Source organism: Arachis stenosperma, chromosome 8 (assembly GCF_014773155.1).
Source record: "Arachis stenosperma cultivar V10309 chromosome 8, arast.V10309.gnm1.PFL2, whole genome shotgun sequence".
Taxonomy (NCBI): domain Eukaryota; kingdom Viridiplantae; phylum Streptophyta; class Magnoliopsida; order Fabales; family Fabaceae; genus Arachis; species Arachis stenosperma.
The window spans coordinates 52,211,470-52,282,962 of NC_080384.1; the positions used below are offsets into that span (position 1 = coordinate 52,211,470).

The 71,493-nt window shown below is 33.1% G+C and overlaps 7 protein-coding genes and 1 long non-coding RNA gene across 13 annotated transcripts in view; 2 read left to right on the top strand and 6 right to left on the bottom strand.

Moving 5' to 3' along the window:
* LOC130946189 (secreted RxLR effector protein 161-like) overlaps positions 1-272 on the bottom strand; it is a 615-nt gene extending 343 nt beyond the window's left edge. Inside the window, exon 1 of the mRNA XM_057874863.1 lies at positions 1-272. This exon is cut by the window's left edge and continues 343 nt beyond it. Coding sequence (XP_057730846.1) covers positions 1-272 — 272 coding nt within the window.
* A 7,618-nt stretch (positions 273-7,890) lies between these two features.
* On the top strand, positions 7,891-14,755 carry LOC130944256 (chaperone protein ClpC, chloroplastic). Its single transcript, XM_057872489.1, has 10 exons — positions 7,891-8,141; positions 9,198-9,779; positions 10,361-10,476; positions 10,606-10,728; positions 10,823-11,008; positions 11,601-11,816; positions 12,361-12,565; positions 12,713-12,801; positions 12,892-12,981; positions 13,178-14,755. Exons 2-10 carry the CDS (start codon positions 9,215-9,217, stop codon positions 14,357-14,359), a joined length of 2,772 nt encoding a protein of 923 aa, XP_057728472.1. The 5' UTR covers positions 7,891-8,141; positions 9,198-9,214; the 3' UTR covers positions 14,360-14,755.
* A 351-nt stretch (positions 14,756-15,106) lies between these two features.
* LOC130944255 (dual specificity protein phosphatase PHS1-like) lies at positions 15,107-20,164 on the bottom strand. Its single transcript, XM_057872487.1, has 11 exons — positions 19,972-20,164; positions 19,674-19,775; positions 19,410-19,546; positions 18,503-18,704; positions 18,229-18,405; positions 17,961-18,121; positions 16,730-17,741; positions 16,494-16,640; positions 16,175-16,402; positions 15,867-16,024; positions 15,107-15,704 (listed from the first exon to the last, which is right to left on the bottom strand). The coding sequence occupies exons 1-11, from the start codon at positions 20,032-20,034 to the stop codon at positions 15,344-15,346; spliced, it is 2,748 nt and encodes a 915-aa protein (XP_057728470.1). The 5' UTR covers positions 20,035-20,164; the 3' UTR covers positions 15,107-15,343.
* A 6,893-nt stretch (positions 20,165-27,057) lies between these two features.
* On the bottom strand, positions 27,058-32,596 carry LOC130943677 (serine carboxypeptidase-like 45). Its single transcript, XM_057871664.1, has 10 exons — positions 32,283-32,596; positions 32,101-32,202; positions 31,911-32,006; positions 30,887-30,979; positions 30,672-30,751; positions 29,668-29,958; positions 29,459-29,583; positions 28,448-28,540; positions 28,231-28,348; positions 27,058-27,725 (listed from the first exon to the last, which is right to left on the bottom strand). Exons 1-10 carry the CDS (start codon positions 32,533-32,535, stop codon positions 27,573-27,575), a joined length of 1,404 nt encoding a protein of 467 aa, XP_057727647.1. The 5' UTR covers positions 32,536-32,596; the 3' UTR covers positions 27,058-27,572.
* Positions 32,597-39,649: 7,053 nt separating this feature from the next.
* LOC130946190 (putative pentatricopeptide repeat-containing protein At3g47840) lies at positions 39,650-43,454 on the bottom strand. The gene is made up of 4 exons (XM_057874864.1): positions 41,037-43,454; positions 40,766-40,836; positions 40,551-40,624; positions 39,650-40,214 (listed from the first exon to the last, which is right to left on the bottom strand). Exon 1 carries the CDS (start codon positions 43,452-43,454, stop codon positions 41,265-41,267), a length of 2,190 nt encoding a protein of 729 aa, XP_057730847.1. The 3' UTR covers positions 39,650-40,214; positions 40,551-40,624; positions 40,766-40,836; positions 41,037-41,264.
* Positions 43,455-45,447: 1,993 nt separating this feature from the next.
* LOC130946488 (uncharacterized) lies at positions 45,448-46,986 on the bottom strand. Its single transcript, XR_009072285.1, has 4 exons — positions 46,613-46,986; positions 46,392-46,485; positions 46,166-46,269; positions 45,448-45,867 (listed from the first exon to the last, which is right to left on the bottom strand). It is a non-coding gene; the product is annotated as an uncharacterized LOC130946488 (long non-coding RNA).
* A 2,823-nt stretch (positions 46,987-49,809) lies between these two features.
* LOC130944770 (coiled-coil domain-containing protein SCD2-like) lies at positions 49,810-56,743 on the bottom strand. 2 transcript variants are annotated; one of them, XM_057873282.1, is made up of 17 exons: positions 56,137-56,743; positions 55,668-55,846; positions 54,523-54,604; positions 54,357-54,398; positions 54,211-54,273; positions 53,952-54,001; positions 53,825-53,852; positions 53,600-53,674; positions 53,392-53,502; positions 53,255-53,315; positions 52,933-53,049; positions 52,729-52,847; positions 52,467-52,536; positions 51,647-51,688; positions 51,257-51,297; positions 50,702-50,828; positions 49,810-50,125 (listed from the first exon to the last, which is right to left on the bottom strand). In XM_057873282.1, the coding sequence occupies exons 1-17, from the start codon at positions 56,533-56,535 to the stop codon at positions 49,986-49,988; spliced, it is 1,746 nt and encodes a 581-aa protein (XP_057729265.1). In that variant the 5' UTR covers positions 56,536-56,743; the 3' UTR covers positions 49,810-49,985. The 2 variants fall into 2 exon arrangements, with proteins under 2 accessions (XP_057729265.1, XP_057729266.1); XM_057873283.1 differs by having other exon boundaries at positions 55,668-55,842; positions 56,137-56,368.
* A 10,863-nt stretch (positions 56,744-67,606) lies between these two features.
* LOC130943874 (uncharacterized) overlaps positions 67,607-71,493 on the top strand; it is a 4,609-nt gene continuing 722 nt past the window's right edge. The window contains exons 1-5 of one of the 5 annotated variants that reach the window (XM_057871941.1): positions 67,607-67,741; positions 68,221-68,516; positions 69,403-69,467; positions 69,812-70,283; positions 70,369-70,759. In XM_057871941.1, coding sequence (XP_057727924.1) covers positions 69,460-69,467; positions 69,812-70,283; positions 70,369-70,759 — 871 coding nt within the window. In that variant the 5' untranslated portion in view covers positions 67,607-67,741; positions 68,221-68,516; positions 69,403-69,459. Of the gene's footprint in view, positions 67,742-67,929; positions 68,517-69,402; positions 69,468-69,502; positions 70,284-70,368; positions 70,935-71,493 lie in introns of those variants that run through there. The other 4 variants (XM_057871943.1, XR_009071903.1, XR_009071904.1 and 1 more) reach the window with 4 other exon arrangements.

A 71,493-nucleotide genomic window follows, 5' to 3' on the forward strand; every position in this document is an offset into this window, starting at 1 on the left:
TAATTAGTTGGAGATTCTAAGTACTGACTTAGCTTACCTACTACAAAAGCAATGTGGGGTCTGGTATTGGTGAGGTATTGGAGCTTACCAATCAATCGTATATATGTTGTTGGATCTGCCATGGGTTCCCCAGATGTCTTGGATAGATGAACTGTGTAGTCCATTGGTGTCAACACAGGTTTGGCATCAAATAAGCCAAATTCTTCAATTAAATCTGTGGTATACTTCTTCTGATACAAAGCCAGCCCTTTCGTGCTATATGCTACTTCCATGCCTAAGAAATACTTGAGCTTTTTCCAGATCCTTGATGCTAAAACGATCATCTAAAAGCTTTTTTATTCAATCTATCTCACTAGCATCATTTCCAGCTAAAACAACATCATCTACGTAAACAAGAATAGCAGTAAAATTTGTAGTTGTTCTTCTTGTAAATAAAGAGTAATATGATTTTGATTGTGTGTAACCAGATTTTTGAAAGAACAAAAACAAGTTTAGCCACTGTCTGTTGGCTTGTTATGTCGTAAATCACATACCCTTTTGTGTTATGTTTGTAACCCATAGAAACACATTTTCTAGCTCTCTTGTCAAGTTTCTTCCTATGTGAATTCAAAGTGGATGCATAAGACAAACATTCGAAAGCCTTTAGAACCATTAAATCTGGTTTGTTCGAGAAAAAACATTTCATATGGGGATTTGTTTTGTAAAACAGGGTTTGAAATTCTGTTTATAAGGTGTACATCATGAGCTATAGCATAAGTCCAAAAGCAATTTGGTATTTGAGTGAAAAAGGAGTACTCTACCCATACCCAACAAATGTTGGTGTTTTCTTTCAACAACACTATTTTGCTGTGGTGTTTCAAAACAAGAGGTCTGATAATCAATACCTCTTGAGTTGAAGAAAGATGCAAGATTGAATTCAGCTCCATTATCAGACCTACAATATTTGATGGTTTTTCCAAACTGGTTTTCAATGTATGTAACAAACATCTTTATTAGATTTGGAACTTCAGATTTCAGTTTCATGAAAAAAAAAAGCCAAATAAAATGAGTTTTATCATCAATGGCAGTTAGAAAGTATCTATGACAAGTAGTAGATGATGTGCCCAAAGGTCCCAAAATGTCTAAATGTACAAAATCGAATTTATCATGTGAAGAGCTGTGACTTTTTGCAAAGGATAATTTTCTTTGTTTGGCAAAATGGCAAATATCACACGGGTTGTCTTTATGATCAGAATATTCAATGAGATGAGACTCTCTTTTTATTACAATCATTCTATCAATATGTACATGTCCTAGTCGTAGATGCCACAATTTGGCATTATTATTTGTGCCTAAGTGTCTTTGGTCCGAATTGGATTCAGAAGAGCTTGTGACGGTAGCTCCATGAGTATTTGATGTAGATTATGATGAAGTGATTTGTGGTGCAAGGTGTTGTGATGTAGGTTGTTGTGTGGTGTGATGGATGCACTTATTCTTGAATGCTAATGTTAATGCAGTGCTGTTTGGTGTGTGTGTGTGTGTTTATTGGAGGTGCTGTCAATGAGTACAAATCATCCTTCTCATCAGCACACTCAATCATTTTTCAGGTAGTCCGGTCCTAAATCTCACATTTTGTGTTAGTAATTGAAAAGTGACATTTTAAAATCCTAGTAGCTTTTGATACTAAAAATAAATTAAAAGTTAAGGTTGGAATATAAAGAACTTCTGTGAGATAAAATTTGTTTGAAAAAATCACAGTTCCATCAATCTAGGTTAAAGTATGGCTGCCATAAGGGAGTTTAACAATAATTGGTTTTATATGGTAATAGTGATAAAAAAATTTCAATGATGATGAAACATGGTCAGTCGCTCCACTGTCTATGACCCAAGAGTTGGAGCAAAATGATTTTGTGAACAAAATATGAAAGATGTGTGAACTCATTGTGAGGGTGTAATGGAGTATACCTGAATTGGTTTGGGAAGTAGTGAGTACATGATTGGCCAGATGTTGCTATGCGGGGTTGCTGTGTTGAAGTAATGCAATCAATGTGTCTCTTTGTTCTTAAGACAATGAAATCCATGAGTTATTGCCATCGTTCCTTTGGGTTGAATGTTGCAATTCATTGTTGGCTTCTTTAATTTTTCTGCCACCAAATGAATTTGCACAGTTTATTATCTTTTGAGCTTGATTCATATGAGGAGGTAGTCCATGCTTTCTATAACATGTGTCGACTAAGTGGCCTAACTTATGACAATATGTACATATTTTAGGGGCTTCTCTACCTCCTCTTCCACCTCTGTCTCTTCCAAAGCGACCCCTTGGTGCGGAATTTATAACCTACAAACTAACCGGCAAGTGCACTGGGTCGTACCAAGTAATACCTCAGGTGAGTGAGGGTCGATCACACGAGGATTGATGGATCAAGCAATAATAATTGAGTGATTAGCTTAGTCAGACAAACAGAAAATGGTGTTTGAGTGTTCAATTGCATTAAATAGTAAATTCAGAGTTTGAAGACAGCAAGCAATAAATTGATGTAAATAATATGGGAGAAGACAGTTAAGGCTTTAGAGATATCTATTTTCTGGATTGAATTTTCTTACTAACTATTTTAATCATGTAAGATTTAATTCATGGCAAACTATATGTGACTAGACCCTAATTCCTTAGACCTTCATAGTCTCCTCTAAAATTCATCAACTGCCAATTCCTTGGTCAATTAATTTCAATTAGAGGGTAAAGATCAAATTCCAGTTTATATGCCACAAAAATCCTAATTACCCAAATAAAAGAGGATTATATATCACATATCCCGTTAAATCCAGATAATTAGAATTTAGGAGAAATTGTTTTCAAGTTGTTGTTCAAGTAAAGAGATTTTTCAAGTTATACAAAAACTCAATTAGAAAGAGGGTCATACTTTCATTCCACCCAAATTCATAAAATAAAAAACGAAAACAATTCTTGAAATATAAATCAAAACATGGATTAAAATAGAAAAATAATAATATCAATCCATACAATAGACAGAGCTCCTAACCTTAACAGTGGATGTTTAGTTGCTCATGGTTCAGAGAAGAAAATAAGGATTCAGGTAAACTGTAGAATACCAAATGTCCCTTTGAATAGAATTCCTTTTTTTCTTTTATATCTAATTCTAAAAATTTAAAATCTAATTCCTAAAATTAAAATAATATATTTTCCTATTTTAAAATTTAAATTTAAATCAGAATCAATTAAATAATCTGCGCCTTGTAACGTGGGGACTACTTGGCTTCACTGGATCCGCACCTAACTTGGCAGAGAGCTGTGCCTTACTTGAGTGCCAAAATGGGGCCCAAAAATCGCCCCAGCATTTTCTGCATTTTCTGCACGTAGCGCATGTCACGTGTACGCTTCGATGGTCTATTTTGCGTGTCACGCGTACGCGTCAAGTACGCGCACGCGGCGTTGCACAAATCTCCAAATCACGCGCATGCGTCAGGTACGCACACGCGTCGCCATGGAAAGCTCCAAATCACGCGCAAGCGTCAGGTACGCGCGCACGTCGCTCCTCGCTGTCCTCTCCTTTAATTCTTGTGCTGCAGAAACTCCATCAAATCTAGCCAAATGCTACCTAAAATAAACAGAATTGCACAAGACTCAAAGTAGCATCCATAGTGGCTAAAAGATAATTAATTCTTGATTAAACTTAACAAATTAAATGCAAATTCACTAGAAAAAGATAGGAAAGATGCTCACGCATCACCCCTCCCCTGATAGTTGTTTCCGAAATCAGAGAAATGGATTTTCTTTCCACTTTCAATTTCAAAAGAGCTTATCAGTCCACGAGTTTTGTTGATTTCTAGAAAATGTAGTTGGCATTCTTGTTGCGTCAACATAGAAAATGCTTGATTCACATCTGGCATTGGTTTCAATAACATCATTTGTGACCGCACATGTCCATATCCATCATGAGACCTCCAAGCAATCTAACAACCTGCTTGTTCTTCGTGTAATTTCTCAATACTCCCAATCCACAAACACACTCAATTCCACAAGAATAACTAGTAATTGGTTCTAGAGCAATTTAGCTCTTCCCAAATTGCCCTCAATTTGGTGAATTAAGCAGTAATAGTGAGCTTTCCTTGCTTAGCCACATACATCTCCTCCTCCAATTTAGCCACTTTAAATACATCATGCTGGTGGTATATATTTATGTCTCAAATCACTCCACATATCACGTGTCATTTTATTTCATATCACACTTTGAGAGATTTTAGGGTTAAAAGACAAATTCAACAAAGCAATCACATAGGTATTACATTTTTTCCAAACTATAAACAGAGGATCATTCACACCGGGTTTGGGGAGAATGTCATCAATAAAACCTAATTTGTTATTACCTTTGAGAGCAAGACGCATATTTCGGGACAAAAAATGATAGTTTTATGGGTTCAATGCCACGTTTACAATGGAAATTCCAAGATTCTCAACTAGATGCAGATAATAGGGGCTATTCAGATCAATGTGGGTGCTGGAAGGGGGATTCTGATTTGCGTTTTGATTCACGTTGCGATTCTGATTCGTATTCTAGTTCTGATTCATTCTTCCTTGAAAACTCCCAAATCTTGAAAGTTGATTCAGGAGTTTTGTGAGTGTCTGAATGTCGTTCGGAAAAAATTCATCCTCTATCGTTGAAGTTGGATCCTCCATTGGCTTCTCATTCGCCATAAATAGGCCAAATCGGGAGCCTCTAGTAGCTATCTCTTCTTTCTACTATGTCTGTCACTGATATAACGGTCTACGCTCATCACACTATGATAAAGATTTGAGTGGTGAAAGTTGTAGTGAGAAAGAGAGAGAGTAAGAGAAGAGGAGCTGTGAAAAAAATAACCGAATGAGAGAAAAAATATTATTGAAATAGAATGAATAATCACAAAAAATAATAGTTATAATGTGTAAGCTATATATGCATTATGCATTAGTAACTAATAATCTCTAACGGCAAACAAACTAATCATAAATATTTATATCAACTAACATAAGATGAATAGTACCAAAAGTTCAAATTTATTTTTAGTATGTGTTTACACAACCTTTTAGACAATCTTTAAATTTTTACACTTTTTTAATTTTATTTTTACACGGTCTACAACTTAAAATATTATTGAATTTTTTTTTGTTGTTTTTACTTATCCGAAGTCTAACTTTAATATTTTGAATTTTTGACTTTATCGTCAGAAGCAACATTATCCATTGCATTCTCACTTTTTGTGTTTTGCATGTTACACTATTTTCTCAACTAAAACGAAAAAGAATTGCTTGAATTAATTTACAATATAAAGTTATGAAATCTGAATTTTCTTTTTCTTACATGAGAGGAAAAAAACTCAAAATTGAACACATGCAGCTTTTTGTTTTGTTTTGCTAATAAAAACAAATGGGAATGTTATTAGGCTAGGAGATAGTAAACAAGGAATAAACAAGTTAGAAGAAAAAAATCATAAAAAAATTGGTCTCCTATACGGCTTTGCTACAACGACGTTGATATTTAAGACTACAGAATAAGAATCAATCATATATTTTTAGGGGTTTTTTTCTCTAAAAGGAAAAATTGAAATTTCCATTTCATTTTAGATTTTATATTTAGATTTTTTTGGTCGGATTCATTGATGTTATTTAAGCATCCAACAATAGACAACAAAATCATAGTTGTTAGAATCGAGCTGATAATTAAATTGATCAAATTATTAGTTTATTAATTTATTAGTCTAATCGATAAATTATTAGTTGAACTATTTAAATTATAATTAATAAATATAAATTAAAAAATATAATTTAATTTGTAAATATTATATATTAAAAAAGAGACAAATATAATAAAAATAACTTGTACTCAGTTCAAATCCAATGAAAAAGTTTTTTTTTATTAATTGTTGACTTATAATTTTTATTGATTTTGTTCAATTTTAATCGATTTTTTTTAAACAATCAAAATGTTGAATTGAATTGGTTTAGAGTCTGATTAACCAATTTTTTAATTGAATTGGCTAATCCGATCAAATTTTAACAACTCTAGATAGAATAATTCCTAAGAAGTCAAGAGAAATATTGAAGGATTTAACAGAAACAAATGAATAAATTTTTAAAAATAAGTATAATTCAAGTTAATAATTGGTATATATTTTATTATTAATAAAAATATTAAATTGAATTATAAATATAATCATAGGGACTAAATTAAATTATAAATGATAAAATCAAGACTAAATTAAGTATTTTATAAAATAAACTATTATTTTTTAATAAAAATACTTACAAATTTACTTGATTGAACCTAACCTTTATTAGATATAATAAACTAAGTTAATAGATTATTTAATGTAAACAGGAAGAATGTTTAAGAAAATTGAATCACATTTGACATAATTACTTAACAAAATTACTTGATTGAGCCTAAAATTTATTAGATATAAATAAATTTATATTTTTTGTGGTATACTCAAATTGTTAATGAAATGAATAACTAAATTGCTTATAATAATTTTAAGAAGGAAGTAAATTGAGAGTCTCAAATGACAAATCACAAATGATTGTTTAATGGTAGATGTCACGTGCAGTGCATGTGAGAGATAGTGAAATGAAGTGGGCTACGTGTCACGTTTCCAAACACATACCTCGAATCAATCGACGGCTTCGGCATTCAGACTTTGCAATTTTTCATTCATGATCATGGCTGAAGAAAGGTAAATATTCGCGTGTATTTATTTTTATAGGAAGTTAATATTAAAAATTATTAAATAATTTAATGAATATAATTAAATTATTATTTAACAATTTTTATTATTAATTTTAGATAAAAAAAATTAATCGGGTCAAAACCCGACAAGGAGATCCAAATGTTAAAATCAGTCCAATTTATCGATTCGTTAGACCGCGATCCGACAAGGGAACCCAAACGTCAGGCCGACCCGACAAGGGAGACGACCCGCGTGCTATCTTCCTTTTCGCGTGGGATTCGGATAGTTTGCAGAAGTTTTTAAATAGGTGAGCCTGACCGCAAAGGACTCACCCGGACACGGATTATAAATGGGGAGGGACTTACCCCTCTTCCAAAATACATCACCTATCTTAACCCTAATAATCACATATGGACACTGACTTGAGTGTTGGAATCTTTACAGGTGGTCTCTCACCATCCGTTCTTCACCTTGACAGTCTTGAGGAGTTTCTTAAAAGAGTCTGTACAGGATTAATTGTCAGCGACTCACTTACTTTTGATTTCTATCGGATCCGACCCGTTCAAGATACGAGACTATGAATAAATAAACATTTTTATTAGAATTTTCATAAGTTTAAGGCGATTTTTTTAAAAGATTTTTGACATTTATTTAAACTTTATTATATAAAAATATCTAATTTGATTTTAAAAATCATGATTAATTGTGTTTTTAAAAAAATATGATTTTTTTTTAAATATATGAACTCAAAAATATCAAAATAAAAAAATTACTTATCACTAAACGCAAATGCTATTAATGAGTAGATAAACATATTTTAAAAAAATCAAGTTTATTAATATATTAAAATTACTAAAAAAATTTAATTTATAATTTCATATAAACTAATAATTTTTTAGAATTTTTTATTTCAATTTTCATTTGATTTTGATAAATTAATAATATAAATGTTATAAATAATTATTCAATTTTTCTCTTTACAAATTATTCAAATAGTATAGTAAAAAATGACTATTTTGTTGAAATGACCAAATTAGATGTTTATATAAGTTATTAAAATTAGTTATATTTTACATGTGAAGTATCAGAAAATGAGAGTCGGCGAGGTGACACTAAAAATTAGATATATATATTTTAGAGAGACAAAAGAAAAAGATATCTTGAAGGAGTGGGTTACGACCACATTTTTCTTTTTATTTTTATCTCTCTTTTTCCTTTTTTCCCTTTCTCTCCCATATTTATATATATTTGATTATTTTCTCATATTATTATTATTATTATATAAACACTTTCTCTGCTTCATTTCCTCTTTTCACTTCATAAAAAAAGGACCTTCCTTTCTCTCTCTCTCTCTCTCTCCCTATTCTTTTTCTTTTTCTTTTTCTTTTTCTCAATTTTAATAACCCTATCGTATTTCGGATTTTTGTGCAGAGTTTCTGGTGAGTTCAATTTTCTTTTCCATTTTGGATTTGGTGTTGCTCTGTTACTCTTTCCCTTTCTTTTCTTCTTTGCCTTTGTTAGCTCAAAAGCTGCTTCAGTTAGGTTTTCTTTATTTATTTATTCATTTGTTTATCTTGTTTTGGAGTTTTCGTTTCTCGATTTTGGTTTCAATTATTGTTGAATTATTATTATTATTATTATTATTATTATTATTATTATTCGGTTCTGTAGTTTCATCATCTTATTAAGGTTACTGATTCATTAATTGAAGCGTTTCCCAATTGTGGATTATATTACTGTTATGGTTTATTCCGTTAATTAGTGTTTTACTTGCTACTTTAGCTATACGTATGTACTTGATTATTGTGTTATTTTTGTAATCTTGTGTTAGTTTTTGATCTCTTGGTTTATTTGTTATCATCATTAGCTTTTTCAAGCTCCAAGTATGTTGTAATTTGTAAATGGGTTTTAGTTGGAAGAAGAAATGGATAATTCAGAATAAGCAAAATGAAGGATATTATTTTCCCTTGAATTGTCATGAGCTTAAAATGATGTCCTTGAACTTTATTTCCATGATTTCTATTAGTTTTTCCAATAAGATGTAATACTTTTTAGGCAAGATAATGTTCTGTGAGCTTTGGCATCCTTGGTTTTGGTCATCTTTATTATTTCCCAAATGATTTGAAATATCTTTGATGTTCATTGTATGTTTGAAAGGTATGATCAGCGGATGTGTTGCTCTATCTGATAACTTGCTTTGAAGTTTGGTTATTATCATCGCTCTGATTAATTTTAAATTCCTTTGCACTAAACTTCTTCTGAATGTTGTTCTTCCCATAATAGTTTTATATATTCTATTTTTTTTTTCAACTTTGAGGAGGAAGTTAAATATTTTGATCTATTAGATGTATGTACAAGTGTTTATTCTCATGGCTGTCATGTAGTAAAAAAATTTTCGATTGATGCTTGCCATGGTGAATCTTTTTGTTTGTTAATAGATATTCTGTTTTTCAAGTGTGTTACTTGTTGCTTAATATTCTTCATAAAAATTGCAGCCAGCTATTCAGGAATCATGGCTAGGGTTTTGGCTCAGTCAGTTAATGTCCCTGGTCTAGTGGCCGGGCATCGGCGTGGCCAACATAAGGGATCAGGAAAATCCAGAAGATCTGTCAAAATGATGTGTGCTTTACGAACAAATGGACTAAGAATGGCAGGTTTTTCAGGACTACGTACAGTTAATCCTTTGGATACTATGTTGAGACCTGGACTGGATTTTCACTCGAAGGTGTCAATTGCAACTTCTTCACGGCGAGCAAAGCCTATCAGAGGTGTTCCTAAAGCCATGTTTGAGCGTTTCACAGAAAAAGCAATCAAGGTGATTATGCTTGCCCAGGAGGAAGCAAGACGTCTTGGTCACAATTTTGTTGGAACAGAGCAGATTCTTTTGGGTCTTATTGGTGAGGGCACTGGTATTGCCGCTAAGGTTCTGAAGTCTATGGGAATCAACCTTAAAGATGCACGTGTTGAAGTGGAGAAGATAATAGGAAGGGGTAGTGGGTTTGTAGCTGTTGAGATTCCATTTACTCCTCGTGCAAAACGTGTTTTGGAACTCTCATTAGAGGAAGCTCGCCAACTTGGTAAAAACAATTTTTCTTTTTTCTCACCGATCTTTATATAGTTATTTGTTTGTTTTGGTTGCAAAAAAGCATTCGTACATTAACAGTGGTTGATTCCCCGTATGCTTATCTTCCTGTTTCTATGAGGTTTTCCCCTTTTTAATTAATTTTTACTTGAAATAAGGTAGAAGTGATTGGTGATATGGGACACAATACAATTATCTATTTTTCTCAAGTGGTTCATCTAAGTTTGATTTCTTATAGAGGATGATGAGCAAAGTGAAAGTTTGATTTCTTATAGAGGATGATGAGCAAAGTGAAAAAGCATTTTCGATAAGCTGCCATATTGTGTAAATTGCAATTGTGCCAAGAGTAATCTATAAGTTGGGTCCAATGTAGATGCAAATTGACACTAGTATCTTGTGATAAAATCTTGCTTCTAATTATTGCATGCCCATTGAGGCTTAACCTATTCATGGTGTGCCACAATCAAATGATTCTCTTGTCTGTAATACATGATAGATATTTTATGTTCAGTGATTCAGTTGTAATTATTTGGTCTTAGCTTGTGATGTTGAAGTCTTAAACCTTGATATTTACAGGTCACAATTATATTGGATCTGAGCACTTGCTTCTGGGTCTTCTTCGTGAGGGTGAAGGTGTAGCAGCACGTGTTCTTGAAAACTTGGGTGCTGACCCAACTAATATTCGAACACAGGCTAGTTTTATTCCCTTATTTACTTCTTTTCCCACTTACTTCTGCATGCACACTCTGCTTCTTTGGTGCTTTATAATACATATATACCTTCTTTAGTCTTGTCTAATATGTTTATGCTGATGGGCACAGGTTATTCGCATGGTTGGTGAGAGTGCTGACAGTGTTACTGCAACTGTTGGGTCAGGAAGTAGTGGCAATAAGATGCCAACATTGGAGGAGTATGGCACCAATTTAACCAAGTTAGCAGAGGAGGTAATTGAGAATTCCTAGTTAACTGGTACAGATGCTTGAGTGTGGATGATTCTGAATTCTTCATAAAAGTTCACTTATTTTCCTCTGCAATCAGGGAAAATTGGATCCAGTTGTGGGAAGGCAGCCACAAATAGAACGTGTCACTCAAATTTTGGGTCGTCGCACCAAAAATAACCCTTGTCTTATTGGAGAACCCGGTGTTGGTAAGACAGCAATTGCTGAAGGTCTTGCTCAGAGGATTGCAAATGGTGATGTACCTGAAACCATAGAGGGAAAAAAGGTTTGTTGAAATAATTTTATTTTCACAGATCTTAAATATTTTGTAGTTAAAATCGTGATTTGTCATTATCGTCTTCAATACTATTAACATCTTCAAGTTATTGGATTCATTCAAACTAATTATAAAATAATATCCTGTTTCTTCACTGATTTTTACATGTCACAAAAAATATTTGTTTCCTAACATTGTTCGGCCATCGTTTACATCATGCTGTCTCATTTTTGTTCTTCTGATTGTGTGATAGTAATTTCATCTCACTAAGTTTGGGATACATATTTTTTTTTTTAATTTCGGGGGGTGTCTGGTATGATTTTTGGGATTCTAAATAATGATTTTTTCTCAATTACATTTGGCATGCAAATGTATGTTTGATTCACTTTACTAATCTATTACAATAATGGCACTTCAGGAGAAAATCATGCATTTTTAGATCTCTTCTTTGCTTACCTTGTCAAATTTTGGGAAATGAAGTATTGGTAGAGACAAATACTGTTTGAAGGGGTCATAGATGTATCTTTATTTGGAGTTAGTAGTTACCCTTTGATAATGTTTCATTATATTCTAATTATGTATCCTACTATGTATGCTTTAGGTTATAACCCTTGATATGGGTTTGCTTGTTGCTGGAACTAAATATCGTGGTGAGTTTGAGGAGAGGTTGAAGAAACTGATGGAGGAAATTAAACAAAGTGATGAGATAATACTTTTTATCGATGAAGTGCACACCCTAATTGGAGCTGGAGCAGCTGAAGGGGCTATTGATGCTGCTAACATACTAAAACCTGCTCTTGCAAGGGGTGAACTGCAGGTAATTTCCCTTTACATGTTAAAACTGGCTTATGGATAAACTGTGTGATGAACATTTATTTCAAAGTCAATATATTAAGGATATTTGGCTTTTGGATTTTACTGGTACATCATTTGGGAGCCTTTTAATCAAAATGTGGAAAAAAGGGGACAAAACACCTTTCTGATAATAAAATATCCATAGCCACTTCAAAGTCCAAAAAGTTAAAACATTGGAGGTCTGCTATAGGTCAGCTATCACATCTCAATTATGATATACGGTCAGAAATTGGTGCTAGCTTGTACTCAAACAAATAATGGGCTCAACTTTCCAAATTAGCATTGGAAACTTCCATACAAATATAGAAATATTGGCATTGATTTGTTTCAGTGTCTGTTAATAATAGGATGCAGGATGATCAAATTATGCCTATTTTGATGGGTTAATTGTCTATGGCCAAGCTACACCAAAAATAATGAGCATCTGGAACTTGATTGATATTGCTAAATTCAGATGCTACTTTCCCTGGTGAATGTGTGCTAAAGAAGTGTTTTGTTTTCTCCAGTGTATTGGAGCCACAACACTTGATGAATACCGGAAACACATTGAAAAAGATCCAGCTTTGGAGAGACGATTCCAGCCAGTTAAGGTGCCGGAGCCAACTGTAGATGAAACCATACAAATACTGAAAGGACTTAGAGAACGCTATGAAATTCACCACAAGCTTCGGTATACTGATGAGGCTCTTGTAGCTGCTGCACAGCTTTGCTGTGAAATTCAATCTAGGGTAGAGAATGCTGCCTTGTCCTTGAACTCAGGATGCTGTTCATGTTAGATTTATTGAATTTAGCATCAGCAATTGCAATTGTATAATACAATTGCTCTATGTTTTACCATATTTCCCCTCTCAAAAATAATTGTGTATTGCAGTGATCGATTTTTGCCAGACAAAGCTATAGATCTTGTTGATGAAGCTGGTTCACGTGTCCGGCTGCAACACGCACAGGTATGTTGTTTGCCTACCTTAAAACTAGCTGTTCATGTAGCAACTAGCATCCGTTTTTGACCTAATTTGGTTATATTTATGTACTTCCAGTTGCCTGAAGAAGCAAGAGAACTTGACAAGGAACTCAGGCAGATTGTTAAGGAGAAAGAAGAAGCTGTTCGCAACCAAGACTTTGAGAAGGTAATGTTTTTCTCTAAATGTAAAATGTGCAAATGTTTTCTTTCAGCTACGATGATCAAGTGGGATAATATTGTTTGTCTGAAAACAATGATTCACTGTTGTTTTTTGCTTAAGGGTTTAGGGTTGTTTTAATATTCATTATTCAAGTGTACAGTTTCTTGGCCCGTAGATTGACAATAGATGGAAATTTTAATAGGCTGGAGAGCTACGAGATAGAGAAATGGATCTTAAGGCACAAATATCAACACTTGTAGAGAAAGGCAAGGAGATGAGCAAGGCAGTGAGTGAAGCAGGAGACTCAGGTCCCATTGTGACGGAAGTTGACATACAACATATTGTCTCCTCTTGGACTGGTATCCCCGTTGAGAAAGTCTCAACCGATGAATCCGATCGCCTCCTTAAGATGGAGGAGACATTGCACAAGCGTGTCATTGGTCAGGATGAAGCAGTGAAAGCAATTAGCCGAGCTATTCGTCGAGCCCGGGTTGGATTGAAAAACCCTAATCGTCCAATTGCCAGCTTCATCTTTTCTGGTCCAACTGGTGTCGGGAAGTCTGAATTGGCGAAAGCATTGGCTGCATATTACTTTGGCTCTGAAGAAGCCATGATTCGGCTAGACATGAGTGAATTCATGGAGAGGCACACCGTCTCTAAACTCATAGGTTCGCCTCCTGGATATGTTGGTTACACCGAAGGTGGCCAACTGACTGAAGCAGTTCGGCGTCGTCCTTACACTGTTGTGCTCTTTGATGAGATTGAGAAAGCCCATCCTGATGTATTCAACATGATGCTTCAGATCCTGGAAGATGGTAGACTTACAGATAGCAAGGGAAGAACCGTGGATTTCAAGAACACGCTTCTCATAATGACGTCGAATGTTGGAAGCAGTGTAATTGAGAAAGGAGGCCGGAAAATAGGATTTGATCTGGATTACGATGAGAAGGACAGCAGCTACAACCGAATCAAGAGCTTGGTGACCGAGGAGCTAAAACAATACTTCAGGCCAGAGTTCTTGAACAGGCTGGATGAAATGATTGTCTTCAGGCAACTCACAAAACTCGAGGTGAAGGAGATTGCTGACATAATGCTAAAGGAGGTGTTTGACAGACTAAAGACCAAAGATATCGAACTTCAAGTGACGGAAAGATTTAGAGACAGAGTAGTTGAGGAAGGTTACAACCCTAGCTATGGAGCTAGGCCTCTAAGGAGAGCCATAATGAGACTTTTGGAGGACAGCATGGCTGAGAAGATGCTTGCTAGAGAGATCAAAGAAGGTGACTCTGTGATAGTTGATGTTGATGCTGATGGCAATGTGATTGTTCTCAATGGTAGCAGTGGTACTCCAGAGTCCTTGCCAGAGGAGGCTCTTCCTGTATAATGGGGTTATTACCTTTGATAATAGTAATACCTGTACTAATAATATATATACACATTTGATCTAAACCATAGTCATAGTTTCTGTTTTACTTGTCAATGGACGTTCAGCTTTTAATGGATCACAGATTCCCAGTCAGGTTTCGCCCATAGCCAATCAAAACTAGTAGAGAAGAAAGGGGTGACCATGGAAGAAGACAAATGGTATGTGTGAAAGGTGAGGTACGTTGATGAATTAATTACTTCAAAAGCTGGGTGTTTTTTCAAAAGTTTCCAATGGTTCAATCTATGTAATCTCCCTGCATTTGTTGTAAATTGTTAATTTGTTATGGTGTATTCAAATGCTTGAAAGGAAGTACATGTAATGATAGGTTCCAAGTAATTAGTACAATTGCTTTAAGTCCCAAATGCCTCCATAGAAAAATGTTGCTATATGATGGCGGATTTGCTGTCACAACATTGCAAGATTTCCAATTCTACAGAGGATTAATGTTTACAACTTAATCCAAGATACTAAAAACAGTTTAAATTACTTAAATTGTTATAAAAACCTAGCTACTCCATGTGAAAAAGCTTCACTCTAGCAGTTCAATGCTCCAAAACTCGTTTGATATACAATAGGAGCTAGATTAAGGTACTAAGATGTACTGCAAATTTTTGTTTAACCATTAGGGAGGTTTGCTAATGCTACTGCTATGTATTAAATGACAAAGCAGTGTTAATGTTACTTAATCCGATATTGGAACATTTTTGAAATAAAATAATAATCAATACTCATTCCTGATGGCATGATACCATATGACAAGTTCATGTTTTCAGGAACCAATTTTTCTTTTATATTTAATAAAGTAACAAAAGAATTGAACTATAACCACATAATTAACAAGCCCCTTCTTCTACTTTACACTTTGCATAAAGAAAAATAGAGAAAATACAATGAAAAGCCAACAGAGTTAAGTAACCTTTCTTCATGTCTTGCTAGAGTAATCTATTCATCTATCATTGACTGAGACTGCCTCTGTGTCGGGCTAACACTGCCGCCGCGGCTAACCTTCAAAGCCGTCAGTGCCTTCTGTATTTCCATTGTCATGGCACTATCTACACTCCCGGACGACAGCTTTTTATGCAACTTCTGGAGATGGAGCTTAAGTGAGCTGCTGCTTAATCCAGCATTCTTGCCGCAGATGGGGCAAACTTTCATTGTTGGTTTTCGTTGTTGCCACTCCATAGATACCTTTCCATGCAGCTTTTTATCCAGTTCCTGTAAGATCTTCGCAAAACCGTCGTTTGGCTGTGCTCGGCGGTGTACTCGCTTCAGTGTGTTCCATGCTTCTAAGAGAGTGAACTTCCTATATATTGATATAAATTACACTGATTTGTTAGTGTGCCAAGTTTCAAAATGACATATTTTGAAAAGGAGTATAATATATAAATAGCTATTAAGATTCAAAAACATTTAACTATTTTAACTATTTAAGAAGATTGCATAATTTCAAATCTCTTTTACTTACTTTCTGAGCATTAAGTAAGCAAGAACGAGAGTAACACTTCTGCTTCTCCCCTCAAAACAATGAACTAAAACTCTTTGACCAATCTGCTCAACATAATCTATAAAATCACAAGCTTCTTCAAATATCCTGCTGATGTTACAATCTTCATTGTCACTCACCTGTTTTCAATGAGAAAGAACAGGACCAATATAAGAGTTAAATCACTGACATAACTTAATAAATGAAATGATTAAGCGAGGAGATTTCGACGTCAGCATTAACATGGTGCAAACAAATACCATTGGGTGAGACATGATAATACGACTTACAGAGAAATTTTTATATGTAAATAGATCAGGAAACTGAGAATCGGCCTGTCCAATTTCGTTAGTACACAAACACAATATATGTGTGATTCCCAAGCGTTGTAACGTGTATATAGATCTTGCAGCCAGTGCTCCACCAACATAGAGAGTATTTGTAACGGCGGAAGGTTTCTCTGTATTCGCAGCCTCAGATATCAACACAATCCTCTCAAGGATATGCTCAAGTCTTATCTGAAAATTCAAGGAGTATATGCTTTATATGGAGATACATAAATGAACCAAGTTTAAGATGATAGTTTTTGGTGTATTAAAATGAATTTACCTTCAGTTCATATGCATCAATGACAAAGTTGTCGTCACTACCTTCGAAAAAACCTGTATTGAAATTGTTGTCTTGGCATAACTTGATGACATCATTTTTAAGCATTTCATTCCACTGTTCCAGTTCTTTACTAGATTCGGCATCAACCTTGAAGATTGAAATTAGGATGAAGTATAAGACACAAAGAAAGACAAAAAAAGAAGGGATTTTACATCGCAAAATTATGTTAAAAAAACCTTTGCAAATTTATTGAAGTCCCGAAGCTTAGCTGTTAAGCGAAGACCACTATGTGATTCCGCGCTTCCTTTTGAGTGTTTTCCATGACAACCTTCTCTTGATGCAGACCCGGAGTCACAACAATCATGATGGTTATCATGAGGAGACCTCTCTCTACCTGTTGGAGAGGGACTGCTACCAGCAGCAATGGGTGAAGAAAAATCATCTTTTTCAGATTCCAGAGACGAAATTTTGCTTATAATATTCATAAGGGATCTTAACATGTTATCAAGTTTCTGGTGAAGTGTCAGTAGGAATATATAGAACCCCTGCAGATCCCTAAGAGCAGCGCGAAAACTACAACGAAACTCATGAACTACTGTTATGTCACTAGCAGTTGCAGGTACATCAGTTGCCGGATTTATGTCTTCTGGTGCAGGACATCCTAATTTGCCTCCGGTTATATCATATAGCAGGTTCGAGGAAAACTCAGAACTGTTAAGTAGCAACTCAACCAACTTGGGATAATTAGTCTGATCATCTGCACGTTTTCCAGTAGGGGGCCGGCGAGGAACACCAGAATCAATAGCCACAACATTAAAGTTAGTACAAGGTGATTCTCCTGATGTTTGACCATTAAGACTCATCCTAGTAGATATTGCTGATTCCACTATATCCGAAACATCTGAGCGTTGTGATAACAATGTAGGATTCCGAGAACTTGATTTGGAATCCATTGAAACTGACCTCCTTTCACTTTGAAGTGCTCGAACCACCCTTGGTCCGTAATGGTTCATTGCAGAATCTAAAGCTTCTCCTAGTGTGTCTGTATTTGCTGAGATTAACTTTTCAGCAAACAACAAATTTGCGGAGTTCCCTCGCCACCTAAGTTGGCGGCAAGGGAGCCTATCTTCATTTCTAATGACAAGGTCCAACATCAGTACCCTGCCAAGGGCTGCTGATGTTCTTTCTACAGTTTCCCGATATTCAAATGCATAGGGACTTTCAAGCAAAGGTGAACCATGTACATAACTGCAAAAAGATTACAAATCCTTATGAAAATACAATTATGGTGGTCGCACGCCACATTCGAAAACTGAAATGACTAAATCAAGACCAGGCATTGAAATTAGAATCATTGTTTGTAACAAAATAATATCATTAGATGGTAGTGATAACATGACAACAATAGAACATAATTCACAAACATATTATAAACCATATCATTGGAATACCGGATTTCAATCGTACCTCATAAAATAGAGACATCGGCCGAGTTCAAGTGCTTCCAAAAGTTCTGAGCAAGTCATCTCGCCACTTTCATCACCCTTATAACTTGCTGCATCTCTAGCTTTTTCTGTAGCTTCCTTTATTTGGAGCCACTCAGAACTAGTATTGTGAATCACTCTAGCCTGCATTTTCCAGATAGAAAAGAATGAATACGCTAGAAGTCAATCTTCATATCTGAAGCTTGCAATGTGATGGTTGTGTTCCTGAAAGAATAAAGCATAGAAACAACCTGTGGAGTTCGAACTCCCAACCACCTAGCGAATTCATAACCAAGGCGTTCTGATTGTGTTGCCAATCTTGATGATGATATTTTTATAACGGCCGCTGCTTCTTTCGGAAAAGCACCATCGCCCCCAAGGCCATTGAAAAAAGCAAAGAAGACAACCCCTCCAGAATTTACAGTTACCTATTACACATACAAATCATTCGTGTGCACTTCAAACACTATTTCTAATTCAGTACTACAAGATATCTCATTTGTATGATTGTAAGAAAAAACAGACCTCAAGAGCTTTGTTCATTTCATCCTCGGAATTCTCATTGATGCTGCTGTGTTCAGTGTGGTGAAGCGAAGTGAGCCTGTCCCAAGAAAACATGCTTGATTCAATGTCCAACATTTCGGCTTTACCGAGCCTCTCCCACAAGTTAACCTCAGTTTGTTTTGGAGGCTGATCGCTCGTTGCATCTTCAATAGCCTCACCAGGGCTAACACATAAAAGTTATGATCACCATTAGCAACATGGACAATTTCACACCAAACACATCACAGAGAAAAGAAAAAAAAAAAAAAAAAAGCTTTCATTATGCACCTTTACAACTCCACTTCCAAAAGATTAATCTTTAGCATTCAATGAAACAATATCAAATCAAAAACTTAAATTGCACCAAACCTACTTGAGTAATACGCTACAATTTAATTTGTCATGCTTGCATTTACCTTGACTTACGATTACATGGAATGTCACTATGTCAGTATCACATTTCACAAAATTAAGTGATATCAGGTGTAAAATCGACTTAAATGTATAATTCTACGAATCGAATGGTATTATCCTACATGATATTGCCTAATCAGTGTAATTTACTAATTTCCTCTTCCTAAGAGTGCCACACTATACAACCTCCCATAACAACTTCTTCGACCACCATAATTCCAAACCATGTTACGTGAACACCAAAAATCAGACGCTGGTATAGAATACATATTGAAATACAAAATACATGTTAAAAATAAGTTTAAAAACACATGTAATTATACACTCTCTTCTACCCATATTCCTCATTTTTTCAATCTTTGATGGGGCAATTTTCAACTCAAACACATAACATCACTTACTCCTGTGATATATAGAAATTGATTTTCTGAGGATTGAAAGTAGAAAGTAGAAAGTAGTAGTAGTAAATAAGAACCTAGAAGAAGGCATGGTGGAAAGGCGGTTAGGGAAGCCAGAAGGTCCAAACTTGGAAGTGCGTTTACGAACCAATTGAAGCCATTGCGTGAACTTGTACGCAGGCCCTGCTGCTATATCTCCCAACATATACAATACCTGCATTTTCATTCATTCCCAGAAATCAAGTTTCAATTTTTATTCAGTTTTGGACAGTTACATAGGAACCCAAAGTTAGAAACAAACACAAAAGTACACAACACAGATAATGAAGAAGAAATCAGACCCTGGAAGTAACAGTGAGAGGCAATGGTGACTCTGGGAGTTGAGAATCCTCTGCTTCAACTTCCAATTGATGATGATGATGATGATTCTCTTCTTCTTTTCCCTGCAATTCACACACGCACATGTAAATTCTAAAACTTGACAAGATCACAGTTGGAACTTGATGTTTATATGTGATATAGATTAATGGGGTTGATGCAAGTTTTCTTCTTTTTCAATTTTTCCCACTCGAATTGTAGAAATTAGTGCGAAAAGAGAAAATTGCAAAAGAAGAAGAGGGAGTAAGTATATATAAAAACCTGATTTTGTTGAGAAGGATTAGTAATGAGTAGAGGATGCTGGTTTTGTTGGTCTTTTCTCATTTTTGTAGGGAGGGAAAAGCTGCAACAAATTGTTGTGAGGGAAAGTAGTTTGCTTTTTTCAAAGGGTGGATTGGAGGAGGGAAGAACCTACTAATACTAACCATATGGTCTCTATTACTTCAGATTCAACTCATTCAAGATCACTAATTTTGCATTAATTATTAATTTTAATGCACAAATGCTTTTAATTACGACAACATGGCACTAGCAAAATTAAGCTCTACTAGTTATTATTATTATTATTGAAATTGTTGCCCTTTTTATACAATAGAGATTCTGGGATGCAGGTTTAGCGGTTTTGAAATCTCTTTTATCTCATTTGTGTTGTGATAAGATTGAATAGGTGGATGTCCATTCTCAAGAGAGATTGAATTTAATGAATGTTGAAAATGTTACCTTTTGTATGCCTATAAATAGGAGGTTAATCCTCAGGCAATACACAAACAAAAGCAATAAAATAATCCTCTCTCTCTTTTATGTTGCAATACTTCTCTCACTCTCTTTATACTTCTTTATATTTTATATTTGTTACCTCTTCCTTGTTTATTTATTTAGTTATTTTAAAACAGTTATCAGCACAAGCTCTAAACGAAATTTTAGGAAGACTTCAGGTAACAAATTTTTATTATGCGAATCTCTTTCATCTTGAATATACTTTTGATATATCTGTATAATTATTTATCATGGATACTAGATGTTAAAATCTATCTGATTCAATGGATCTTGGAGATACCATTAAGGCTGAAAAATCATCCCAGAAGGATATAGCCAAAGCCATAATTCCTTTCGTCGTCATCTTGAAGTATGATTGAAAAAATATCCCACATTAAAAGATCTTGCAGATCTGTGGAAAGACCTTGAAGAAATGTACAATCATGTGATACTTCCTCAAGTCCGATATGTTAGAGAAAATTTTCTCGGCCTTCCATGTCTCGAATGCTCCTGCAGCAGCAGTATCGAGAAAAATAATTAAAAAGTATTTTGAATTAATTTCTTGCTTTCTTGTTGCTGAATGCAACAATGAGTTACTTTTGATAAATCATGAAGCGCGTTCAGTTGGCGCCGCCCCATTTCCTGAAGTAAATGCGGCAAATTATAACCCCAGAAGAGGTAAATGGCAAGATTTTGATGACAAGAAAAATTATGGAAGGAAAATGAATTATGTTCACAAGAAAAGATCTCACCAGAAGTGGGATAAAGAAAGAAATAATGGGCAAAGTATATCAATTGAGGATTAATGCTTCCGTTGTGGTGGAAAGGGCCATTGGTCACGTACCTGTCGTACTCCAAGGCACCTAGTTGATCTTTATCAAGCATCCTTGAAAAGGGATGACAAAGAAAAGGAAACAAATTTTGTTTTAAATGATGAAAATTTCACCACTCATTTTGATGTATCTAATTTCTTTAAGGATTCTGAAGGAGATATTGGCTATTTGATCAATGATGGAATAATTTAATATATGTATGTGTTTGTTAAGTATTCATGTGAATAATTTTACTGTGCATGTACTTTTACTCATTTTATTATTATTATTATTATTATTATTTGTTTTTGAAGAAAAATGGCAAGGACATATTCTGAAGATATTTGCCTTGCGGATAGTGCAAGTTCGCACACTATTTTTAAAAGTGATATATATTTTACCCATCTTGTGCCAAAAGAAGAATATATTAACACTATTATTGGCTCAGGCAATGTGATAGAAGGCTCCGGAAGAGCTATAATTTTGTTTCCTGGAGGAACAAAATTTATAATAAATAATGCACTATTATCTACCAAGTCCCTGAGGAACTTGTTGAGTTTCAAAGATATTCGCCGAAATGGATATCATGTTGAGACAATGAATGAGGAAAATCATGAGTATTTATGTACCACAACTCATGATTCAAATAAGAAAGTTATATTAGAAAAATTACCATCACTTTCATCTGAGTTGTATTATACCAAGATCAGTGCAATTTTGAATCACATGCCACTGTAAACCAGAAGTTTACTAGCCCAAATGAATTCATAACTTGGCACGACCGATTGGGTCACCCGGGAACAACCATGATGAGGAGAATTATTGAAAACTCTCATGGACATTCACTAAAGAACCAGAAGATTCTTAAAACTAGTGAATTTTGTTGTGCTGCATGTTCTCAGGGAAAGCTAATTTTAAAGCCATCACCAGTAAAGATTGGATTTGAGTCCCCTGAATTCTTAGAAAGGATTCAAGGTGATATATGTGGACCTATTCATCCACCATGTGGATCTTTTATATATTTTATGGTCCTAATAGACGCATCTTCAAGATGGTCACATGTGTGCCTATTATCTTCTCGCAACCTGGCGTTTGCGAGATTACTGGCTTAAATTATTCGATTAAAAGCACAATTTTCAGAAAATCCAATCAAAACAATTCGTCTTGATAATGCTGGTGAATTTACTTCCCAAGCATTTGATGCTTATTGTATGGCTAATGGAATAAGTGTTGAACATCCAGTAGCTTATGTTCACACACAAAATGGGTTAGCAGAATCACTTATTAAACGCCTCCAATTGATTGCTAGACCCTTACTTATGAGAACAAATCTCCCAACTTCGGTTTGGGGGCATGCTATTTTACATGCCGCAGCACTTATTCGTTTGAGGCCAACGAGTTACCATCGGTTCTCTCCTATGCAATTAGCTTTTGGCCAGCAGCCAAATGTCTCCCATTTAAGAATATTTGGGTGTGCGATATATGTTCCCATTGCACCACCTAATCGTACCAAAATGGGACCCCAAAGAAAATTGGGGATATATGTTGGATATGATTCTCCCTCTATAGTGAGGTATCTTGAGATACAAACGGGAGATGTATTTAAAGCCCGGTTTGCGGATTGTCATTTTGATGAATCAAAATTTCCAACATTAGGGGGAGAGAATAAGCTTCCTGAAAAGGAACTTAATTGGAATGCATCATCGTTGATGCATTTAGATCCTCGATCAGGGCAATGTGAATTAGAAGTTCAAAAGATTATACATTTGCAAAGAATAGCAAATGAATTGCCTGATGCATTTTCCGATACAAAGAGGATAACCAAATCTTATATACCAGCGGAAAATGCCTCAATTCGAATTGACGTCCCAGTAGGACAAGTAGCCACTGAAGCAAATTTACGCCAGAAGCGTGGCAGGGCGAAAAATGCCCCAATTCGAATTGATGTCCCAGTAGGACAAATAGCCACGGAAGCAAATACACGCCAGAAGCGTGGCAGGCCTGTCGGTTCCAAAGATAAAAATCCTCGAAGAGAAAGAGGTAAAAACGATTCCTGTTGAAAAGACATAGTAAAGACACTGGCAGTTGTCCAAATTCTGATATAACGCCAGAAGACGTTCAGGTACCTGAAAATTGTGAAAATGAGATCTCAATAAATTATGTCTTTACAGGAGAGAAATGGGACCGAAATAAGACAATTGTCAATGAAATATTTGCATATAATGTGGCATTAGATATCATGCATGAAAGTAAGGATCTTGAGCCAAGATCAGTCGAAGAATGTCGACAAAGGAATGATTGGCCAAAATGGAAAGAAGCCATGAAGGCTGAATTAGACTCACTTGCAAAACGTGAAGTCTTTGGACCTGTAGTCTGTACACCTGAAGATGTAAAACCTGTTGGATACAAATGGGTATTTGTGAGAAAACGAAATGAGAAAAATGAAGTTGCAAAACGTGAAGTCTTTGGACCTGTAGTCTGTACACCTGAAGATGTAAAACCTGTTGGATACAATGGGTATTTGTGAGAAAACGAAATGAGAAAAATGAAGTTGTGCGCTAAAGCCTGACTTGTGGCACAAGGTTTTTCACAAAGGCCCGGTATAGATTATGAAGAAACGTATTCCCCCTGTAGTGGATGCGATAACATTGCGTTATTTGGTCAGTTTATCTGCATATCATAAACTGCATATGCATTTAATGGATGTGGTAACAGCCTATTTATACGGCTCATTAGATCGGGATCTATATGAAAATCCCTGAAGGACTAAAGATATCTAAACCATCTAATGAATATTCGCAAGGGTTATACTCAGTCAAATTGCAAAGATCTTTATATGGTCTAAAGCAATCTGGACGAATGTGGTATAATCGTCTTACTGATATCTGGCCAAAAACGGTTTCAAGAATGATGATATGCCCGTGTGTTTTCATAAAGAAAACAGCTTCTGGATTCATTATAATTGCTGTGTACGTTGATGATTTAAATATCATTGGGACTCCTGAAGAGATTCCAACAATTATAAAAACTCTAAAAAGAAGAGTTTGAGATGAAAGATCTTGGAAGAACTAAATTTTGTCTCGGCCTGCAGATCGAGCATATAAAAAGTGGGATCTTTATTCATCAAACAACATACACAAAAAAGATCTTGAAGAGATTTTTTATGGATAAGTCACATCCATTAAGTACCCCAATGATTGTAAGATCTTTAGATGTGAAAAAGGATCAATTCCGTCCTAAAGAAGAGATGAAGAATCCTTGGTCCTGAAGTACCATATCTTAGTGCCATTGGAGCGCTAATGTATCTTGCTAATAATACGCGACCTGACATATCATTTGCTGTGAATTTACTAGCAAGATATAGTTCCTCTCCACCAGAAGACATTGGAGTGGAATCAAACAAATCTTTCGATATCTTGGGACGGTTGATATGGGATTGTTTTATCCCTATGGATCCAAGTCACAACTAGTTGGCTATGCAGATGCCGGATACTTGTCTGATCCACATAAAGGGAGATCTCAAACAGGATACCTGTTTACATATGGTGGAACAGCTATCATGGAGGTCCACGAAACAGACGATTGCTGCAACATCCTCTAATCATGCCGAAATACTGGCAATTCATGAAGCTAGTCGCGAGTGTTTTTGGCTGAGGAGTCTGATTCAATATTCTGTCATCATGTGGACTGATTGATCATAAGATAGCTCCAACTGTCCTGTTTGAAGATAATACAGCATGCATTGCTCAACTTAAGGGTGGATACATCAAGGTGATAGAACAAAGCTATTTCTCCCAATTCTTCTTCACTCATGACCTTCAAATCAAGGGACAATTGATGTCCAACAGATCCGTTCAAGTGATAATCTGGCAGATTTATTCACAAAGTCACCCAAAATCTTCTTTTGAAAGATTGGTACATCAGATTGGGATGCGCCGATTTCGAGATATAAAATAATGTCGGCAAGAGGGGGAGACTGTACTCTTTTTTCCTTGGTCAGGTTTTTTTTTTCCCATTGGGTTTTTCTTGACAAGGTTTTTAATGAGGCAGTCCCCATCACTAAAGGATATTGTACTCTTTTTCCTTCACTAAGGTTTTTTTCCCATTGGGTTTTTCTTTAGTAAGGTTTTAACGAGGCAATAATCCTAAATGGACATCCAAGGGGGAGTGTTGTGATAAGATTGAATAGGTGGATGTCCATTCTCAAGAGAGATTGAATTTAATGAATGTTGAAAATGTTACCTTTTGTATGCCTATAAATAGGAGGTTAATCCTCAGGCAATACACAAACAAAAGCAATAAAATAATTCTCTCTCTCTTTTATGTTGCAATACTTCTCTCACTCTCTTTATACTTCTTTATATTTTATATTTGTTACCTCTTCCTTGTTTATTTATTTAGTTATTTTATAACAATTTGAGTTTGGATTTGCATTTTTCGTCTAAAAACATTATTTTCTGATTATTAATTGGGTACTAAGAGAGGGAACAATAAAAATTATTTCTCTCTCTCTCTTTCTTTTTTTTTTACGAGTAATTCTTTGACTTATTTGATTGGAGGGAAAAATTATAATTAGATTAACAATTTACTTTATATGTACCACTAGTAGATATTTAATTATGTATTAGTATATCAATAAAAATTATTTAATTTAATTATTTATTATCTAAAAAATCATGTATTTGTAAAATATTTAATTGGATGATGTACAGTAAGTGTCTAATAATAAAGGTGATAATAAAAAAAAATTTAAATAACGTTTGTTTTGAAGTATTAGGATAAAAATTAGAAAATTAGGACTCATAATGTTCGTTAGTCTAGAGGTATTAAAATTTTAATTTCTATTTTTAAAATTTCAGTATTTCAATATCTCCAAAAGGTGAAAACACAGAAAATTAAATTTTTTTGGGATAAAAACTAAAATTTTAATAACATTTTATACCTAAAATACTCCTATTTCAATTAATTAATATTAACTTTATTCTTTATGTAAATTAAATTAGAATTTCATTCCTATTTTAATCTCTGTCTTCCATTTTATATCAAATACTCTCTCTCTTAATCTTTATTTCTCAATCTCATCTTCTGTCGCTCTTCCAAATAATACCGAATCCTAAAGTAGATTTCCAGCATTGGTGAGTGGTGAGTGGTGTGAATACTTACAAATACATTTTTTGTTCAAATCAGAGAAGTCAAAGAGGTACAGAAAATTAGAATCGATAATATAATTCTCTTTGCACACTAGTACTTGGCTTAGTTATTGTTACTATAGTACATACAATTTTTTTAAAGAAAGAAAATGTTAAAATTAATTGGTAAATATTAGATCAAGTGTTAAAATGAATTCTTTAAACATATTCTTAAATCTTTTATTAAATTTCTATCACTTGAAGGGGGCACAATTTATTATGAGCCCCATTTTTCTCTTCATATTTGAGCATAAAAAAAAGTTCTTTGTTTTTGGTGTTGTTTGTGAAGCACATCAGCACATGTGCCTTTTCTCATTTTCCCTGTCTTAAGCCTGAACCCATGTTCTGTATGCTTAGTGTTTTTTAATTCAAACATTATATATTTGTATTTAAATATAAATATAAATTAATTTATTTTAATATATATTATATATTAATAATTAATTTTTATGGTATAGTTACAAACTAATAATGAGTATTACTATTATCTCAATTTTATGGCGTAATAATAATTAATAACTAGAAACCATTGCATTATAATGAGAAAACTTAAAAAAAAAAGTTAGATGCAAAAGCAGAAAAATTTATATTACATGGTTGATTCACATTGTTTGTACAGAAATTCAGACAAAGACAACTCTCATATTCTGTTACAAACTTGCAATTCCTTTTTTTACAATAATTTCTTACATAACAACAACAACTTACATTTGTGACAAAGCCCAAGTAACAAGAAAAGGACACAAAAATGTACGGCAAATCCAACCCCAAGAAAAAAAAACCTTCACATTTTCTTCTTTTTTTTTTTTCAAATTTTTCTTTTGACATTATGCATAGACACAAATAGATTGATTTACAAATGTAAATAAATAATATATGGGGTATGAAGTGACAACCGTTATACTTACAAAATCTAAACTAAAAGGAACCGACTTAGGTTGTTCGAATGGTCAATTCATTTGTTCGCTTGAATAAGTATAGGGATTCAAATCCCACCTTATGCATGCAGTAATTCCGATGGAATAATCTTTGACCTATTGAACTGGAAGATATTGTAGGCAAAAAAAAATTCTAAACTAAAAGGGCAATTTCTCTTTTTTGGGGTTCAAAAAATTTGTGGTAAAGGCCTGCCTTGTAGGAATGAATTGAAAAGCACAAATGATCTTTCAGGCTGTGAGAAAGGTGCTTCATGTGCTGCCCCTCTTACTGTGGCAAATGAAAGCATATTGTTCCCATAAACTTGAGTCCATCCACCAACCTAAAATAATAACATAATTTCATTATTAATTTTAGATTAATAAATTTCTAATGCCTATATGGAATTCGAATGAGTTTAATTTTGATGTATTGTCAGTATAAAATTTTTTAAAATTAATTATTTTTACTAATGTAAAGTTATTTTTATATAAAATTAATAGTTAAAAAATTATTAAATAATAATTTAGCTAAACATATCAAATTATTTAATAATTCTCAACTATTAATTTTATATAAAGACAACTGTATCTGAATTTTCACCCTATTAGTTATTATGTAAAAAAATTTTAACTGATAATACATAAAAATTAAATTCAATTTGAATTAGAGTAAACCTCCATATTCATCACAAGAAAGCTAAAATCATCTAAAATTTAAAAATGAACAAATTTATCTCTCATCATTTGAAAAATGTTGATATATAAATTATTTTTTATTAAAAAAGTTTGAACTTATATATATATATAGATATAAAAGAATATTAATATGTATAGTTATATATATACCTGTTGACCTTCAAACCATACACTATAAGGGATTGTTGTATTAAGTTGTAATTGTTTTGCCAACTTTTGAACCAAAGTGCGGCTTCCAGTCAGTGGAATCACTGAATCTTGATCTCCACTGTATTGAGAAAAATAATCAACACATGGTTAATTATGTTAATTAATTAATTAATTAGCAGTGAAAAAAAGGAAGCATCTGAAAAGGAGAATATTTTACCTGTAAATTAGGACCCTAACTCCAGCTTTTACTAGTGATCCAACAAGAGGAAGTGTAGGTATTTCCACATTAAGCATATCATAGTCCAATATGCTGTCACCACAAAACACATTATGAACAAGGTCATTCAATTTTCATAGATCAATTTTGTAAGTTATTATTAGATTACCCTTTTAACATATATAATATCATAATTTTAATTAAACATAGATAATATCTTGTTATTAGGTCTTTCATTGATTTAATAACAGAATGATTCTGTCACTTTTGATAAATTTTATTTTTTATCTATAAATAAGCTCATTTCATTATATAAAATAATTTTTTTTATTTTTATTTTCACTTTAGTACTTACTATCTTGTGATTTCGTTGCTTTGGATAGAATTTATTTTTGACCTATAAATAAGCTCGTCTCATTATATACAATAATTCTTTTTATTCCTATTTTTACTTTGTACTTATTATCTTGTGATTTTATCACTCACTGTTGATCAAATTTATTTTTGACCTATAAATAAGCTCATTTCATTATATAAAACAATTCTTTTTATTCCTATTTTCACTTTAGTACTTACTATCTTGTGATTCTATTATTTTTTATAAAATTTATTTTTGACCCACAAAATAAACTCGTCTCATTATATAGAACAATTCTTTTTACTCCTATTTTTACTTTAGTACTTACTATCTTATGATTCTATCGGTTTTAATAAAATTTATTTTTAACCTATAAATAAGCTCGTCTCGTTATATAAAATAATTTTTTATTCCTATTTTTACTTTAGTATTTACTATCTTGTAATTCCGTCGCTTTTAATAAAATTTATTTTTGACTTATAAATAAGTTCGTCTCGTTATATAAAATAATTCTTTTTGTTCCTATTTTCACTTTAGTATTTGCTATCTTGTTTTTCCGTAAATCGACTATAAATCTTAATTTTGAATGACCAAAAAATCTATACAAAAAGCACACAAAATTGATTACTAAGAAAGGATTTAATTTATCTTACTTGCTGCAAACATCCCATTTTCTTACACCAACAAGCTTGGCATGAAGTGCTTGTTGTACATCTCTTCTATTCAAGTAGTTTGTAACCTTGTCATCTACGCACACATCTACCCTCTCATTCTTTTCCTGCCACAAAAGTAAATAGTAAAAAAGTGAACAGTAAATAGTAAATAAATAAATGAGATTAAATTAAAGATTCACAAGACTCACTTGGGATTGAGGACAAATAACCTTTGATTGTGAAAGCACAGAGGAAATGCAAACATCAAGAGTGACATCATATTTGTCAACAAATTTGCTTGTTTCTTTGCTAACTTGTCCCATTACCTCTGAACAAACCATGGAAAGTGAATCTCTATAGTACTCACTCACATATCTTGAATAGTTACACACATTGCTGAACATCTTGTACGTTGAATCTGATATTAGTCCATGAGACCAAAAGAACTCTGCCCTTGAATTGAAATCTGTGGCGTATTCTTCTAGAACTGGATTACCCAACTGCATTTCCATCATCATACTACCTTAATTACTTTCTTAATATCTTAATTACAAAACACAAATAATCTTTCTTTTTAATCATCACTAAGTTATATTATTCTCGATAGTCGACATACCTATTAGGGTTTGATAGGTCATACATCGAGTATAATATAACTATCTTTAGCTTAATTAATTTCTTTATATCTTAATTATAAAATACAAATCTTTCATTTTAATCATCACTGTATAAATTATATTCTCGATAGCCGACATACCTATTAGGATTTGATACGTCATACATCAAGTATAATATAACTATCTTTAAATAATTATTTCGTAAATAACACATAACTTTCATATTACTAACATATATGCACATGCACATATATGCGCACACATTATTTTTTATCGACATACTTATTAGGGTATACGAGACATCGAGTATCACGATAATGAGTTCGAGTAAAGAACTAACTTTTTCAACCAGTATCAGCCAATTTTTTAAAATTTTAGATTCTAGATCTAAAATTTTAAATTCTAAATTCTTAATTCTAACTCTAATTAGATCTTAAATCCTCTAAAAAACAAGGGTTAAAAAATAATTATACAATAGAAAAAGTTAACTAATATTAACTACTCAAAAGTTGATTTCTATATTTTTTCAATGATATTTTCTAGTATATTAGAAATAAAAAATGATGATGATGATAAGTAAATTTCTAATAACTTACAGCTATTCCTTTGAGATTGAATATCCTTTTCTTTGAATTCATTTCAATCATGAGCTTTGCAAGTTGAGGAACATAATGCCCTAAAAAATGTTTAATTAATAATATACATCAATATGGTTGTTAGAACACATAATGGCTAATAATTAATGTAACATGCTTTTGTAATGAAATTTAATTTTCTAGACTTTTAATTTAATTATTTAATTTTTAATTACCTGCATAACTTTCGCCAGTTAGAAACAGATCTCGGTTCTTGTATTGAGGGAACTTGTTGAACCACCGTTGAAGAAATACAACATTGTCCCTAGCTTAAGAAATTAAAAAAAAAAACACTTTTTCAGAAGACAAAGTGTGTAAATAATGATTCAGGGACAATAAAAAGGTATAGTATTCCGATGATTCTATTCATATATTCCTTAAGGAACAAGAGATGAGTAATAATGATAATAACGTAAAGTTACTATACCAAATATGTGTGAGCATAACTATTATTTTTCTTTTTTTTTCTTCTCTTTTTTACCATTAATCACTGTTTTTATGCCAACTTTTTTTAAAAAAAGCATAAGAAGCATGGATATGGATTATGGTATGTGTCTTTCCCAATACAAGGTATAATTTAAAAGGGTCTTTCTGAAGAGGAAAAAACTTACTTTTCCTTTTGTAATTTATTTTCTTTTTCCCAAAAGATTGAAGTAAAAATAAAATAAAGGGTCCGAAGTAAGGTTATGTTCTATTAAGGGTATTATTAACATGGAATTGGACTAAGACTATTTTTCTTTTTAATTTTAGGTTGGAGTCTTAAAAATAGAGAAAATAGTCCAAATTTTTAATTAAATTAAGATTTAATTATTTAGTTGTATTGGTTTATATAATTTTATTAAATTTTTAATTAAATTTCTATATATTTTTTTTAATTGAGTCCATACACTATTTTTAATTTTGTAATTAAATTATTTTCATATAAAAAACGTTACTACTAACATAATATTTTTCCCAACATACACGCGGTTGTCAAGATCTAATTAAGTTTTTAATTATGAATACTTTTAAGTTGCAAAGAATATTTAGTTAATTCTAATATTTTTTACGTTATAAAGAATCTAATTATAAAATTAAAAATAGTATAAGGATTTAATTGTAAATTTGATAAAACTATAGAGGCTAACAGACTAATTAAACCTTAAATGATTTGAGATTGAATTTGAATAATAATAATAATAAAAAAAAGTTGATAGATACCTGTTGCCTCGTCATTGATTTGTAAATAGGAGGAGCTACCGTTGGCATAAGAGAACCCCACTCCAACTGGTGTCTCCAAATACAACATATTTGCTTCTGAAAATCTCAATTATAATTATAATAAGAAATTCACAACATTTTATGCTATCTACTACTTATTAGAAATTGCATTAATATTGAATTATAGTACCTTTATTCCAACTATATTCATTGTTAATAAGAAACTCTCCATTTGGCCTAAATGGTCCATTTTCAGAGAATGCACCAACTCCAAGTGATGAACAACCGGGTCCTAAATAAATAAAGCATCAATAAAAAGATTAATTAATATATCCAAATTCATTTGTGTTTATGAAAAGTAGTATGTAGTACCTCCATTGAGCCAGAGAACGAGAGGTTTTGAAGAAGGATGAGTTTGTGATTCAACAAAATAATAGAAGAGATTCTTGTGCTTCTTTTCATCAACACTTACATATCCTGAGAACTGTTCAAATTCTATGTTTTCTGCTTGTCCTGGAAGCATTCCAATTCTATCTTCATTTCCATCAAAAGACGATGGAAAACTCAACACTTCCAATAATAAACTCACATGAAACAACAACATCACTGCCATGCCATTTCCCATGCTTTTGGATTTAGAGAGAGAAAGAGAGATCAGAGGAGTGAGGCAAAGAACACTATAGTCAAGAGTTTTTGTGTGATTTGTCTTCTATTTAAAAGGACAAGTTTTGTATACCTCTATTATGTTAGATAATATCCTTTAATTAATTATTAAGGAGACCACTTTAATAAAGATAGTCAAAATGTCTTTTTTTAAAGACGTTTATACGTGTTATGTTATTATTGGACATTTTTATTAAATTAATTAATAATTTATTTTTTAATAAGTCAGAACAAAATCGGTTTATTATTATAGCAACAATAATAAACTCAAGTGTCTGCATTATAATTATTAAATTCGATTTAATCCGATCAAATTATACGATTTCAATTGAATATCTTTAAATTTTTTGATAAAAAGACAAATATATCCTTGACTTTTGTTTTGTGGACATTTAAATTTCTAAAAATTTAAAAATACAATTAGATCCCAAAAAAATTTAGATTTATTGTTATTGTTGCAAAAAAAATCGATTTTATTCTAATTTATTAAGAAATTAAAAAATAATTGATTCATTAATACGTTCAATAATAATACGATACGTAAGCATTTTTACAAAAAGACATTTTACGTGTTTTTATGAGAGCATCTTCTATTAAGTTAATAGTTGTTGATGAAATATATCTTTTTTTAATTAATAATTATTGGATGAAATATATTTAATTAATTCCATGTCAATTCATATTTTATTTAATATTGAATAAGACATATGTTAGGAGAGAGTTAACTTGGATTTTGAGGTGAGTTAATTTGAAAAATAATGGTAAATTTTCAGTGAGCAATAATCTAATAAACATGAAATAATCCAGTCTATCTGTTTGTGGATATTGTATATTTTGGTATTAATTGAAGAACAAAAACTACTCAACTCATCAAAATATTAGTGTAAAATCAATCCGAATAACATCTATATATATCTCATTTAATGATAAATATTGCAAAAGTCAAAACAAAATTACATATATCATATATACATATAACCTAACTATTATTTAAAAAAAAAAAGAAAAAAAATGGTAGCCGGTGAGTAGAGAGCATAGAAAAAAGGGGTTTGAAATGTGGGGCAGAATGTGGGATGGAATTTATGTATTCTATTCTAAATATGATTGCAGTCTTAGCTTTATGATTGCAGGCCTGAAAATGGTGTTGAAAGAGATGTGACACAGGTACTAATCACCAAGCTGTGCCTCTTTTGTCTCATAAACTAAATTAAAAAAATAATTATGACACATAGTCTAAGTTTTCATCATATGAAAATGAAATTACCTCTATATATGTATATGCCTTGATTGAAGGACTAGTTTAATTCCTTCTCAAAAATAATATTTACATTTTGTTTTTTTCTTAATTGATGCATTAGCATCAAAGATCTTATATCCTTGATGGGTTTACTTTTCAAGACTTGAAAAAAAAAAGCAAAATTTCCTTTTTAATAACTTTTTGAGCAAATTATTATAATGAGATTTTTAAATATTTGATAAATTTAATGTGATTTAATTTGTTTTAGAATTATGTTTATAAATAAATATAAGTGCATCAAATACATTATTATAGTAAAATAATTAAGTCAGAAAAGAAAAAAAGGTTTCAATTTGAATTTCACCTATCCTTAAAAAGAAGTAAATATAGTTTGTGCTATTTTATTTATTTATTTTGTGGAATGAAATACATGAATAAATAAAATGCCACATTTCTTCGTAAGATTAAGTGTGTGTTTGGATTTCCGTTTGTAAAAGTGAGTTTGCATAAAATTGATTTTACAAAATTAATTTTGATGAAAAGTAAGTTTGGGTTAACGTGATTTATGTTTGGCAATATTTGTATCAAAATTGATTATAGCAAAATAAATGTTGTTTGGATTATACTATTCAAAATCACTTTTAGATGAAAAAGTACTAAAAGAGACATCAATTTATTTTTTTATATACATGCAAAAACATAACATAACAAAAATAATATAAAAAATATTTATTATATAAATAAATAAATATAATAAAAAAATTATGAAAGAGAGTACTATAAATTTTATAATGTTAAACAAAAAAAATATTCTATACTTTTTCTAATATTATCCGTACTCTTTAATTTAGTATTATTTTGAACTATAAATTTTCGTTATTTATGGCTCTATTGTTACTTATAATTAATTTTTTATTTATTTTGTCCTTTTTTATAGAATCATAGTTTATATTATACAAAATTTGGATAATAAACTTAGTATATATTAATTACAATTACAAATTTTACAAAGTCAAAATAAAAAATAAAAAAATTAATATAAAACAAAGATAGAGTATATCAAAAAATAAAAAAAAATAATACAGATTAAAAAATAATAAAAATTTCATAAAATCAACCACATATATCATATGAACAAAAAAATACAATAAAAACTAAATAAAATACATATAAATAAAATAAATAAAAAAATTTCATACACAATATAAATACAATGTAGTAAAAGATAGAAAAAAAAAGAATTCATATGAACAAAAAAAATAATAAAAAAATCATAAAAATTAATAAAATACCTGAAAAATTATAGCACTATAAAATATAAAAAAATCAACAATATTTATCATATGAATAAAAAAATACAATAAAATAAATAAAAAATCATATAAACAAAGTAAAAAAAAAATCATAAAAAATATACATATAAAAAATAGTATAGAAAATGATCAAAAAAACTCAGATAAAAACATAACATCATAAATCATAATACTAAAAATTAAAATATGAAAATGAATACTAAAAATAATAAAAAATTAAAATATTCAATTTACTAGTGATTGAAACAAATATGAACGATTTTGATGGAAAAAAATAGAAGAAAGAACTATGAAAAAGTAGAAAGAACTACACAGTGAAGCTTATAGTTATTGGTATCCTTCTTATAGAAGAAAATAAAGGATAAGGTTAGTAAAAAAGAAAAAAAATTTTCACCTAATTTTCTAAAAGTAATCAGCAACCATGAACGTGAAACGCAGAAGCTACAAATTTTAGCTTCTTCTCAACGTGGTTTAGAGGCAGAATCGTTTCTGCGTTTAGAAAGAAAAAAATTGACAAACATAAAAGTGAAACTTTCAAGAAGCTCAAACGCACTTCTTTCTTCATCAACGTGTTTGCCAAACACACTCTAAGACTTGAGAGATAACATAAATCTGAGATACACAGTTCCTTTTTGGATTTCCCAAAAGAAAATTGTTTGATTGATTAGCTTTTATTGATCAACAAGTACGAGCAAGATTTGGAACATAGACAAGATAATTGGGTACAGAATGGAGATTCCAATGAAAATAGAGCCATCCTATTTTTCCAATAAACCATTGCATTTTAAATGCATTTGTGCCTTTGTCAGAGAACCTACATGTTCTAAAGTGTAATCAAATGCTTCACTGACTATAAAAAGAACATGGAAAAGGAAAAATACTCATTAATGAATTTAAATGATTAATATATAGGAAAATTTTTATGAGTTTTAAGAACATTAATATTAATTATGTATATATTTTATAATAAAAATTAATAAAATATTAATATTCTTAGTACATGTGATAACTACTTTTCTAATGTATATATATACTAGCATGCTTTTATATTCTTTTTAGTTGAATTTTAATAGTAAGTTTAATTATTTTGCTGATTTTTATAGTTTTATTAAATTTATAATTAAATTTTTATATTTTTTATTAAATTTTTACATTATTTTTAATTTTATAATTAGATATTTTTTAGTAGAAAAAATTAAAATTAATTAAATATATATCCACAAATTAAAGTTATTAACAATTAAGAACTTAATTAGATCTTTGATTATATATTTTTTGAAAAAAATATTTTGTTAATTTTAATATTTTGACATGAAAAACACTTAATTATAAAATTAAAAATATTGTAGATATTTAATTAAAAGATATAAAAAACTTAATTGTAAATTTGATGAAACTATAAAGATTAACAAAATAATTAAACTATTTTAATATTAGTGATAACAATTATATTATTATTTAGTAGTATATAACCCTTTCACACAGAACCTATGCTATTTAAAGAAACAAGATATGGGAATGAGGCTTGATGCCCATAATAAGTGTACCGTTGAAATTTGATATAGATTATTATTATTATAACACAAGTGGAATTGGAAATGAAATGAGCTAAGCCCTATTAAAAAGCCTAATATTTTTTTATTCCCCTTTGTGGTGGTTAAGAGTTAAGACTTATCTTTATGTACTTATGTGGGAATGAACCTGTTCTATTTGACCAGTTGTGTAAAGCCATTTCTTATAATCATGATATTTGTAACACATTGATTCTTATTTATTTATTTATTTATTCTTCAAATACACCTTTTTGTCCTTGTGGTGCAAAAGCAAGAATATCCCCCACCACCATTCATAACTTGTATATTTCTTTTATTTTTTATTTTTTATTTTTTAATTTTCATACAAACTCACATGCTAGCCTCTATGGAGCCACATGTCTCCCATGGTGGCCTCAAACCTTTCCACACCAGCTTCCATGTGGGTCCTTCCTCAATTCACAATTCACAATTTCATTTGCACAAATTGTTGCTATTATTGTAATGAACTTCACATCTAGAATTTAGGATTTTTTTTAATTATTTTTAAGTTCATTGGTTTATTAGTTTTATTACCAAAGAATTTTAGTTAATTTAATTTGACCTAATTTGCATTACTTTTAGGGAAGTATTAAGTCTTTTAGCAATTTTATGTTTATTGCATAGAGAAAAAGTCAATACAATTGAATCATGGAAAATGTGAGTTTAATTTTTATTATAAAAAAGCATTTTTTATGAATAATCTATAATTACTTTTATAACATTCAAAGAATCTCAAATTATATCTTCCTACTAGAAGGATTAATGTCAAACCTCTATAATTTTTGTTTCAAAATATTATATTATGATAGATATGCAATCACGATATTTATAGGGTTAATTTTTTTAGATATTGAATAAATTCTCGTGTAACACTTAATTATTAGATTTTATAATAATTTTTTTTAATTTTAAAAATAATATAATTCGCAAGAGATATATTCTACTTTTAATATTTAAATATACAGTACACAAAAAACATATTATATATTTTAATATTAAATATACAATACACAAAATGTATTCTCTTATTTTTAAAATTTTAAAAACACCATAAATTTAATAACTGAATATTATATCAAAATTTGGTCAATATCTAAAAAAAATTACGTATTTACTATTTATAGGTGTTTGAAAATTGAAATGGACAAAATCACAAAATTCAACAATAGATGAAGGTGAGAAGAAAAAAATGGTTTGGCTTTAGTCATAGTGTGTGTGATTGCTACAAAACCTTGTCTCCATAGACCACTCTATTTAATTTAATTTAATTTCATAGGCTTTTATTTTATCTCCGTAAGATAAGGAAGAAAAAGGAAACACAACATTTTGAATGAGTATGAAAAAAAAAAACCAAACTATAAAATGACAAATTTGTTTGAGAATGATGCTTCTATTATACGTGCAGCTCAAGGAGCTGGTAAAGGAAAAGAGAAATTAAATAAATAAAAAAAAATGGTCCCTACCTAGTAAGCTTTTACAAAAGGTTTCTGAAATTTCATCATTACTAGCACTACTCTAGTGTGTCACTGATTTCTTTGGTATTCTATTTGACCCTCAAAACCAAATTCTAGTCCTAATCCTCAACCAACTCCAAAACAAAAAGTGATGGATAAAAGGAATAGTAGTAGGTGCTTATAATAATGCTTGGGAAAATTTATGTAACAACTAGGAATAATTGAATATGAATGTGTATATTATAATTATAACAGTGTATATAGAAGTGGTTAATAATGTGACTTTTGAGCATCATACTTGGAAAATGTGTGGGAAGAAGAGTGCAAGTGAAGCCTATACTTTTGGATTCTTGCAAATATGGCAAAGGCATGCCTTCTTTTTTATGAGTAATAATATTTGTGTTTTATTTAGTTTAACTTTTTTTTACACTTGAAATTTTGGGTCCTTTTCATCATACTTATTAAAATACACAAGTGGAGGCAAAGCTTATCCACTTTTACTATTAAACTATGCAAAGGCTTTGATTCTTTTTATGATATGGGTAACATACATAGCCACTATTGGTGTCCAAACAAAACACAAAGATATATAATAAATTAAACTCCGCGTGAGTATAGAGCACCATATAATGTGACTATATATATCATGAGACTTGTTAGGTTAAGTAGAAAAAATATATGTAATGATTCTTATGCTCAAATTAGTATGGGGCTCCGGAGATAAGAATTTATAAGGCATATTTTGGATTTGTGGAGTATGTGATATTATTTAATGGATGATATAATGCATAAGGTTATTTATAAAAATGTTGAAATATGAACGGGTGGCATATGGATTCTGTATTGGATTGGATCACTTAAGAGTCTATAATGTCCCTGTCTATGATTATTGACAAGGTTCTCAAAATGGTTATTAAATTTAAATGGTTAGAAGTTTAAAAATTTAAAACTTTAATTAAAGTTGAATTAAGTATAATAAAATAATACATTTTTTTTTACAAAAAATATATACTTTTAAGAAAAATAAATTTTAATTGATTATCTAGTAAAATCTTGGATCGGTTGATTTGGTTCATTAGTTTTTGACCAATTTTACTATTTTTTGACCGACGGAATATCAATTCATTTTTTTTACTAAGACAGACTCTAAATGCTCAACTTTTAGTTAATCCGATTGAATTGACAAATTTAGTTCGATACTCAAGCCATGATTATTTAAGTGCATTACGGACAAGATTAAGTTAGCTTCGGAATTTCATGAGACCTTAACCAATGCTCGCTATAAGATAGATCAAACAAGAATTGCAATTGAATTGATGCATATATTGGAGAAAAAACCAATTAAGCTTTGATGTAATGATGTGCAATACGATTATTGATGGGTTATGTAAAGAGGGGATAGTAAATGAGGTAGAGAAAATTTTCACTAAGATGATTGCACGTGAAAAAATGGGTTTCTCCGTGTATATATATATAAGGGATAATTTAGTCATTTTACATAAATGGTAATATACAGGAATTTGGATCCTCTAAAATTTGAATTTCACTTTAGAAAGTGATCTCTCACCATTAATTTCATAAGTGGGACTAATAATAAATATGAAAGAGAAATTATTCAAGAGTAGAAGATCATACTTTACTCTCTAAAATAAAATTTAAACTTTAAAGGATTCAAATCCAATATACGGGTACCCAAAAGACAGGAATTTATTTAAGGGGTACTCGTTCTCCATTCCCACAAATAGAAAAATCCCCCGTTATCCGTCCCCTGATGGGTAAATCCCTGCCGATACCTGCCCTGCCAAAGAAAATTGCCATCCCTAGTTTATAAAGCAGTAAAATAAGCATGTTGTAGTTTATGATGCTCTACAGGGTATATTCATGGCAAAGAAAAAGGAGAAAAAAAAAACAGTTTGGTGTACATGCATTCCGGGTCTACGGAAGGACCGCACCAACCGGTGTAATGTACACAACCTAACTTGATAATTATATTGGTGGCTGTTTTCACGGCTTGAACCATGACCTTGAAGTTACACTTGATAATTACAACCGTTGCTCCAAAGCTGCTTTCGCAAAAACAAAAAAAAAAAAACAAAAAACAATAAAAAAAATAGTACACATCAAAATAAACCTAGATGAACTATGTTTTTTACCCACAACACACAAACTTCATACATACAAGGAGGCAACCCACTATCTCCGTAAAGAATTCTTATTAAATTGGAGGTGATTGTTATAATGCCTAAAAAGTGATGCTTAATTTGCCAAAAAAAAAGTTAAAAATTAACATTTAATTTTACAAGTATAGAAGTAAATAATTTTTAAATATTTAAAATTTACTATAAAAGAACAAGTTAGTTAAAATTTAGGTACCAAGTAATAGACACCATAGAATTCACCTTAATTGGAATATTAGTTCAAAATTGTGAATGTGGTTTGTGTAAAAGCCAACTTTGCTATTCTCTTCAGTCCCCTGCATATCTCGAATCACGTTAGTTAATTTCTAGACTCATTGCATCAATAGAAAAATTAGTTTCTGACGTTATATGCATAAACTTATTCCATGCCAACAATAGAAAGCTAATTTATCAATAATGCATGAGGGAATGCATACCTGTGCCGAAGAAAGAAGGGTTTTGAGGCGAAGTTAACTAGTAAAGCTTGATTCTAGTATTGATAGTATTCCTGCAAATGGTAACACATGAATAGAACATTTTTTTCTTTTTTTATTATGGATCACCAGCCAAGTTATTCAACAATACATTTCACAGCGAGTGATCTAAGGGTACTGTACAAATAAAAAGAATGCATAAATTCACAAGAAGCAAAACTAATATTTACAGGAAGACGGAAAGCATATGCTGTTTTCATCAATGAAAAATTACCTCTTGATTAATTTCTTTCATCCCTCAAAATATCTTTGAAGTCATTTAAATGACGTCTCAGTTTCAAATTCCATAGAAACCTGGTATAAGCTGGATTTTGAGTGTTCATGTGATTGCAGTTAGGCAACCAATTCCCAACAATCATTTGAAATCTATGTAATGTAATGAATGCTAATGGAAAAATTGTGATTGTAGCACAAGCACAATGATAGAAAATTTAGCCTGTTGCTAATCTTCAACATCTTCACTTGAGCATGTTTCCAGCAAAGAGTCTCCTCTTCTTGAACTTAGTAGTTTTAGAATGGCTATGATATCTTCGCTCTGCGGATGAGACTGATCTGCAGACACAAATGAATGTAAGTGATCATTGACATTTATCCAAGACCAACCTGGCTCTTTTATTACCCCCTTTGACTTCATTAGCTTCCTTATGTACGCAACTTCCTCCCATCTCCCCTTGGCAGCATATATGTTAGCCAGGGTGATGTGAGTTCCTGCAGAATTCGGATCCAAAGAAAGTATTTTTTCTGCTGCTCGTCTTCCTCTGTCAACGTCCCCATGAACCCTACATGCTCTAAGTAAGGTAGACCACACAACATCATCACTACTGAAAGGCATGCTTCGTATCATAAGCTCAGCTTCACTCAATCTTCCTGCTCTGCATAGAAGATCAATCATGCAACCATAGTGCTCTTTTGAAGGACTGATCCGATACTCGTCAATCATTGACATAAAGTAGTGGAAACCTTGATCAACCAATCCAGCATGGCTACAAGCTGTCAAAACCCCAATGAAAGTCACATAGTCCGGTTTTAAACCAATACTGGGAATCTTCTCGAATAAATGAATTGCCTTTTGGCTGCATCCATGTTCAGCATACCCATTGATCATGGCTGTCCATGATATAATGTCATTAGTTTTAGTCCCATCAAATACTTTAGAAGCTTCTTTTAGACTCCCACATTTTGAATACATACTAATTAGTGCACTATGAACCATTGCTTCATGATCCAGGCCAATGCATAGGACATGAGCATGCACCTGCTTCCCAGGCTCAAGAAGCGCCATGCTTCCACTCACACTAAGCAAGCTAGCAAGAGCAAATTCATTCGGTTTTGGCCCTTCCCTTCTCATCCATGATAGATAGTCAAAAGCTTCTTTTGCATAACCTGCTTGAGAATAAACCGCAATTATAGTGCTCCAAGAAATAATATCTTTTATAGCCATACTACAAAACACCATTGAAGCCGAAGTTAACATCCCACATTTCGAATAAAGTGTAATGAGGGAATTCGACACTGACAAGGCATCCACCAGACCTAGATGCAATACATGGCCATGTATCTGCTGGCCCCATTCTTTAACAACAAGATTCGCACATGCAGAAATTACTGCTGCAAAAGTGTATTGATTGGCACTAACCCCTGATTTTCTCATCCTTCTAAATGCATCCACTGCATTCTCTTCTTCTCCCATCTGCACATATGTTGTAATAAGGGTTGTCCATGAAACTACATCTGGCATCCTCATTTTTTGGAACAATCTCATGACATAACTTGGTTTTCCACATTTATTATACATGGAAGCAAGGGTGTTAATCACAAACAAGCTCTCATCAAACCCTTGTTTTATTGTTTGTGTGTGAATAGCTTTCCCACAATCTAAAGAATTCGAATCAGCAGATGCTTTCAAAGCGATGGCGAATGCATATGAATCACAACCCACTTTTGATCTCCACATTTCAGAGAAGTACAATAATCCCTCTATACTATAACCACCATGAACAAGCCCCGCAATAATGGACGTCCACGATACCACATTTCGGGTTTCCATTTCTTCGAAGACTTTGCAACCATGCTCTACTTTGCCTACTTTCATATACATGTCCACTAGTGAACTGCTGACAAATACCGAGTCTACCAAACTTGACTTCACAGAAAATCCATGCAGTGATTCCCCGAAATATATGTTCATGCCAAGAGCACAAGCCTTGAGTGCAATACTAATCATAAACTGGTCTTTTTGAAGACCAGGCTGGATCCACAAATTTAAGAACAAGATCAACGCTTCAAAAGGGTATGAAGAATTGACATAACCAGCTATTATTGTGGTCCATGAAACCTCATCTCTGTGAGGCATTTTATCAAACATTTGCCTTGCTTTATGCAGTTGACAACATTTCACAAGTTGCTTCAGTTCGGAGTTAAGGTCAAGCATATTATGAACAAAATGGGGCGTGTTTGGATGGACGGAAAATGAAGAGGCACATCGATTATGCTCCCAAACACGTCCCCAGAAGCCTTTTGTGCCATGCAAAACGGCATCCTGCGGCCGCCATAATCGGAGGAGAGAAGCTGCGGAGGGAGGAATGCGGGGGAGCAACAGAAGGAGGAGGAAAAGCGGAGAGGAGGAGGGCATGAATGGAAGATGAAGTTCAGTGCTCTAACCACCATGTGAGGCTTAAGAGGTGAAGAAGAAGAACAGCGAAAGAGAATAAGAGACTAATTAGACTTCATTTGTAAATTAATTATGATATTTTAAAATATAACCCAAACTTATTCCTACATTTTTATAAAAATAACATTTTAGTCATTAATTCCATAGTTATCAGAACCAAACCGATAATTACAACTAGGTCATCGGCTCACTGGTTCAATCAGTGGGTCACTGATTCGCCTGGTTGATCCGGTCATAATTAAATAAAAATATAAAATTATAAAAATAAAATTAAAACCAAAAGTTAAAACTTAAAAATTAAAATGCATATGTTCACAAACATATTACTAACAATCAAGTATCAATTTTTAGACATAACTAATAATGTATAAAGAGATAATAAACTAGCCATTGGTACAAAATATTTTCTCAATTTAAATGAACAAGAGAGAGCAAAAAATAACACAACGGGGAAATCTCGACATCTATATCCTCATAGGACAAATTTGAAGCTTGACCAACATTTTCTTCATTTTGATTTGCATCTATATATACATTTGTGTATTTTTTCACAAATCAATACCAAGATTTGGATCCAAGTAACTAGTTGAGAAAATTTCACCTGCACATATCTCAGGATTGTCATTAGTGGAAAGAGTTGGTTGAGATTGCAATAGACTCATGAGTTGTTGGTACTGGGATGCTGTGAGAGAAAACCCAGAGTCTTTGTCAGCTATATGCTCCTTCTCTTGCTCAGATATTGTTTCAGCAACATGATTCACCTGATTCCTTTGCTTGTTCTGACTGTACCCTGGTGGATATCCATGGAGCTTATAGCATTTATCTTGTGTGTGACCAAGTAGACCACAGTGGGTGCAGAGCGGGCGGTCTCGCTTTCCTTTTTCTCTGTATTGATTCGCTGGCTGGCCTAGGTGTGCTGCAGGAGCGGGCTTCACGGCAAAAGCGACTTGTTGAGGTATCACAATAGAATTTGCCATGCCAATAGCGCGTTGTCGCTCTTCTTGAAGAACCAAAGAGAAAATCTTCAAGATAGGTGGAAGGGGGTCCGATAACAGAATTTGACCTCTTATGTTGGAGAAGGAATCATTCAAGCCCATTAGAAAGAACAAGACGTGTTCTTGATCAAGATGAGATTGGAAGGCTTTTGCTCCTCCACATGTGCACATTGCAAGCGGCCGAAATGTGTTGAGTTCTTCCCAAATTATTTTTAATTTGGTAAAGTACTGAGAAACAGAGAGATTACCTTGAGTTAGGGTAACTAAAGCCTTTTTCAGCTCAAAAATTCTTGGACCGTTGCTTTGAGAGAATCTTGTTTCTAGGTCTTGCCATAACAAAGCTGCAGAACCAGCATAGATCACACTAGCAGCAATATCCTTTGAAATAGAGTTTAGAAGCCAAGTTGTAACCATATCATTCGTGCATTGCCACGATTCAGCAAGCACAGGGTCGATTGTTGAATCTGGTTTAGTGATGGATCCATCTATGAATCCTAATTTTCTCTTTCCACTTAACGCTAGGCGAATTGACCGACTCCAAGATGCATAGTTATCTTCTTGTAATGGTTGAGAGGTCAACACCAAACCAGAATGATCACCAGGTTGTAGTGCGTAAGGATCTTGAACAGAGAATCTTACCGATTGAGGGGCTTCCATCGATCGAGGAACATCCATGGATCTTGAACAGAAAATTGGGAAACGAACCGGGAATTGGAAACAAAAGGAGAAAGAGGTTTGTGAAATTGGGAATCGGAAATTGAAAATTGAGAAGAGGTTTTCTCAAAAAAAATTGGGGAAAGAAACGCGGCGTTGCGGAAGGGAAGGGATCGTAGAATGTGGCGTTGCGAAAGGAAGGTTAGTGAAATTTCATTCCATCTGATACCATATTGAACTTAATTTTGGAAAAAAAAAAATGAAAGACCTCATTCTCATTGAGTTGGTGTTGGTATATATATATGTACAGCAATACAAGTAGTAGCTTAACTAATTCATCATTTGTACACCTGGCATAGCTTGGTAAATATCATTCTAATACTAACTATTAATTCTAATAAGGAGGAAGCTGACGCGAGGCTCGAAGCAAGAATACGACAATGACATCCAGTCCCAGGACGTGCTGCTTCTGCCACCGGCGATGACAAGTGCAGGGAAGGCGCGCGCTGACTGAGAGACGATGAGGAGACTGAGAGCGATGACGAGCTTGAATGCGAGACCGGAGGCTGTGAGAGAGACCGGAGACGAGAGCTTGAGTGCGAGAGTGCGACTGACGAGACTGAGACACTGAGGAAGAGGAAGGAGCAAGGTTCTGAGAACCGGACCGGTCATCAAACCATTCTAGTCACTAGTTCATTGGTCCAACCAATCTAATCGTGGTTCAACTGAAAAAACCGTTTTAAAATAAAATAATTAATAAATTATAAATAAACATCCTAAAACATAATTAATTAATTATAGTCTACTATAAATCTTAAAATATCTTCCAAATTTAAAACAAATGTCATCAACCAAAGCCACATTATCTTATTAAAATACAACCAAATTGATGCTTTCATAATCAATGGTTGAAGTCAATTTTTTCCCCTAACCATGTATTTCAGCACAAATTTAAAGCACACTCACCATTTTTCTTTAACTAGCCTAATATCTTCGCAAGTAAGGTAAAGAGCCATTACATACCTCATCGCCGGGTGAACAAACTCCAAGTACTGCCTGAGCAATACTCTGCTTTGCTCCATTGCTTACCACAATCTGATCAGGAGTATATGTAATTCCATTCTCCTCTGCAATAAAAATTCAGGAAAATTGTCAAAAGCCACATAAGCCCCCATCTCAAAAAATCAGTAAAAAAAAATTAGCCAAAGTAACCAAAACACAAACACTTGAAGTGCATAAATTAGCTAACCCGTCAACTTATGACAAATCGCTCTGCGCAATTCAAATTTTCCGGCATTAGGGGTGTACCGTGTGTATCCTTCGCGAATACCATTAATCCCAGCCTACCATATTCACCACACTTTAATCAAACATTCACATGATCATAATTTCATTATCATACACCTAAATCAAAAGCAGAAAGATGCAGCAATAAAGTACAATTCACACAAAAATAAAATGAGAATTCACCTCATCTATGACGGCAGGTGTATCGAAATCAGGTTCTCCGGCGGCCAAGCGAATAACCGGCACTCCGGCTTCGACAAGAGCAGTGGCCTGGTCACTTATGGAAACAGTCTTCGACAAGAACAGAGCAGAGCAGATCCTGAGCAAGAGGGGGAACAGAGCTAACCGGTGGAACAGGCTGCGCGACGGAGGCAGGAGGCGAGCCTGGCGACGGTGCTTGCTTCCAAAGCGGAAACGGTAGCTGCACGATGGCGAAGGTGGCTTCGACTACAACTTGCGACGGCGCGGGAGCAGTCCGGCGGCTGGACGGAAGCACGAGCTCTAGGGTGATGGGAGGGACTGTGTGCTGCGCCGTTGTGTGGACTGTGGAGTGATGGAGTTACGGTTGGTTGGGTAATGGTTAGGGGCTTGGGGCATCAGCTATCGAAACGGTGGCGCTTTTGATAAAATTAAAAAAACCGGCCAAGTCTCGGTACGGTTCAACCGACAGTTCTTGACTGGTTTGACAGTCTAATGCCGGTTTTCTAATTCTTCGATTTTTGCATATGACCGAATCGTTATTTTTATCGGTTTGTGATTCGACCGGTTCGAACTAATTTTCAGAACCTTGGGAAGGAGACATTCATTGTGCAGATTAGGGTTTTGCCTCTCCTTTACTAGAAAACGACGTCGTTTTCAAAATTTAAAAAAGGGTTAAGTACGATTTTGGTTTTTATGATATAAACCAATTTTTTTTTTGTTCTCAACCTTTTTTTGCATACAAAATCGTCTCTAAAATTTAACTTAGTTTCAAGATCATCTTTTTGACCTAAATCTTAAAATTTTTGACTAAAATACCCCTAATAAAAAAATTATAAAAAAAAAGAAGGGGGAAGGGCGAGGGATGGACAGACGTGGACGCTAGTGTTCGACGTCGATGCCAGCAGATTTGCGAGGGTGGACATCGCACGCCACTCGCCGTTTCTGCTCCTCCTCTTTGTTGGTCACCGCTGCTCCTCGTCACTCGCCGTTGTGCTTCATGTCCTCGCTGCTGTGCTTTGCATCCTCGCCACTGGTCCTCCCTAGGGTTCCAATTCTGCTTCTAATTGTTGATTTTGTTAATTATATTGTTGATTCTTCTGTTTCTTTTGTTAATTATATTGTTGAATTTTTTTATTTGTGAATTTGTTGATTTTATTAATTACATTATTTCTGATTTTGATTCTATTATTGTTTTGATTTTAATTTCATTTTACTTTCATGGTTCTTCTACTTCTATTTTTTCTCTTTTGATTCTGATTCCATTATCCATTTTGTTGTTGATGCTTCTGGTTACTTCTGTTCCTTTTATTGTTGTTGTTTTTTGGAGTTGAGAGAGATAGTGATGGAGATTATACAGATTTGTTTTTTCATTTTTGTTTCTGTTTTTTTTTTATGTTTATTACATTGTTTTTTTGTTGTTGTTGATGAAGAAGAAGAAAAAAGATGAAGAGATGATGATGTGATGGAGAAGAAGAAAAAGAAGAATAGAAAATGAGAATTTTGGTGAAGAAGGGGAAAGATATTTTGGTCCGAGGGGCAATTTTAAAACCATGTTAAATTTTAGGAATGAATTCAAATACAAAAAAAGGTTGGGGACGAACAAAATTTTCAACCCACTTTAAAGACCAAAATCGTACTTAATCCTTTAAAAAAAAAAAAAACTAAGCATGACCTAGTATAGATCATGAAAATCGGCCGGATCACTGGATTTGCTTAAATTCGAATGGATCGAATTGGTTTTTTGCAGGTCTAATGTTTAAGCAATTCGAAAAAGTGGCTCAGTCCAATTAAGTAATCAAGTAATTAGATTTTTCATCGAACCGATTGGATCAAACTAGATTTGATAACTATGATTAATTCTTTTAAAAAAATAATATGATTAAATTGTCTGAAATTGTTAAATTAAAATAACTAATATTTCTATTTATTTTATTAAAAACTAACTTCTCCAACATTTTAAAAAATTATGAACCAATTTATTAAATTCTTTTGTTATAAATTAATTTGTACAATTAATTATTCCATCACTTGAACTAGCTCTTTCCTGCAGATATCAACTTCATATCATTAACGTTCTACATTTGATGCAAAACACTGATTGACCCTTAATTTAAGATACAAGTGTCAAAATAACATTAAGTAATGTTTTAAACTTGACCTTAATCACTAATTTGATACTTATTTTGTGTGCAAAAGTGAACTTCACATAAAGTGATGCACATCACTAATTGACATTCAAGTAGAGGTGCAAGAGTGAAAATAATATGAAATGATGCGCTATACTTGATCTTAATAACTACAACTAATTGGCACTTAATTTCAGGTATAAAGGTAAACCTCAGGTGAAGTAATACTTTAGATTTGATCCAAACCAATAATTGGCACTCAATTAGGGATGCCAGAGTGAACTTCACCTCAAATCATACTCTAAAGTATATCTCAACAATAAATTAACACTCAAATTTGTTGGCGCTTAATTTTGGTTGTGATTGTGAACTTCACATGAAATTATGCTCAAAATTTTACCCAAAATACAAATTGACAGTTAATTAGATGTCAAATAATGAATTTCACCTCAAATCATTCACTTAATTTGATTCAAATAATTAATTCTCTGACAAATCTCCATCACACTTTAGCCAAATAAAGAGCCAAACTTCACTTCATATTAGACTTAGACTTGTCCTAACTAACTTATTAGGCTTTAATATATATTTTATAAATTCTTCGTGATAATTATTAGTATTAAATTAAAAGCATAATTTAACATCTTCATAATACCATTAAATTTTACCATACTTTACTGAAATTTACATTGCATACAGCCTATTGTTGCCGATCAAATAACAACCGAACTTCCATAAATCAAAACCTCAAATCAACCAAATAAATTCGAACATTCATCGTGTCTGAAGGAATCATAATGACCGAGGCAGCTAGATGAAAAGAAATAAGAATTAACAAAAAAGGAAAAGAAAGAAAGCAAAGGCTTCTATTCTTGGCCATTTTCATTCCATAACAAACAGGCTCACTAGCTGAGATTCTGATCTACAAAATTTAATCAAAAGAATTGTGGTAAAATTCAGTCTCACGTAGCTCACCCACTTATATTGTTACAGCTCAACACTCTCTTCCAATGCAAAGGACTATAGCTTTTCTTTTACTTTTTACCGGATACATTTACTTCGACTATTAAGATTTTTGCTTCTTTTATATGAGACCCGGATATAATGTTGAAAAACATGGTTTGTACAGGAAAAAAAAGAGAGAAAAAACATACGTAGAAAATAGAATAAAACAAAACAAATATACACGTAGGAAGAAAGAATCAATCAACAAATGAAGGATTGCGAAATCAAGACGAGGCATCAGAGTCTGTGGTTGTCTTATTATTAGCATCTGCCAACCCTTGAGTTTGATCAATTCCCTTCCGAGAAGCTTCCCAAAGTTGTTGTTCTATACCCAGTTTCCTCAACTCCACCAAACCTCGCTCAACTAAAAGGAAGCACAATGAGCTTAGAAGTTCATATACTAAACCTTCAAGAACACATCAGAAGGGGAAAAAAAAAAACTAAGGATAAACCCCAATTTTGTCCCTTGACCAAACATGGAAGATAAAGTCGTCCCTTATGACTTGAAAATGATAAACTTATCCTTCACTATTCAAAATGGTAATATATTAGTCCTTTAGTATATGAACATAGACTAATATGTTCAGTTTTTTTAATAACAAATTTGTCTAGTAAGAACATTGTGAAGGACAAATCTATCACCTTCAAAATCTCGTGAACTACTTAGTCCCCGATTAAGGAACACGTTTAAGGTCATTCTCCCTTCGATTTTTTTCTTAATATAACATTTAAGGGACAACAAACTTAAACATCATAGATGGTATTTTAGTTATTGCAGCCAATTGGTAGGGTAGCAGATTCAGATAAGAAGAAACAAAATAACCACCCAAATTTTTCTGGGAAAGACCAGGTACCCGCTTGTAATTTCATGGTTATTTACTCATTAAGTTATTTACTCTCTCCAGAACCACAAAAGAGGATGAGAAAGACAACAGCTTACCATCGACAGCATCATGTGAAGTTGGTGACTGCCCACTGCGTGCAATCCAAAATTGAAGTCGCTCATCTGCAATATCATCTTCTACACCGTGAAACAAAGCTCTTCGCCAGAAATAAGTCAGCCATGCCTGTAAATATTTTGAGTTTATAAATACGTTATGTGTGCATATACTATATCCGAAATAGCTATTCTTCAGGTTCAATTGTAATAAGAACAGGTCATAAAAAAACATGTATATTAAGGAGCTTTTCTTTTTTTTTTTTTTTTTTGAGATTCCATTCTTAAGACTGATTAATGAGTAAAAATGCAATAAAGTAATTAGTTGGATTTTTTAAAAAACGAATATATCTTGAATGGAAAGAAATTAAACAAAGAACCAAAATCTTAAAATCACAACAACTGACTCCCTGATAACGTCAAGACTCAAGTCAGTAAATTCAGACATATCCGTCTAAATCCCTGAATCCAACTTAGACATGATTCTATCCATCATCTAATGATGAGAACCTAGTAGAAATGGAAATGCTGAAGTACAATTCAAGGACAGTTACTAACCTCTTTGAAAATAACATCTTCTGCTTCCTCTTCACTTAATTCTGGAGGACATAAAAGAAGAGAATATCAACATTATTCACCAGGTCATCTGCCAGACACATTTCCATGTATCGAAGAATGGCTAGATGCAGTCATGGGTGTAATATGCAATCAAATACATACTACATACACAACCAGAATATTTTAATCCTTTAGTTTGTAGATGGTAATCGTGATTTGTGTTCTATAGTGAAAAGGTTACCAAATGACGATGAGAAATGGTTGGAAAAAATACAGATATCATATACTACAAAATATTAACACAAGACAAGCAGAGAAATCCTAAAAAGCATACCACCATAACTTTATGACATTTACGCACCAAAATATATATAAGAACTTATTTCTTACCAAATGCCTCCACATATTTGGCATCACCACGTGACTTGGAATCTGAGAATAAATTAATAGAAATGATCAATTATCAATTTAATTCAAAATTCGAATAATCTTCTACTGAACTATTATTTCTTTAGGTTAGTAGCAGAATGAACCATCGTTTAAAGAAAAATTTCAAAAAATGTGTATAAAACCAAGACATGAATAAACCAAAAACTGAATCAAGAGAGGAAAAGAAACGGCTCAAACAATAAGAGTTTGCACTAACCACAGCCTGTGGGTACATCATACAAAAGAACAAGAAGTAATAAGGCTTGGTTTGGTAAAACTTTTTGAAGAGGCACTTGTGCTTTTCAAAAGCATAAGCTACTCGTTTTGTGTTTGGTAAATCAAAAAGATCATGTACTTGTGCTTGTAGCTTTTAAAAGATGGGGGTGCTTTTGAAAGCACCTAAGGTGGAGCTTTTCAAAGATAGCTTGTGCTTATCAAAATTAAAAAGTCTAATATAACTTCATACATTAATTAATTTTCAAATTTAACTCTTACACTTACGTCTATTATAGTATTTTTAAATTTTAAAAACTATTTTACCAAACGCAATTATTGTTGCTTGTGCTTATTGAAAGCCATTTTTAATTTGATTTACCAAACATAGGTGCTACAACTTTTAGAAAGCTATATTTTAAAAGCTAGCTTTTATAAGCTACTTTTGAAAAGTAAAAGTTTTACCAAACCAAACCTAAAACAGATCAACACGAATAGAAGCACGGAAATCGAGATTGGAGACAAGGGTAAAGACCACACACCGACAAAAGATGATGAACTAACATACCTAAAACAGACTGCCGAACTGAATTTGGGCGTCTATGTTGGGCTAATGCAAGCGCAACAGCATCCTCAACCTACAAAATAAAATTTGACCAAAATACTTTTTTAAAGTCAAGAACAAAGGAAAAGGATTTGAAACAAGCTGCACGTATAGAAGTTTGATTTCTTGATTTCTCTGTGTCTAACATTTTCAAGAGGAAAATGAGATGAAGAACTGATTTACTGAGCAAACAAAGGATTAACTTTTAATAATATTCATGGAGAACCTTTAAGGAAGCAAGTTCTCTCAAACCCATCTCAACTGAAAGCATACTCTCAATATTTCCCTCCCCAGAGAGATCATTCAAATCACGAACTTCTTTGCTTCTCTCTGGATCATCAGCACCTGGCACATGCTCTTTAATTAGATCCCACTGAAGATAATTTAACAGAAACAATTTCAAACTAACTGAGTATTTACTCATGCTCACTTTTGTTCCAGGATTCCTCCTTAGCCTTTTGTCCAGCAGAGATGACAAGTTCGAAAGGTAGAGGCGCTAGAGAAGACCAATGTTCATGCTTGGATTGTGCTATGTCTGCACATATGCCTAGAAAGTGTGGAAGAAACATGGCACAAAAATTAAAAGCGCTAATATTATAATGGAGTTCTGTAAAATACACTTCACAAATTTTTAAGCCATGGTTTTTCAGATTAAAAAAAAAAGCACGACTAGCATATTTTTTTCAGAGTAGTAGGAATAAAGATTAGATACTGTTTCTGTAAGAATCAGAGTGCGCTAGTAAGTTTGTTACCATGTTTTACAGCAAGACCCCAGTAGCGTGCAAGCCAACATCTCTTCAGGACAACTTCCTCCTAAACAACAAATAAGAAACATAATTGAGACAAACAGAAATACCTGGTAATTGTCATTTTATTGGAAAATACCAACCATTTCTTCTTGGGTCAAAATCATCCTCTGTGTCATTGTACGAAGAGCTTTTGCTTCAGCTTCAGCTTCTTGCTGTTGTTCCAAAGCTGCTGCTGCATCATCTTTTAGATTCTGACGAAGACAAAGAAAAGAAGATAGCTATAACTTCATAAGGAATAACAAAGTAATTTAAATATGGAAATAAATGCACGCTTTCTTAAAAAATTACCTGAATTTCCACGCGAAGGGCTGTGATTTCCTCATCTCTCCCATCCTGTGTTTGTTTTGCAGCCTTGAGAGCAGCCTGTGGCAATAAATAAATATAAATTTGAGTATTCCACAAAATTCTTTGAAAAAAACAGCACTAGTGAGCTTGTTGCTCAAACTTCCAACCATCATTCAGTTCATATTTCTGCCACATATAATATGATTAATATCCATTCTTCTGGCATACCTCTCTTTGTCGCAAAGCAGCTTCCTTCCTGCATAAATAGCACACAAGAACCTTAGATTAAGACCTAAACGAATAAACATATTCAGCTCCAGGCAGCATATAATGTGAGACTTCAAAGCTAGCTTACCTGCTCAGAAGTTTGGCTTCTAGGGATACACCTTCTCCAAGAGAAGCAACCTGCCAAAATTAAAATGAACAAGGACACGAAAAATCAGCAAAGGCAGTACAAGGAATAAAGCAGTTTCTATTGGTAAGTATTAAGTAAATGAAAAATCAAACTGGCATCTAAACAATGGTATTATACATTAATATTGTTAGGTTTCAAAGCTCAGTTAATATCTTTTTTTTTGGTTTGGAAAAAGGAGAAGAGGAGGGGGAACCCTCACCTGTTTCTCAAGCTCCCTAGCTCTGGCCTCCACTTCTTGGCGTTTTTCCTCTGCAACTCTTAACTGTCAATATAATCAACCAGATATGTTAAATATCACATAATTTGAGCTTAAAACCAACTTTGTTAGGCAAGAAAGAGCACCACCTTTTCTAATATAACCTCATTCTCCTCTTGTAGCATATCCAGCTGCAAAATAAAAGATGAATCAGCTTCAAAGCACATACTTTATGAATTACCAAATCAGCACCAGTATAAAGAATATAAGATTCAATTTTTTGGAGACAGAAAATTTGATCATTCAAATATATACTTCATCACGGAGTGCAGAAGCTTCACGTTGATCTCCTGTATCTCTTGAGTTAACTGGTTTGATAGGGACGTCTGGAGTAAACCTGAAATCATTAAGCAGTGATTAAAATTTGAATGATAGAGACCAGATACGGCTAGAGTGGCCACTGCAGCCTACACACAGCTATAGATGCATGTATGACCTCAATAGATAAATAAGGATTGAGCTCATTCATACATCAAATGAAAATTTATTACATCTATGTCAGGGGTAAATATTTGAATATAAAACTAAAAAGCCTATTGAACCCCCATATAAATTTCCTCAGAAATATGGACCTGGATATATTGTTCCTCTTATATTTGTGTGAAATAAATGAACTATTAATAATACTATAGGAAGAAGGAATAGATGTCTTGACACTCGTGAATGTCAAGAAAAGACCACGTTTATAGGGAGTGCAAGCCAGTGCCACAAACATGTCACTTGTTCAGGTATATTTGCCCTGTTGGTATGTAATGTAGTAGAATGGAACCCAGTGGAACTAAATGAATTTCCTTTGTTTGGATGGAGAACTCCCAGTAAGGTAGAGCAGAATATGATAGAATAGGTATTACAACCTCCACCCCCTTCTCCCAGGGTTTATCTCTTTTTTCTCCTTCAGATTGTTTCCCTCCTATTCAGAGGACATGGGGCCTAAATCTAGTTCGTTAACTAAGAAATAATTAAATAAGTAATTCCATCTTAATGTATTTGATGCAACAATATAATTGGAATAAAAAACTTATTATTGCCATTCTTTGAATGTCTAAATAGTGAAATGAAACATTACTCCATTACATTACTAGAATATCTAAATAATGAAGTGGAATAATTATATTACTCACTCCACTCTCCATTCCTGCATTCCATCTTATTCTATAATGTTCTGTTCCATCACTTACCACCAATCAAAACATGGTCTCAAGTATAAAAGGGTGTTGGATCCAAGTTCAAGGTTGTGCTCACTCAATTCATTTTTATTAGGGACATAGAACAGTCTGAAACATCAAAAACTACCTACTTGGAAACGCTACAAGCCTACAAGACGTATAGAACCTTACTTGTTTAATTCCAATAGCTGCAATTATAAATGGTAAGGCTGGGGAAAGTAAAGTAATGCTTACAACTTTTTCTCTCTGCTCCGATTGGAAGGAGGATCAATTGGAGGAACAGCCATAGGTGTTCGGATTGTGGATTTGCTCGGCGGAGGTACTACTGCTGCCGCAGAGCGAACCGAAACTGCCGATCTTCCAGCTGAGGTCGACCGTACCGAAAGAGTATGCTCTGCAAAGTTCCGACCTAACTAAACAAAAAGCACCAAAATCTTATTAGCACAACAAGAACCAGGTGAATAACAATTGAATCAGATCCATAATTTTAACACTTAGATCACACTCAATCACTATCAATGGCGCCAAACCAATCATCCACCGAAAAAAGTTCAAGAGCAATCAAATTTCCAGTATTGAGCATGCAAAATCTTTGTTCCTTTTTTTTTCCATAATTCAACAAACAAATTCATGTAAACAATTCAGGAAAACGCATCGGAACCGAATGAACAGGAAGAATCGCAGTGAGAATTATGAGAACTACCGCAGGAGAAGGAGATCTGTTAGGCCTGGCGAGCGAGATCGGAGGGATGGTGGTGGCGGTGGTGCCAACACCGGAGCTCTTGAGACTACTTGCATTGCTTGAGTAGGAAGAAGGAGCTGGAGCGCGAGGAGCAGCGAACTGGAAGTCAAGGTCATCGTCGTCTTCGCCGTCGTCGTCGGCAGCGGCTGCCTGAGACGCCATCACCCGAGCCAGACGCTGCGCGGCGGCTTTGGCCGCCACGTTCTGCGTGCGCTTGACGGTGGACATTCCAGTGGAAGACAGACCTAGCCGCGACTGAGGATGCGCCGGAGACATCGCCGGCGACGATGAGCCGGTGCTACTGGAACCGCCGCTCCACTGCCGCCCGTATACCGGACTAGCGGTTCTCCTCCGATCCATCAGTTGAAGCTATGTATAGTAGAGTAGGGAGCTAGATTTTCTCGGCGGAGGATTTTCTCGAGAAAATCGAAGGGAAAGTCTTGTTTGTTTCTGGTTTGAGTCGTGCGCGGGTAGTGTAAGCATAAACGACGCCGTTTCTTTCTGAAACAGTTCGCGGGAGAGAAAGGAAAGAGAATAAGTGCGTGTCTCTTTCTTCTTTCTTCAAAGAGAGTCAGAGAGGTTGTTTCTTTGTTTTTATCTTCAAGCGTCGACAGAGAGAGGTTTTTCACTTTTGCGGCGTGCGAAACGGTGTCGTCTAAGGTAATCAATAAGTAGTGTAAAGAAAATACTTTGAATTCATTGAGACAAAAAAGTTATCTTCTTCACTAATGACATAGATAAAGTTGTGATCCAAGTCCAACATTATATTTATAGGAAGCTATTAAAGTAGAAAGAAACTACTTATAAAAAGAAGATTAAAAGAACTAATTACTGCATCAAAATACCAAATTTCTAGTTTTGTTTTAAATGTGGAAGACAAACACTTTTGAAATAATTAGAGAATTGACTAGTGTTAATTCTAATATAAGACAAATAAGAAAAATTAATTTCTAAAGTTTAAGGGTTCTTTTTAATCAAAGATATGATTCGTTTATGGAAAACAATTGACTTACAAAAAAAAGTGAGAGATAAATAAACTAACAATTCCACAGCACAAAAGAAATTAAAATACTAGTGTTACGAGTTTACATAAAATGAGTTTAATTTTTTTATGAAAAAATTTGTCAATATTTTAGTCTTTTATAAATAAATATGATAATGAGTTTATATGGAATAACGTTAGTTTCTCCTCTACTGTCTACTAGTTTGAGCGTGATTTTTTTTTTTCCTGCTCAGACTTTAGTTTTTTAGCATTTTCCTCTTAACAAAAGTGATAATCCATTATTATTATTTTTTCCCCTTGGCCATAGCTCTATTTTAAGTTACATGCAACAAACATCTCATTCTATATCATCCCTTTAACAAAGAAAATTCTTATATGGCATATTTTCACGGGTTAAACTATAAAAAATATATTTGAATTATTTTATTACAGATAAAAATATTTTTAAAAATTTTATGATTGTCAAAAATATTTTTAAATTATTAAAAAATGTGATAAAAAAAATACTTCTGAAAACAGAGACATTGACAAGTAAGTCATGTCATGCCTTTTTGTTGATAAAGCAGATCTCTAATCGCAGTTAGGCAATTTTGACATATTTTAAAATTATTTAATGGTATTTTTGTTAATAATAAAATTTAAAAATATTTTTATTAATGTCAAAGTTACAATTGTAAAATTGGATGGTAGGGCTCTACATGGATCGGATCGAATCAGATATAGCCTAAAATTCTATCCGATTCGCACTGCATTCATCGGATCGGATCGGATACGATATCCGCAATTTTTCAGGCTGAATCCGATCCGATCTAATCCGCAAGTATGCGGATCGGATCAGATCGGATATCGGGTATATCCGCATAATTCAAGAAAAATGTTTTCAAATTTTATTTGGCTATTTTTACAAAAGAAAAATCATTTTTTCACCCGTTTAAGCATATTTAATTCTAAAATATTATCAATAAAAGTTCTTTTGAATAACAAAAAAAATAATAACATAAGATTTAAGTTTAATTATTCTAAGTCGAAGTACAATATAAAAAATAAGAAAACAAGATATCATAAAATTCATAAAACAACACACTAAAATTCATATCACATTAGGGTTTATTTTCTTAAACTATGCTATTTATATGTGATGTGCGGATATGCGGATTTGCGGATCGAATCCGCGGATATCACTACCAAATTCGCAATCCGATCCTATCATAGTGCGGATCGGACCCAATCCGATCCAATAATATTCGCAAAATTCAGATCGGATGCGGATAATTACCGCGGATATGCGGATATTATCCGATTCATGTGCAGTCCTATCGAATGGGAAACCGGAGTGGTCGGTTTGATCCGAAAACTGGTGAACTAGACTTCAATTAATCCAATCCAATCCAAGGATCATTTAAGATTAAGAACTGGTTAAGTCAGTGAAAATTAGTCCAACTGAATCACTTGAAAAAATTCCAGAATTAAATCAATTGATCAAGATGTGGTTTGAATCTGGATTCTTCTTATACTACATACTCCTCTTACCACTAATCTATGTTAGTCCTTGTTATTTCATATGCTAATTATTAATTATAAAATAAAATCGTATAATAATATTTTTAGGGTAAAACACATAGATAATGTTAGAAAGGGGAGAGAGAGCAATAGAAAAAATGTTTGTGAGTATTCAAGTTGTGTGAAATGATACAATATAAAATGATATTTATAAGTGTTAAGAGAATCGTAATAATAAAGACGTAATATTCTAAAATAAATATTCAGATATACTAAATAATAATAATTGATCTTAATTGATTTTAATTATATTCTAACAGATAAAATAACTGCAGTTCAATATTACACAATTGTCCTAAATGAATAATGGATTAATAGTTACATGCATGTCCGAATTCAAATTCAATTCTATGTAAATCGAATTAACTAGATTCGATTTAGAGTAAAGACCCAATTCGGTCCTTGTCCATTTTCACGAAGGACAAAGCGATCCCTGTCCAAAAAAAAGGGACACTTTGACCCTCAACCTTTTTATTTTGGTACAATACGGTCCCTCTGTTAAAAAATTCATTAAATAATAATAAAAATTAATTTTGTAGGAGTTTTATTTGTATTTTGTAGGAGTTTTAAACCCCCACAAAAATATTTTTAACAATATAACTAATACACTACTACCATTATCTTTTTTATCCTCATCATTATCACTCTTACTTCTATTATTTTTATTGTGTAACTATATTTTATCATCATCATTATCTCTTATATCGTCATTATCACCAATACCAATATTATCAACATTAAAGTTCTCTTCTTTCATTTCTTATTCCATGTTATTTTTTTCCTTTAAAAGGTATTATACTATAATTATTTATACTATAATTATTTCTTTCATTTCTTATTCCATGTTAACCACCAAAAACGTCCCCGAATTATTTAAACGCTGACAAAAATACACTCGAATTTTATTATCGACAAAAATGCCTTTAAATAATTTTAAAACGCAAAAAAAATGCCCAACAGTAAATATATATTTTCAAAAAATACCTTAGAGATTGAATTTTGATGTAATTTTTTGCAAGCATCATTAGAAAAATGAGATATTATTATTCTTAAAATTTGATAATTTTTTACTAAGTATATATTTTGTTTGTAATTTTTTAAAAGTATTATGGGTTATTAACAAAAAAATTATAAAAAATGATATACTTAACGAAAAATCACCAAATTTTAAGTATAATAATATCTCATTTTTCTAATAATTCTTGCAAAAAATCATATCAAAATTCAATTTCTAATATATTTTTTGAGAAATACATATTTAATGTTAGATAATCTTGCAAAAAAATTAACATTAAATATGTATTTCTCAAAAAATACTTTAAAGATTGAATTTTGATATGATTTTTTGTAAGCATGATTAAAAATATAAGATATTAATATTTTTAAAATTTGATGATTTTTTGTTAAGTATATATTTTTTTGTGATTTTTTAAAAGTATTATTGGTTGTTAACAAAATAAATTATAAAAAATATATATAATTAACAAAAAATTACCAAATTTTAAGAATAATAATATCTCATTTTTATAATCATGCTTACAAAAAATTACATCAAAATTCAATCTCTAAGGTATTTTTTAAAAATATATATTTATTGTTGGGTATTTTTGTTATGTTTTTAAATTATTTAAAAATATTTTTGTCGATAGTAAAATTTAGGGATATTTTTGTCAGCGTCTGAATAATTCGGGGATGTTTTTGGTGGTTAACCCATTATTTTTTTTGTGGCATCATTTTTATCAATGGTTTTTTTTCACTTAACCACCATTGATGAGGGAATTTTTTTAAAACAAAGTTATTAATAGTTTGTGGAGGTTTAAAACCTCCCACAAAATACAAATAAAACCCCACAAAGCTAATTTTTATTATTATTTAATAATTTTTTTAACGGAGGGACCGTATTGTCCCAAAATAAAAAGGTTGATGGTCGAAATGTCCCTTTTTTTTTTACAGGGATCGCTTTGTCCTTCGTGAAAATGGACGAGGACCGGATTGGATGTTTACTCTTCGATTTACATAGAAAAGTAGTAAATCGAATTAACTTTATTCGATTTACTACTTCTGCAGCACATACATGTAAATTGAATTTAGTTGATTTGATTTACATAGAATTATTTTAGAACATGCATATAATTTATTTCATTTTAGGACATTGGTATAATATTGATCTCTATTTATTTTGTTTGTGTGATTTATCTATTTTTTAGATATTATTTTAATTTTATATTCACTTATATTTAAATTAATTATATTTTTTATTATTCATAATTATTAATATAAATATTATTAAATATTTATAAATACAAATATCAAATATTTTTATTAATTACAATATAATTATTTTTTATAATTATATGATATTTATTAATATTATTTTTTAATAAATACATATAATATGTAACAATATAATAAATATAAAAATACTTTAATACAACAACAACAACAAAGCCTTGTCCCACTAAGTGGGGTCGGCTACATGAATCAAATGACGCCATTGTGCTCTGTCATGTATCATGTCTACAGAGAGACCGTTTACATGTAGATCTCGTTTGACCACCTCATGGATAGTCTTCTTAGGTCTTCCTCTGCCTTTCGCCCTTTGTCCATCTTCCATCTCATCCACCCTCCTGACTGGATGTTCTATCGGTCTTCTTCTCACATGTCCAAACCACCTGAGACGCGATTCAACCATCTTTTCCACAATGGGTGCTACTCCAACTCTCTCCCTTATATCTTCATTCCTTATTTTATCCAATCGCGTATGACCACTCATCCATCTCAACATCTTCATCTCTGCCACACTCAGCTTATGTTCGTGCTCTCCTTTAGCCGCCCAACACTCCGTACCATACAGCATAGCCGGTCTTATAGCGGTGCGATAGAATTTACCTTTAAGTTTTAAAGGCACTTTTTTGTTGCATATAAAACCAGATGCACTCTGCCATTTTGACCAACCTGCTTGGATCCTATGATTTACATCATGTTCAATCTCTCCATTATCCTGTATGATGCACCCAAGATACTTAAAACTTTTAACTTTTTCTAGGATGTTTTCTCCAATCTTCACCTCTATATTGGGGTTTTCCCTTCTCAGACTGAACTTACATTCCATATATTCCGTCTTGCTACGGCTTATGCGCAGACCATACACTTCTAAAGCTTCTCTCCATAACTCCAACTTCTTATTTAGGTCTTCCCTTGACTCTCCCATAAGGACGATATCATCGGCAAAAAGCATGCACCATGGCACATGCTCTTGGATGTGCTCTGTGAGTACTTCCAAGACTAATGTGAAAAGGTATGGGCTTAAGGATGATCCCTGGTGTAATCCTATACCAATAGAGAATTCTTCCGTCACACCACCTTGAGTCTTCACACTAGTTGTGGCCCCATCATATATGTCTTTAATTGCCCGAATATATGCGATCCTTACTCTCCTCTTTTCTAAAACCTTCCATAAGACCTCCCTTGGTACCCTATCATACGCTTTTTCCAAATCAATAAACACCATATGTAGGTCCCTTTTACTACTACGATACCTCTCCATCATCCTTCTTAATAGGTATATCGCTTCAGTGGTAGATCTTCCTGGCATAAATCCAAATTGATTCTCTGTTACTTGTGTCTCTTTTCTCAACCTCCGTTCTATCACCCTTTCCCATAACTTCATAGTATGACTCATAAGCTTAATCCCTCTATAGTTTCCGCAACTTTGTATATCCCCTTTATTCTTGTATATAGGTACCAATGTGCTCTTTCTCCACTCATCAGGCATCTTCTTTGACCTTAAAATCTCATTAAAAAGCTTGGTTAACCAGTTGATGCCTTTTTCTCCAAGACCTTTCCAAACCTCAATCGGGATATTATCAGGTCCTACTGTCCTGCCATTTTTCATCTGCTTTAAAGCCTCTTTTACCTCGAAGTCTCGAATCCTTCGATAGTAGTCAAAGTTTTGATCTTCTTCCCTTGTGCATAATCGACCAAGACTCGGAAGAGTCTTCTATCCCTCATTAAATAACTCGTAGAAGTAACTCTTCCACCTTTCATTAATCTTCTCCTCTTGGGCCAACACCTCTCCATCCTTATCCTTTATGCACTTAACCTGATCCAAATCTCTCGTTCTTCTTTCCCGACTCTTTGCGATTCTATATATACATTTTTCTCCTTCTTTTGTGTCCAAAGACTGATAGAGACCCTCATATGCTCTTGTTTTTGCTTCACTTACAGCCACTTTTGTCTCTTTCTTAGCCGCCTTATATTTTTCCCAATTATCTGCATTACGGCATAAAGACCACTCTTTAAAACATTCCCTTTTTATCTTTATCTTTTCTTGTATACTCGCATTCCACCACCAGGACTCCTTGTCTCTTGGTCCTATTCCTTTAGATTCACCAAAACTTTCTTTTGCTGTTCTTCTAATAACTTCTGCCATCTCCCTCCACATCTCTTCCGCGCTTCCGTTTCCATCCCACTTTGCCTCTTCTCCTACCCGTCTTAGGAAGTTTCTTTGTTCCTCACCTTTCATCCGCCACCACCTCGTCCTTGGGTTCTTTGTATAATGTCTTTTCCTCAACTTTTGCTCAACGCGAAAATCCATGACGAGCACCCTATGTTGTGTTGTCAAACTCTCTCCCGGAATAATTTTACAGTTAATGCAAAATTTCCGGTCGACTCTCCTCAACAAGAAGAAGTCGATTTGAGAGCTTGTCATGCTACTCTTATAGGTTATAAGATGTTCGTCTCTCTTTTTAAAATATGTATTTGCGATAAGAAGATCAAAGGTTGAAGAAAAGTCTAAAATAGTTTTACCCTCGGCATTGATCACTCCAAAACCATGGCCTCCGTGAATACTCCCATATCCAGTCACTTCTCTCCCAACATGGCCATTTAAATCTCCTCCTAAGAAAATCTTATCTCCCAAAGGTATGCCTTGAACCAAACTCTCTAGATCCTCCCAAAACCTTATCTTGTGTTGTTCGTCCGAACCCACTTGCGGTGCATAGGCGCTAATCACATGGAAAACACCTCCCTCCACCACAAGTTTGATAGAGATGATCCGATCTCCCACCCTCTTGACATCCACTATGTCCCTCTTCCACTGCTTATCCACAATTATTCCAACCCCATTCCTATTCTTCACCTTTCCTGTATACCAAAGTTTGAAGTCAGAAGTATCCAACTCCCTAGCCTTTGCACCAACCCATTTCGTTTCTTGTAGGCACATAATGTTAATCTTCCTCCTTGTCATGGTGTCCACCACCTCTATGGACTTTCCTGTTAGAGTGCCTATGTTCCATGTCCCAAATCTCAACCTTCTGTCGCTTCGACCTTTACCTTTTACTTTGTGAACTAGCTTATTTACCCTCGTCCGTTCACGAAAACGCGAGAACCCTTGCTCATTTAATACTACATCCGGGCACCGATGCAGCGGCTCTTGCTTTGACACCGTACTCGAGCCATACGACGCGTTGCTTCCGGGCAACGACCTAGCTTTAACGCAATAATGTCTTTGATTAATGTCATGGGGGTTCGGCTATATTTTTATGTTGGTTGCCGAAGACCTAACACAACCCTCCTCCTTTATCCGGGCTTGGGACCGGCTATGTACCGCAAGTGTAACATAGGCGGAGTTATAAAAATACTTTAATATAAATATAAAATTAAAAAATCTTTATTATGAAAAAATATTAAAATGTTATATACTTATTTAATAATAACTAAATTATAACTTGTTGATTATAATTTGTTAAAATTTGATTATTTTTAAAATATTAGTGAAGATATGTAATTTAAATTTAAATTTTAAATTTTTTATTATTTTTTATTTATATAAGATCAAGTCTACTAATTAAATTAGTAATTTATTGGTTAAATTAATAAACCAATCAATTAATAACTTAACCAGTTCGATTCGATTCTTGTAACTATGGTCAAAATAGTTATAGTATATTTTTTTTAATTTATCCTTTTTCACAATAATATGTTTATGTATGTTAAGCCTTGTTGTGTATCTAAGCAAAAGCAATATATATCCCAAACTATGAGAAGTTGAGAACACCTAGTATGTAAAGACTTGACACTAGTATTTCCTTTCTCTCAGTCATGTGTAAGGTTTTGAGTTGGATGTGGTGTATTCTCATCTTATGTTATCTCACTTGATTCCTTTTCAAAATCTCTCTGGTGGTCGAAAACACTCCACGGTTGGCCCAACAAGTGTTATTAGAGTCGATGGTTAATCGGTCTGGTGGTTTTAAGGGGTATTCAAGGTGAAGTATCGAAAGTTTTTCCGACAAAGGTGGTCCAAATGGCATGTCCCGCGGTGTTTTGCGACGGTGTGATAGAGGAATACTCGTGGTGGTGGAGGAGTTAGAGGAGAGTTGATGCTTGATGTGGAGACTCACACTTGAGGGGGAGATTGTTTATGTTGCAAGTGTGAGAAGTGTTGAAGTTAGTCCGACATCAAAGAAAGCAAGGAAGAGTGAGGAGTTTATAAGATGAGAGACTCATTAACTTGACACCTTAAGGTTTTGAGTTGGATGTGGTGTCTTCTCATCTTATGTTATCTCACTTTATTTTTCCCCAAAATCTCCCCGTGGTCGAGAGCTCTCAACGGTAACATAAACAGGAGGTCATAATTAGGAGTGTTGGGTGCAGCTCTTTCTCTAACATATGTTAACACTAAAATTGTGCACCATATCGTCTTTTAATTTGTAGTAAATTTGAGCTTTATTTAAATATTTATTGTTGATCAATGATAAGATTTAAATTTTTAACATTTATTTAAATAGACTAGTACATTAATTACATTACAAAAAAAATATTCATTTAGCTACATTTTTTAAGTTATATTTGAAAAGGATACATAATTGTGGCATCATTTAAAAAATGTAACCTTACATATTATAGAAATTACTTATATAGGGTAGCACTCACCAGCTGACCAGTCACCACTGACCACTCACCGCCAGTCACCGCTCACCGTTCACCGTCAACACTCATCACCCTTGCCATTGTCACCACTGCACTAACCATCGCTCTTCTTCACTGTTCTACACTAATCGTCGCTGCGCCGCCCTCGCCATCGTCATCTCCGTGCTTTTCATCATCGTCTTCTCTGTGCTCACATCATTGAATAGGTATGTATTGATTTCTATTTGGTTCTAAAATTTCAGAGGTTTAGGGTTCCGATTTTAGGGGTTTTAATTTTGGGGTTTTAATCTGTGAAATATGGGTTTGTGAACTGTGATTTGATAACATGCATGTTGTTGTTGATGAAGATGCGCGGTATTTTAGGGTTCTCAGTTTGGAGTTTTGGGAACATCAAATTTTGACATGTTTGATTACAACGTTAAAATCTTTTTTCAGTTGAGTATTGTTCCGAGGGTTATTTGAAACTATAGGTCGATCTCGAACGAGATCTGTGGTGGTGGTCGGCGCTGCTGTGTCCGATTTGTACTTGGTAGAGTTGCTGATCCTTCGTCACCGGAGGGTGGTGGTACCTGCAAGAGACTCCGATACTTAAGTTAGCACGTGCTTTAGGCAAGTTTTTAGTAGAATTAGAGTATAAGTTATACTTGGGTGTTCCACTGTATTTATAATGGTGTAGAGTGATCTTTCTGGAGATAAGATAGTTATCTTATCTTATCTTTGAGTAAAGTCATCTTATCTCTTTAGGGGAACCGCCTTATCTTTCTAGGCTTTGGCTGCCTTTAGATTTGGGCCGTGTTCCTTTGTTTGGGCCTACTTGGACATTTGTAGCGATTTGGCCGAACTCTTTGGAAAGATGTCGGGTGATCCTGACCTGAAGAGGTCGGTCGACTTTGTCTTCTATCAGCCCGGGTCAAACAACTTGACCCAGGGCATGAACAGGTATCAAAAAGCTCAAGAAAAGAATTGGCATGTAAATGATGGTTATAGTAAAATATGAACCAACTTTGGAAGTAAGAACTAACTTCAGTAATTTGAAACTGAGGATTGGATTTTGATGGCACGCTTAGACATTGTTTGGATTTTTTCTCTATAGAGATGGAGAGACAGAGAAAGAAGAGAATATATCTTGGCTTCACTTTTAGGAAGTACAAGAAAATACAAGAATTTTCTGTCTTGGAGGATAAATTTTGTGTTCTTGTCCCTGTCCTTGTTTCTATAACCAAACAAAGTTATATGTCTATTTTCTCTATATTTTTGTTTGTGAGAATGAATCCAAATGCAGCCTTAATACCTAAGCATGTCGATGATGATTTTTCATTTTTTCCCCTCCCCTTTCAGACTTCAAGTGTAGTTCGTGGCGTCCTCAAGAAAAACTTGGGTATGCTCGTGAATTATCTTTTCAACATCCAATAAAACTTTATCTTAGTATGTTTCTGCCATCTTTATTTCTCTTTTCTATCTGAGTTTTGTTATTCCATGATAATTTTATTGACTATGCAGTGGTGGAGGTTCAACTAAAATTTTGAATGAAGCCAAAGTAAATGCCTAATATGGGGGCTTATTTACAGAGAAATATATGAACATATTGATGAGTAAATAATATGGGGGCTTGTTTAATATATCTTATATTTACTTAATTTGAAGTTATTAATTCAAATTAAGTAAATATAAGATAGAATAAATTGTTAAATCTAAGATCCCGAGCATATGTCCTTTGATGAAGCAATAATAAGTTCTTTGATGCGTCTTTATGATTTTTAAAAACTTGGCAAACTGTTCCTATGGAGACCTGCCAATGGATATAATTGTGTTTCCTTTTTTGGAGCAAAATTTGATGGCTGCCATAACCTTCAGAAATTTTGAGTGTATAGGAGCAGGTTGTTACCATGACTGTTGTTTATCAGTCCATTTTTATTTTTTCTTCAGTTATTCTTTTGATATCTTTCAAGATGTTTTTTCAAGCTAAATGTAATGTAATTATTTCATTCGGAATTCCTTGGTGCCATGATGTGGGCTTGGATAGCATAGTCAAGTGACTGTAGCATATGCTTCATCTTCTTATTCTGGCATCTGGTAGGAATGAGGAAAATATTTTAAGAAGTGTATTTTAGAATTGGTTTTCTTATCTCTGTCTATCTATGATTTATTTCCTTATTAATTAAGATTAATACTCTATTGTTATTGTACATGGCGATTAGTGCTGTCTCTTTTATATCACACGCAGAACACATCATATCATATTGATATCAATAAATTGCCAATATATACAAATATTCAATTTCCTTCTTCCTCCTTCCCTTTTTTAGACCCATTATCTCAACATTTTCTTGTCTGTTCAATGAGTATTGGTGCTTTTATTATGTTATGCTGGCAGTGAAAATAATTGCTCTTGCCTCAATACTGCATTTTATCGTCTCCATTCTTTGTCTTCCCTTATTTGTAGATGTTTATTATTTGTTTTTAGAGCAAGATTGCTCCATTGATTACTTGAAATATATGAAGAACTTATTTATTTATTTTTATTTTTACTTCTTTCAATCATCTGATTATAGAAACATCACAAGAAGTCAGTGCTCACCGCCTCACCCACCCAGCCTCTACCATAATCTTCTATCTGCTTCTCGATGCTCATCCAGCACCACCAGCGTCTGCTATCTTCGCCGCTGCTCCTCTGTTTTGCAGCCTCTGAGCCGCGAACTCCATCGCCGCTTCCATCTTCACCTGGCCCTTGAACACCCTTAACTTACACCACGAGGACCACGACTCCGCCTTTTGCCTTCTTTGATTCTGCCTGCTGCTCTTCTGCCCTGTGCTATCCGGTTCTGCCCTAATTTCCACCATCTTCTAGGTTGTCTTTTGTTTTTTTTTCTGCCCCATTTTGTTGTTTTTCCCTTATCTCTTGAATGGTTTAATTGCTGCTGCTGCTGCTGCTAGGTCCCAATTCTGTTTGATTATATCAATTTAATTCTTGCTAAATGATGATTGTGCTGAATTTGTGGTTAAATGGTTGCATATGGCAATAACAATTTTTTTTTCTGTAATTTTTACAGTTATTTTGCTTCTATTAGCTTATTTGGTTTAGTTGTTTGAGCTGGTAGCAGTGTTGTGCTAACTGTTGAGAATGCTTTTGTTCACCAGATGTTTGATGAAATGTGTCAGTATTGTTTATATGATTCTTGGCCAATCACTTTGTGTCCTTGATTTGGATACCATATCGTTCACTTTCAATTAAACAGACCTATAAACAGCAATGGGTAATTTACATGGATTAATTCTGGAATCTCGATAGAAGGGCTGAGTACCAAGTTTGAGCTTAGAGTGAAACATTCATGTGTACCCAAGGGAATTGGTTTGGATAAAAAAAATGCACAATGCTAAAAAATCTGGCCAAGAGAGTCAAAAGGTTCATCAATATTCTCATTTTACACATTCATCCATTTACTTTCACGCTTCTAGTAATAATTTTAATTTTTGACATACTATTCACCTGAAAAATACTTTTACCTAAATCTGATAATAAAATTTGTTGATTAAATATTTATACTTTTTATTTTAAAAAACTCTCCTAAAATTTTATATAGCCACTGCAGGATTGCACAAATACTATTATAATTTGCGTTTGAGTTTATTATGAATGGTTGCCAATGAATTTTATTGAGAATTATTATATGAAAATTGACTTATATTATGAGAAAGTTGGCTTTGTTTTTTGTTTGCATTGACCAAAATTGAAGGCAGAAGTTTATGGTTAAGGTCTTTCAAGCAGATTTTGTTAAAACATTGATCGTGTCATGACAAGGTATAATGCATACTTTTTATCCTTTTCACTTTATGATTATGCTATTAATTCATGTGTAGCTCCCACTTTGATTGTTTTGTTAGTTTTGAAGTTGCAATTTAACTTATTATATTTGTACTATAAATTCTTTGTTTTCCTTTATTTGTTTTACTTCAATGGGTTTCTAGAGAATTACTTCTAAGACGAGAAACTATTTTCCAACCTAACTATAAGGCTATGAAAGTTCTTTTTATTGCCCATTTCCTTTATATTTCATAACACCCTTCCTCCTCTATTCTTGTTATCTTCACTTTGTGACCCCTTATAAATTTTTCTCTTAAAAAAATTTAATAATTATCGATTAGGTTTTGTGATATGCTGAAGGATTGGATAAATCTATCGAGGTATTGCGAAGAGTATATCAATGGTGTTATTAGTTTCTTAGACTTTGCATACTCTGAGGAAGAACCGGACAGACAACAAATTGAATGTCCTTGTAAGAGGTGTTGTAATATTGAGTGGTATAAAAGAGATGTGGTATTTGACCATTTAGTAGCCGACGGATTTGTTAAGGGATATAGAACATGGATTAATCACGGGGAATGGACAATCCCGATGGTGGTTGATGATAACAGGGATGATGAAAAAGGTGCACGCAATGACATCGAAGGACTACTTAATGATACATTTGGAGATGTGCCTCACGCTGAGGGTGTTACTGTAGGCCAAAATGAAAAGGCTAAAAAGTTTTACAATTTAATAGATGGGGCAAGTCAAGAGTTATACCCGGGTTGTAAGAAATTTTTTACATTGAATCAGGAAACACAGAATGCTATTGTAAGAGTTCATTGAATCATTAATAATTACATTTCAAATTAAGGATATAGTAACTAATTCAATTTTAAATGTTTCTTCTAAACAGGAAGACTTCCAAAACCTCCAAGCTGCTTGTGAAACAGAAGAGGAAGTATTTGAGGCCTTATTCAGGAAAGAACAACTAGGTCGGGTAAGGTGGTATGGAAGATCTGTTACAAAAAGTGATTTAAAAAAATATGCTGAAATTTCTGAAATAAAAAATCAGCACAAAGAGGAAGTGACAACTTTGAAGGATAAGCTTGGAGACATGGAGGCCAAACTGCAGAAACAAGAGGAAAATATTCATGGGTTGTGGAATATGGTCAAGTTAATACTACAGCGATCTAAACCTGGAATGAGGTCAAAAGAACTTGAAGCTTTATTACAAGACGCCCAACACTCTCCAATTGATACGAATAGCGCTCATGGAGCAACTCATTTTCCAAAACATAGATGTGGTATGTTCTTCTGTTCCTTGTTCCATAGTTTTTTGCTTGTATTTACATTAATTGTTATGGCTGGAAAGTATATGTTGTTGGCTTTATTAACACTTTAACGAAGTTGTATTGCTATAGCTGAAATTTGTTTGTGCAATGCTGGTTGTTGTATTTTGTTTAAGAAGCCAAATTATCTTTGTTTAATAGCATGTCTTTTGTTTTGGTAATGTACCATATAATGCTTTATTATCAATTGGATATACCTGCACAAACTAATAATATATAAAAAAAAATTGTAGCAAATTAAACCATAATAGTTACCTATTATGATTTTCAAAGCTTTTACTAATTAGGATTTAACAATATATAGATATACTTTGTTCTGATCGCGGTGGACGGGTGGTAGTGGAGTAAGATTACATTTGGGGTTATATTAGGTTAGAAAGTAATTTAGACATTTTTAATGATTTTTTAAAATTTGAATAATTTTGTAAAGAGAATTTTATACTTTTATATTTAGGATCCAGCTAGGAGATAATGGACTATTTGTACAATGTGTACTATTGAGTTATGAAATGAACATCTCCTATACTATTTAGAATAACCATCCGAGTACAAGGGATAATAAAGATCTCTTGACCTTTCAGATCTAGCGCTTTAATACCATGTCATGATACCACTCATCCCAAAAGCTTCAACTGATGGAAAAATATAACACTAATAATTATATCTCTAATACTCCATAAACTTCCATT

Bases quoted from the DNA above. Each gene is read 5' to 3' on its own strand.
- LOC130944255 (XM_057872487.1), bottom strand. From the start codon at position 20,034: ATGAGAAAAGACCAACAAAACCAGCATCCTCTACTCATTACTAATCCT. The intron at 18,705-19,409 runs GTTCTTATTTAC...TTTATGTGTTAG, and splicing joins TCCACCATGCCTTCTTCTAG to CCCTGGTGAGGCTATTGAAG. The intron at 15,705-15,866 runs GTAAGTAAAAGA...ATCAATATATAG, and splicing joins GCTTACTTAATGCTCAGAAA to GAAGTTCACTCTCTTAGAAG.
- LOC130944770 (XM_057873282.1), bottom strand. From the start codon at position 56,535: ATGGATCGGAGGAGAACCGCTAGTCCGGTATACGGGCGGCAGTGGAGC. The intron at 55,847-56,136 runs GTAGTTCTCATA...CTTTTTGTTTAG, and splicing joins ACAGATCTCCTTCTCCTGCG to TTAGGTCGGAACTTTGCAGA. The intron at 53,503-53,599 runs GTAATTTTTTAA...TGTCTTCGTCAG, and splicing joins CCCTTCGCGTGGAAATTCAG to AATCTAAAAGATGATGCAGC.
- LOC130946190 (XM_057874864.1), bottom strand. From the start codon at position 43,454: ATGCCCTCCTCCTCTCCGCTTTTCCTCCTCCTTCTGTTGCTCCCCCGC.
- LOC130943677 (XM_057871664.1), bottom strand. From the start codon at position 32,535: ATGGGAAATGGCATGGCAGTGATGTTGTTGTTTCATGTGAGTTTATTA. The intron at 30,980-31,910 runs GTATCTATCAAC...TAATTTCTTAAG, and splicing joins AATCAATGACGAGGCAACAG to CTAGGGACAATGTTGTATTT. The intron at 29,584-29,667 runs GTGAGTCTTGTG...CTTTTGTGGCAG, and splicing joins TTATTTGTCCTCAATCCCAA to GAAAAGAATGAGAGGGTAGA.
- LOC130944256 (XM_057872489.1), top strand. From the start codon at position 9,215: ATGGCTAGGGTTTTGGCTCAGTCAGTTAATGTCCCTGGTCTAGTGGCC. The intron at 11,817-12,360 runs GTAATTTCCCTT...TGTTTTCTCCAG, and splicing joins TTGCAAGGGGTGAACTGCAG to TGTATTGGAGCCACAACACT. The intron at 12,982-13,177 runs GTAATGTTTTTC...AAATTTTAATAG, and splicing joins GCAACCAAGACTTTGAGAAG to GCTGGAGAGCTACGAGATAG.